A 65,772-nucleotide genomic window follows, 5' to 3' on the forward strand; every position below is an offset into this window, starting at 1 on the left:
CTTCCAAATGAAGCCTTTCAGAGACGACTTTGGGGTACGTTTGACAGACAGACAAGTTCAGGAATTCGTGGTGCGCTGTGACACCAGCGCATCAGCTTCTTCCCTGTCTTTGAACCGGGCCGCCTGCGCAAGGAATGCAAATGCGGTACTGCTTTTCGTGGAAGGATCAGAACGCGGCAACGACACTCTCAAACAGAATGGCATATGATCAGAACCAGCTTGGAGAAAAACTTTATAATGCTTTGCACAATAATTAAATGGAGTTGCCTTACATTTCACTACGAGAGCCGATTCGTTCAAGCAAATTCGAAGGCAGGTTTGCAGAGAGGAAAGCAAGCAAGGAAGCTCCGTTCTTGCGCATGTGAATGGCTGCAGTTGAAGGACAAAGCAGTTTCTGCGCTGTTTCTGCCCAGTTTCGAACTGGGGACTTATCGCGTGTTAGGCGAACGTGATAACCACTACACTACAGAAACCAGCCGAGGCGATCGCCCTGCAGCTCAGTGGCATCCAGCACTGAAAGTTGAATAATTCTACGTTTCACCTTTCTGTTTCCAATAGCTTGTTATTGTCCAGCGTAACATGATCTTACGGAAGGGTTGTAAACTGAGTATTTATGTGTTTTACCCAAGTTGGGGTGAGTTGAAAAATCGAGAGCATAGGTTTAAGGTGAGTGGGCTGAAATTGACAAAGGACCTGAGGCACATTTCCCACACAGAAGGTTGTGCGTGTTTGGAATGAGCTCCCAGAGGAAGTGGAGGAGGCTATTACACTCAGAAAATTGCAAAGGTAATCGGATGAGTTTCTGGATAGGATGGGTTTAGCGGGATTGGGGCCAAATGCTGGGGAACGGGACTTGTTTAATTTTGGCTATACGGTGAGCATGGACGAGATACACCGAAGTATCTGTTTCCACGCGGTGTACCCCAATACCGTCGTGTTGCTTACACCGGCTTTAAAGGATTCCTTTTTAGCGGAGCTTGCCGTCGCAGTCTGTGGCACAATCGTTTAGACTGTTCGACTGCTCACGGGAAAGGTAGTATTGTGAAACACTGCAGAAACGAACGACTTCCTTCCTTTTGCTCCGACTGACCATACTCCACGAATTTTTCCCAGACCCTCAGTTGAGGATTTTTGCTGCTGGAAGTTACCTCAGAAACCCTGTTAGCCCGTAATGTACTGAGCGAATCGCAAAACAGTAAGCATTTAACACGGAACACAAACAAAACTGGCATGCCGAATGCATTTTCAGACACAGAGATGCATGAATGCTAAATGTGAGACAGTCCGAGGGCATGAGTCATAAAGTAATCTCACAACTAACAACAGGGCAATTCCAAACTACTCTTTCAAACATACTGCAGCCTTAGTGCACCAACACTTACCAGACAATGCTGAAAAGAGAGAAAGAAAAAACATAATAAGAACGGGCCATAAAAAGTGAATTTCACCAATCACAGTCTCGATTAGATTGCCTTTCCCTTCCGATGTCTCCAGGACGGAAATAAAGGAAATGGGAGAAATTCAATAAAATGTGACATCGAAATTCATTGGATCGATTTTCCCATTGGCCAGAAAACCAAATAACGACGAGTCGAGTCACCACATTACGAGTTAACAGGGTTTCTGAGGTAACTTCCAGCAGCAAAAATCCTCAGCTGAGGGTCTGGGAAAATTTCACGGAGTATGGTCAGTCGGAGCAAAGGTAAGGAAGTCGTTCGTTTCTACCGTGTTTCATCACAACAGCGATGAAATAACAGTCTGCATTCGGTTCCAGTAAACGCACAAATTGCCTGGAACAGCAGAGCTGTTTGCGATTATCCGCGTGGCATGATCCCACACCACAGTTAATTCCCCGGGAAGCAAACCCATTTTACTTTTGTTTTCAACATCAAGACAGTGGGGACCGAAACAGCATTTTAACAAACTGCAGCATCGGAGTGAAACAGCAGAAATATACGAACCCGCGCCCCTGTCAAGACTGGAATTTGGATCCAGCGCCTTAGACCGCTCGGCCACACTACCAGCCGCCGCAAGGCCCGTTTTCTTGCATTTCTAATTGTGCCCCTGCATAACAACAGACGCAAAGTCACATGAAAAGGGTTCCATGATCCCTCTCCGACTTGCACAGCTGCTGGGATGTGCCCGGCTACAATGTCAATGTCGCAGCAGATAATGATAGCCCATCAATCCAGACAAAAATCAATCGTAAGCTGAGTCTATCTTCTCGGACTCTTTTCAGCTACAAATGTATCTGTGAGTGCGTGACAATATATGTTCGCTTATGTTTTGGTCAAATAACCATGAGCTGCTTGACATTACTGCAATTTCGATTCTTGCTTTGCTAAATGATTTCACCCATTGCTCGAAACAGGACGACTTTCACGTTTACACGGAACACGAAACACACCGGACTACAGGGAAAATGCACAAAGCTGAGCAGGCCGTGTTCCACATCATACCGTGCAGCATTTATTCAGTCACTGTTTCTGTTTTGCAGAATAAGGGTCCCAAAGAAAGTTCTCTACCCTAAAACCGGAAGTCGCATTACATTCCGAGAACGACAGATCACATTGTGAGGATGCTCTGACCTCGGATCCACTTCGAGATGACACTTTCCGTGCCTTTTACCTTAACCGTGCAATTCGCTGCAGAGATGTTCACTGCTGGACATGAGCCACATGGATACCAACTGAGTCGGAAACCTGTGCGGGAATCGACGAGAAGCGACTCAATACATTTTGCTAACTTCCATGGTGCTTATTAGAAATGGAGTTTTTGTTCATCTCAATCTAAAAGGCAGTTTCTGAACATAGTAACAGAACTCAAAAGGTAATTACCTCACCCCACCCCCACTCCGGAAGAGGTGCTAATTGCCCTTGATTGCTTTTTGTTCTCGATGTGATGAGCTCTCACGCCTGAGTCACATTCACCTCTCTGTTTGCTGAGTGAATCACAAAGAAGGAGCTTCACCAGAGCTGCAATTGCCACACTTCTCCACTCGCCCTCCCCGTGAACATTTTCCTGCTCGTCAGTGATTTAAAGAAAATTAAATGGATGCGATGTCATTCTGTAGCCTCTCTGTCGATTCCTCCGTTTCAGTTCCAACATGGCTTAGATCTCGGGGCGCACCTTAATACGAGCGACGCTATGACAGCACAGGTCCGGAGGTTCCTCTGAGAGTGTATGTTTTTTTCGTTGCTGTTGCTGATTGAATGAGCCACTAACGTGCGAACTGCTCCAAAACATGTTTCAGGACCTCCGGTGCCAACTCTCGCGCGTTGAATAACGACAGACAGCTTCCAAATGAAGCCTTTCAGAGACGACTTTGGGGTACGTTTGACAGACAGACAAGTTCAGGAATTCGTGGTGCGCTGTGACACCAGCGCATCAGCTTCTTCCCTGTCTTTGAACCGGGCCGCCTGCGCAAGGAATGCAAATGCGGTACTGCTTTTCGTGGAAGGATCAGAACGCGGCAACGACACTCTCAAACAGAATGGCATATGATCAGAACCAGCTTGGAGAAAAACTTTATAATGCTTTGCACAATAATTAAATGGAGTTGCCTTACATTACACTACGAGAGCAGATTCGTTCAAGCAAATTCGAAGGCAGGTTTGCAGAGAGGAAAGCAAGCAAGGAAACTCCGTTCTTGCGCATGTGAATAGCTGCAGTTGAAGGACAAAGCAGTTTCTGCGCTGTTTCTGCCCAGTTTCGAACTGGGGACTTTTCGCGTGTTAGGCGAACGTGATAACCACTACACTACAGAAACCAGCCGAGGCGATCGCACTGCAGCTCAGTGGCATCCAGCACTGAAAGTTGAATAATTCTACGTTTCACCTTTCTGTTTCCAATAGCTTGTTATTGTCCAGCGTAACATGATCTTACGGAAGGGTTCTAAACTGAGTATTTATGTGTTTTACCCAAGTTGGGGTGAGTTGAAAAATCGAGAGCATAGGTTTAAGGTGAGTGGGCTGAAAGTGACAAAGGACCTGAGGCACATTTCCCACACAGAAGGTTGTGCGTGTTTGGAATGAGCTCCCAGAGGAAGTGGAGGAGGCTATTACACTCAGAAAATTGCAAAGGTAATCGGATGAGTTTCTGGATAGGATGGGTTTAGCGGGATTGGGGCCAAATGCTGGGGAACGGGACTTGTTTAATTTTGGCTATACGGTGAGCATGGACGAGATACACCGAAGTATCTGTTTCCACGCGGTGTACCCCAATACCGTCGTGTTGCTTACACCGGCTTTAAAGGATTCCTTTTTAGCGGAGCTTGCCGTCGCAGTCTGTGGCACAATCGTTTAGACTGTTCGACTGCTCACGGGAAAGGTAGTATTGTGAAACACTGCAGAAACGAACGACTTCCTTCCTTTTGCTCCGACTGACCATACTCCACGAATTTTTCCCAGACCCTCAGTTGAGGATTTTTGCTGCTGGAAGTTACCTCAGAAACCCTGTTAGCCCGTAATGTACTGAGCGAATCGCAAAACAGTAAGCATTTAACACGGAACACAAACAAAACTGGCATGCCGAATGCATTTTCAGACACAGAGATGCATGAATGCTAAATGTGAGACAGTCCGAGGGCATGAGTCATAAAGTAATCTCACAACTAACAACAGGGCAATTCCAAACTACTCTTTCAAACATACTGCAGCCTTAGTGCACCAACACTTACCAGACAATGCTGAAAAGAGAGAAAGAAAAAACATAATAAGAACGGGCCATAAAAAGTGAATTTCACCAATCACAGTCTCGATTAGATTGCCTTTCCCTTCCGATGTCTCCAGGACGGAAATAAAGGAAATGGGAGAAATTCAATAAAATGTGACATCGAAATTCATTGGATCGATTTTCCCATTGGCCAGAAAACCAAACAACGACGAGTCGAGTCACCACATTACGAGTTAACAGGGTTTCTGAGGTAACTTCCAGCAGCAAAAATCCTCAGCTGAGGGTCTGGGAAAATTTCACGGAGTATGGTCAGTCGGAGCAAAGGTAAGGAAGTCGTTCGTTTCTACCGTGTTTCATCACAACAGCGATGAAATAACAGTCTGCATTCGGTTCCAGTAAACGCACAAATTGCCTGGAACAGCAGAGCTGTTTGCGATTATCCGCGTGGCATGATCCCACACCACAGTTAATTCCCCGGGAAGCAAACCCATTTTACTTTTGTTTTCAACATCAAGACAGTGGGGACCGAAACAGCATTTTAACAAACTGCAGCATCGGAGTGAAACAGCAGAAATATACGAACCCGCGCCCCTCTCAAGACTGGAACTTGAATCCAGCGCCTTAGACCGCTCGGCCACACTACCAGCCGCCGCAAGGCCCGTTTTCTTGCATTTCTAATTGTGCCCCTGCATAACAACAGACGCAAAGTCACATGAAAAGGGTTCCATGATCCCTCTCCGACTCGCACAGCTGCTGGGATGTGCCCGGCTACAATGTCAATGTCGCAGCAGATAATGATAGCCCATCAATCCAGACAAAAATCAATCGTAAGCTGAGTCTATCTTCTCGGACTCTTTTCAGCTACAAATGTATCTGTGAGTGCGTGACAATATATGTTCGCTTATGTTTTGGTCAAATAACCATGAGCTGCTTGACATTACTGCAATTTCGATTCTTGCTTTGCTAAATGATTTCACCCATTGCTCGAAACAGGACGACTTTCACGTTTACACGGAACACGAAACACACCGGACTACAGGGAAAATGCACAAAGCTGAGCAGGCCGTGTTCCACATCATACCGTGCAGCATTTATTCAGTCACTGTTTCTGTTTTGCAGAATAAGGGTCCCAAAGAAAGTTCTCTACCCTAAAACCGGAAGTCGCATTACATTCCGAGAACGACAGATCACATTGTGAGGATGCTCTGACCTCGGATCCACTTCGAGATGACACTTTCCGTGCCTTTTACCTTAACCGTGCAATTCGCTGCAGAGATGTTCACTGCTGGACATGAGCCACATGGATACCAACTGAGTCGGAAACCTGTGCGGGAATCGACGAGAAGCGACTCAATACATTTTGCTAACTTCCATGGTGCTTATTAGAAATGGAGTTTTTGTTCATCTCAATCTAAAAGGCAGTTTCTAAACATAGTAACAGAACTCAAAAGGTAATTACCTCACCCCACCCCCACTCCGGAAGAGGTGCTAATTGCCCTTGATTGCTTTTTGTTCTCGATGTGATGAGCTCTCACGCCTGAGTCACATTCACCTCTCTGTTTGCTGAGTGAATCACAAAGAAGGAGCTTCACCAGAGCTGCAATTGCCACACTTCTCCACTCGCCCTCCCCGTGAACATTTTCCTGCTCGTCAGTGATTTAAAGAAAATTAAATGGATGCGATGTCATTCTGTAGCCTCTCTGTCGATTCCTCCGTTTCAGTTCCAACATGGCTTAGATCTCGGGGCGCACCTTAATACGAGCGACGCTATGACAGCACAGGTCCGGAGGTTCCTCTGAGAGTGTATGTTTTTTTCGTTGCTGTTGCTGATTGAATGAGCCACTAACGTGCGAACTGCTCCAAAACATGTTTCAGGACCTCCGGTGCCAACTCTCGCGCGTTGAATAACGACAGACAGCTTCCAAATGAAGCCTTTCAGAGACGACTTTGGGGTACGTTTGACAGACAGACAAGTTCAGGAATTCGTGGTGCGCTGTGACACCAGCGCATCAGCTTCTTCCCTGTCTTTGAACCGGGCCGCCTGCGCAAGGAATGCAAATGCGGTACTGCTTTTCGTGGAAGGATCAGAACGCGGCAACGACACTCTCAAACAGAATGGCATATGATCAGAACCAGCTTGGAGAAAAACTTTATAATGCTTTGCACAATAATTAAATGGAGTTGCCTTACATTTCACTACGAGAGCAGATTCGTTCAAGCAAATTCGAAGGCAGGTTTGCAGAGAGGAAAGCAAGCAAGGAAACTCCGTTCTTGCGCATGTGAATAGCTGCAGTTGAAGGACAAAGCAGTTTCTGCGCTGTTTCTGCCCAGTTTCGAACTGGGGACTTTTCGCGTGTTAGGCGAACGTGATAACCACTACACTACAGAAACCAGCCGAGGCGATCGCACTGCAGCTCAGTGGCATCCAGCACTGAAAGTTGAATAATTCTACGTTTCACCTTTCTGTTTCCAATAGCTTGTTATTGTCCAGCGTAACATGATCTTACGGAAGGGTTCTAAACTGAGTATTTATGTGTTTTACCCAAGTTGGGGTGAGTTGAAAAATCGAGAGCATAGGTTTAAGGTGAGTGGGCTGAAAGTGACAAAGGACCTGAGGCACATTTCCCACACAGAAGGTTGTGCGTGTTTGGAATGAGCTCCCAGAGGAAGTGGAGGAGGCTATTACACTCAGAAAATTGCAAAGGTAATCGGATGAGTTTCTGGATAGGATGGGTTTAGCGGGATTGGGGCCAAATGCTGGGGAACGGGACTTGTTTAATTTTGGCTATACGGTGAGCATGGACGAGATACACCGAAGTATCTGTTTCCACGCGGTGTACCCCAATACCGTCGTGTTGCTTACACCGGCTTTAAAGGATTCCTTTTTAGCGGAGCTTGCCGTCGCAGTCTGTGGCACAATCGTTTAGACTGTTCGACTGCTCACGGGAAAGGTAGTATTGTGAAACACTGCAGAAACGAACGACTTCCTTCCTTTTGCTCCGACTGACCATACTCCACGAATTTTTCCCAGACCCTCAGTTGAGGATTTTTGCTGCTGGAAGTTACCTCAGAAACCCTGTTAGCCCGTAATGTACTGAGCGAATCGCAAAACAGTAAGCATTTAACACGGAACACAAACAAAACTGGCATGCCGAATGCATTTTCAGACACAGAGATGCATGAATGCTAAATGTGAGACAGTCCGAGGGCATGAGTCATAAAGTAATCTCACAACTAACAACAGGGCAATTCCAAACTACTCTTTCAAACATACTGCAGCCTTAGTGCACCAACACTTACCAGACAATGCTGAAAAGAGAGAAAGAAAAAACATAATAAGAACGGGCCATAAAAAGTGAATTTCACCAATCACAGTCTCGATTAGATTGCCTTTCCCTTCCGATGTCTCCAGGACGGAAATAAAGGAAATGGGAGAAATTCAATAAAATGTGACATCGAAATTCATTGGATCGATTTTCCCATTGGCCAGAAAACCAAACAACGACGAGTCGAGTCACCACATTACGAGTTAACAGGGTTTCTGAGGTAACTTCCAGCAGCAAAAATCCTCAGCTGAGGGTCTGGGAAAATTTCACGGAGTATGGTCAGTCGGAGCAAAGGTAAGGAAGTCGTTCGTTTCTACCGTGTTTCATCACAACAGCGATGAAATAACAGTCTGCATTCGGTTCCAGTAAACGCACAAATTGCCTGGAACAGCAGAGCTGTTTGCGATTATCCGCGTGGCATGATCCCACACCACAGTTAATTCCCCGGGAAGCAAACCCATTTTACTTTTGTTTTCAACATCAAGACAGTGGGGACCGAAACAGCATTTTAACAAACTGCAGCATCGGAGTGAAACAGCAGAAATATACGAACCCGCGCCCCTCTCAAGACTGGAACTTGAATCCAGCGCCTTAGACCGCTCGGCCACACTACCAGCCGCCGCAAGGCCCGTTTTCTTGCATTTCTAATTGTGCCCCTGCATAACAACAGACGCAAAGTCACATGAAAAGGGTTCCATGATCCCTCTCCGACTCGCACAGCTGCTGGGATGTGCCCGGCTACAATGTCAATGTCGCAGCAGATAATGATAGCCCATCAATCCAGACAAAAATCAATCGTAAGCTGAGTCTATCTTCTCGGACTCTTTTCAGCTACAAATGTATCTGTGAGTGCGTGACAATATATGTTCGCTTATGTTTTGGTCAAATAACCATGAGCTGCTTGACATTACTGCAATTTCGATTCTTGCTTTGCTAAATGATTTCACCCATTGCTCGAAACAGGACGACTTTCACGTTTACACGGAACACGAAACACACCGGACTACAGGGAAAATGCACAAAGCTGAGCAGGCCGTGTTCCACATCATACCGTGCAGCATTTATTCAGTCACTGTTTCTGTTTTGCAGAATAAGGGTCCCAAAGAAAGTTCTCTACCCTAAAACCGGAAGTCGCATTACATTCCGAGAACGACAGATCACATTGTGAGGATGCTCTGACCTCGGATCCACTTCGAGATGACACTTTCCGTGCCTTTTACCTTAACCGTGCAATTCGCTGCAGAGATGTTCACTGCTGGACATGAGCCACATGGATACCAACTGAGTCGGAAACCTGTGCGGGAATCGACGAGAAGCGACTCAATACATTTTGCTAACTTCCATGGTGCTTATTAGAAATGGAGTTTTTGTTCATCTCAATCTAAAAGGCAGTTTCTAAACATAGTAACAGAACTCAAAAGGTAATTACCTCACCCCACCCCCACTCCGGAAGAGGTGCTAATTGCCCTTGATTGCTTTTTGTTCTCGATGTGATGAGCTCTCACGCCTGAGTCACATTCACCTCTCTGTTTGCTGAGTGAATCACAAAGAAGGAGCTTCACCAGAGCTGCAATTGCCACACTTCTCCACTCGCCCTCCCCGTGAACATTTTCCTGCTCGTCAGTGATTTAAAGAAAATTAAATGGATGCGATGTCATTCTGTAGCCTCTCTGTCGATTCCTCCGTTTCAGTTCCAACATGGCTTAGATCTCGGGGCGCACCTTAATACGAGCGACGCTATGACAGCACAGGTCCGGAGGTTCCTCTGAGAGTGTATGTTTTTTTCGTTGCTGTTGCTGATTGAATGAGCCACTAACGTGCGAACTGCTCCAAAACATGATTCAGGACCTCCGGTGCCAACTCTCGCGCGTTGAATAACGACAGACAGCTTCCAAATGAAGCCTTTCAGAGACGACTTTGGGGTACGTTTGACAGACAGACAAGTTCAGGAATTCGTGGTGCGCTGTGACACCAGCGCATCAGCTTCTTCCCTGTCTTTGAACCGGGCCGCCTGCGCAAGGAATGCAAATGCGGTACTGCTTTTCGTGGAAGGATCAGAACGCGGCAACGACACTCTCAAACAGAATGGCATATGATCAGAACCAGGTTGGAGAAAAACTTTATAATGCTTTGCACAATAATTAAATGGAGTTGCCTTACATTTCACTACGAGAGCCGATTCGTTCAAGCAAATTCGAAGGCAGGTTTGCAGAGAGGAAAGCAAGCAAGGAAGCTCCGTTCTTGCGCATGTGAATGGCTGCAGTTGAAGGACAAAGCAGTTTCTGCGCTGTTTCTGCCCAGTTTCGAACTGGGGACTTATCGCGTGTTAGGCGAACGTGATAACCACTACACTACAGAAACCAGCCGAGGCGATCGCACTGCAGCTCAGTGGCATCCAGCACTGAAAGTTGAATAATTCTACGTTTCACCTTTCTGTTTCCAATAGCTTGTTATTGTCCAGCGTAACATGATCTTACGGAAGGGTTGTAAACTGAGTATTTATGTGTTTTACCCAAGTTGGGGTGAGTTGAAAAATCGAGAGCATAGGTTTAAGGTGAGTGGGCTGAAATTGACAAAGGACCTGAGGCACATTTCCCACACAGAAGGTTGTGCGTGTTTGGAATGAGCTCCCAGAGGAAGTGGAGGAGGCTATTACACTCAGAAAATTGCAAAGGTAATCGGATGAGTTTCTGGATAGGATGGGTTTAGCGGGATTGGGGCCAAATGCTGGGGAACGGGACTTGTTTAATTTTGGCTATACGGTGAGCATGGACGAGATACACCGAAGTATCTGTTTCCACGCGGTGTACCCCAATACCGTCGTGTTGCTTACACCGGCTTTAAAGGATTCCTTTTTAGCGGAGCTTGCCGTCGCAGTCTGTGGCACAATCGTTTAGACTGTTCGACTGCTCACGGGAAAGGTAGTATTGTGAAACACTGCAGAAACGAACGACTTCCTTCCTTTTGCTCCGACTGACCATACTCCACGAATTTTTCCCAGACCCTCAGTTGAGGATTTTTGCTGCTGGAAGTTACCTCAGAAACCCTGTTAGCCCGTAATGTACTGAGCGAATCGCAAAACAGTAAGCATTTAACACGGAACACAAACAAAACTGGCATGCCGAATGCATTTTCAGACACAGAGATGCATGAATGCTAAATGTGAGACAGTCCGAGGGCATGAGTCATAAAGTAATCTCACAACTAACAACAGGGCAATTCCAAACTACTCTTTCAAACATACTGCAGCCTTAGTGCACCAACACTTACCAGACAATGCTGAAAAGAGAGAAAGAAAAAACATAATAAGAACGGGCCATAAAAAGTGAATTTCACCAATCACAGTCTCGATTAGATTGCCTTTCCCTTCCGATGTCTCCAGGACGGAAATAAAGGAAATGGGAGAAATTCAATAAAATGTGACATCGAAATTCATTGGATCGATTTTCCCATTGGCCAGAAAACCAAATAACGACGAGTCGAGTCACCACATTACGAGTTAACAGGGTTTCTGAGGTAACTTCCAGCAGCAAAAATCCTCAGCTGAGGGTCTGGGAAAATTTCACGGAGTATGGTCAGTCGGAGCAAAGGTAAGGAAGTCGTTCGTTTCTACCGTGTTTCATCACAACAGCGATGAAATAACAGTCTGCATTCGGTTCCAGTAAACGCACAAATTGCCTGGAACAGCAGAGCTGTTTGCGATTATCCGCGTGGCATGATCCCACACCACAGTTAATTCCCCGGGAAGCAAACCCATTTTACTTTTGTTTTCAACATCAAGACAGTGGGGACCGAAACAGCATTTTAACAAACTGCAGCATCGGAGTGAAACAGCAGAAATATACGAACCCGCGCCCCTCTCAAGACTGGAACTTGAATCCAGCGCCTTAGACCGCTCGGCCACACTACCAGCCGCCGCAAGGCCCGTTTTCTTGCATTTCTAATTGTGCCCCTGCATAACAACAGACGCAAAGTCACATGAAAAGGGTTCCATGATCCCTCTCCGACTCGCACAGCTGCTGGGATGTGCCCGGCTACAATGTCAATGTCGCAGCAGATAATGATAGCCCATCAATCCAGACAAAAATCAATCGTAAGCTGAGTCTATCTTCTCGGACTCTTTTCAGCTACAAATGTATCTGTGAGTGCGTGACAATATATGTTCGCTTATGTTTTGGTCAAATAACCATGAGCTGCTTGACATTACTGCAATTTCGATTCTTGCTTTGCTAAATGATTTCACCCATTGCTCGAAACAGGACGACTTTCACGTTTACACGGAACACGAAACACACCGGACTACAGGGAAAATGCACAAAGCTGAGCAGGCCGTGTTCCACATCATACCGTGCAGCATTTATTCAGTCACTGTTTCTGTTTTGCAGAATAAGGGTCCCAAAGAAAGTTCTCTACCCTAAAACCGGAAGTCGCATTACATTCCGAGAACGACAGATCACATTGTGAGGATGCTCTGACCTCGGATCCACTTCGAGATGACACTTTCCGTGCCTTTTACCTTAACCGTGCAATTCGCTGCAGAGATGTTCACTGCTGGACATGAGCCACATGGATACCAACTGAGTCGGAAACCTGTGCGGGAATCGACGAGAAGCGACTCAATACATTTTGCTAACTTCCATGGTGCTTATTAGAAATGGAGTTTTTGTTCATCTCAATCTAAAAGGCAGTTTCTAAACATAGTAACAGAACTCAAAAGGTAATTACCTCACCCCACCCCCACTCCGGAAGAGGTGCTAATTGCCCTTGATTGCTTTTTGTTCTCGATGTGATGAGCTCTCACGCCTGAGTCACATTCACCTCTCTGTTTGCTGAGTGAATCACAAAGAAGGAGCTTCACCAGAGCTGCAATTGCCACACTTCTCCACTCGCCCTCCCCGTGAACATTTTCCTGCTCGTCAGTGATTTAAAGAAAATTAAATGGATGCGATGTCATTCTGTAGCCTCTCTGTCGATTCCTCCGTTTCAGTTCCAACATGGCTTAGATCTCGGGGCGCACCTTAATACGAGCGACGCTATGACAGCACAGGTCCGGAGGTTCCTCTGAGAGTGTATGTTTTTTTCGTTGCTGTTGCTGATTGAATGAGCCACTAACGTGCGAACTGCTCCAAAACATGTTTCAGGACCTCCGGTGCCAACTCTCGCGCGTTGAATAACGACAGACAGCTTCCAAATGAAGCCTTTCAGAGACGACTTTGGGGTACGTTTGACAGACAGACAAGTTCAGGAATTCGTGGTGCGCTGTGACACCAGCGCATCAGCTTCTTCCCTGTCTTTGAACCGGGCCGCCTGCGCAAGGAATGCAAATGCGGTACTGCTTTTCGTGGAAGGATCAGAACGCGGCAACGACACTCTCAAACAGAATGGCATATGATCAGAACCAGCTTGGAGAAAAACTTTATAATGCTTTGCACAATAATTAAATGGAGTTGCCTTACATTACACTACGAGAGCAGATTCGTTCAAGCAAATTCGAAGGCAGGTTTGCAGAGAGGAAAGCAAGCAAGGAAACTCCGTTCTTGCGCATGTGAATAGCTGCAGTTGAAGGACAAAGCAGTTTCTGCGCTGTTTCTGCCCAGTTTCGAACTGGGGACTTTTCGCGTGTTAGGCGAACGTGATAACCACTACACTACAGAAACCAGCCGAGGCGATCGCACTGCAGCTCAGTGGCATCCAGCACTGAAAGTTGAATAATTCTACGTTTCACCTTTCTGTTTCCAATAGCTTGTTATTGTCCAGCGTAACATGATCTTACGGAAGGGTTCTAAACTGAGTATTTATGTGTTTTACCCAAGTTGGGGTGAGTTGAAAAATCGAGAGCATAGGTTTAAGGTGAGTGGGCTGAAAGTGACAAAGGACCTGAGGCACATTTCCCACACAGAAGGTTGTGCGTGTTTGGAATGAGCTCCCAGAGGAAGTGGAGGAGGCTATTACACTCAGAAAATTGCAAAGGTAATCGGATGAGTTTCTGGATAGGATGGGTTTAGCGGGATTGGGGCCAAATGCTGGGGAACGGGACTTGTTTAATTTTGGCTATACGGTGAGCATGGACGAGATACACCGAAGTATCTGTTTCCACGCGGTGTACCCCAATACCGTCGTGTTGCTTACACCGGCTTTAAAGGATTCCTTTTTAGCGGAGCTTGCCGTCGCAGTCTGTGGCACAATCGTTTAGACTGTTCGACTGCTCACGGGAAAGGTAGTATTGTGAAACACTGCAGAAACGAACGACTTCCTTCCTTTTGCTCCGACTGACCATACTCCACGAATTTTTCCCAGACCCTCAGTTGAGGATTTTTGCTGCTGGAAGTTACCTCAGAAACCCTGTTAGCCCGTAATGTACTGAGCGAATCGCAAAACAGTAAGCATTTAACACGGAACACAAACAAAACTGGCATGCCGAATGCATTTTCAGACACAGAGATGCATGAATGCTAAATGTGAGACAGTCCGAGGGCATGAGTCATAAAGTAATCTCACAACTAACAACAGGGCAATTCCAAACTACTCTTTCAAACATACTGCAGCCTTAGTGCACCAACACTTACCAGACAATGCTGAAAAGAGAGAAAGAAAAAACATAATAAGAACGGGCCATAAAAAGTGAATTTCACCAATCACAGTCTCGATTAGATTGCCTTTCCCTTCCGATGTCTCCAGGACGGAAATAAAGGAAATGGGAGAAATTCAATAAAATGTGACATCGAAATTCATTGGATCGATTTTCCCATTGGCCAGAAAACCAAACAACGACGAGTCGAGTCACCACATTACGAGTTAACAGGGTTTCTGAGGTAACTTCCAGCAGCAAAAATCCTCAGCTGAGGGTCTGGGAAAATTTCACGGAGTATGGTCAGTCGGAGCAAAGGTAAGGAAGTCGTTCGTTTCTACCGTGTTTCATCACAACAGCGATGAAATAACAGTCTGCATTCGGTTCCAGTAAACGCACAAATTGCCTGGAACAGCAGAGCTGTTTGCGATTATCCGCGTGGCATGATCCCACACCACAGTTAATTCCCCGGGAAGCAAACCCATTTTACTTTTGTTTTCAACATCAAGACAGTGGGGACCGAAACAGCATTTTAACAAACTGCAGCATCGGAGTGAAACAGCAGAAATATACGAACCCGCGCCCCTCTCAAGACTGGAACTTGAATCCAGCGCCTTAGACCGCTCGGCCACACTACCAGCCGCCGCAAGGCCCGTTTTCTTGCATTTCTAATTGTGCCCCTGCATAACAACAGACGCAAAGTCACATGAAAAGGGTTCCATGATCCCTCTCCGACTCGCACAGCTGCTGGGATGTGCCCGGCTACAATGTCAATGTCGCAGCAGATAATGATAGCCCATCAATCCAGACAAAAATCAATCGTAAGCTGAGTCTATCTTCTCGGACTCTTTTCAGCTACAAATGTATCTGTGAGTGCGTGACAATATATGTTCGCTTATGTTTTGGTCAAATAACCATGAGCTGCTTGACATTACTGCAATTTCGATTCTTGCTTTGCTAAATGATTTCACCCATTGCTCGAAACAGGACGACTTTCACGTTTACACGGAACACGAAACACACCGGACTACAGGGAAAATGCACAAAGCTGAGCAGGCCGTGTTCCACATCATACCGTGCAGCATTTATTCAGTCACTGTTTCTGTTTTGCAGAATAAGGGTCCCAAAGAAAGTTCTCTACCCTAAAACCGGAAGTCGCATTACATTCCGAGAACGACAGATCACATTGTGAGGATGCTCTGACCTCGGATCCACTTCGAGATGACACTTTCCGTGCCTTTTACCTTAACCGTGCAATTCGCTGCAGAGATGTTCACTGCTGGACATGAGCCACATGGATACCAACTGAGTCGGAAACCTGTGCGGGAATCGACGAGAAGCGACTCAATACATTTTGCTAACTTCCATGGTGCTTATTAGAAATGGAGTTTTTGTTCATCTCAATCTAAAAGGCAGTTTCTAAACATAGTAACAGAACTCAAAAGGTAATTACCTCACCCCACCCCCACTCCGGAAGAGGTGCTAATTGCCCTTGATTGCTTTTTGTTCTCGATGTGATGAGCTCTCACGCCTGAGTCACATTCACCTCTCTGTTTGCTGAGTGAATCACAAAGAAGGAGCTTCACCAGAGCTGCAATTGCCACACTTCTCCACTCGCCCTCCCCGTGAACATTTTCCTGCTCGTCAGTGATTTAAAGAAAATTAAATGGATGCGATGTCATTCTGTAGCCTCTCTGTCGATTCCTCCGTTTCAGTTCCAACATGGCTTAGATCTCGGGGCGCACCTTAATACGAGCGACGCTATGACAGCACAGGTCCGGAGGTTCCTCTGAGAGTGTATGTTTTTTTCGTTGCTGTTGCTGATTGAATGAGCCACTAACGTGCGAACTGCTCCAAAACATGATTCAGGACCTCCGGTGCCAACTCTCGCGCGTTGAATAACGACAGACAGCTTCCAAATGAAGCCTTTCAGAGACGACTTTGGGGTACGTTTGACAGACAGACAAGTTCAGGAATTCGTGGTGCGCTGTGACACCAGCGCATCAGCTTCTTCCCTGTCTTTGAACCGGGCCGCCTGCGCAAGGAATGCAAATGCGGTACTGCTTTTCGTGGAAGGATCAGAACGCGGCAACGACACTCTCAAACAGAATGGCATATGATCAGAACCAGGTTGGAGAAAAACTTTATAATGCTTTGCACAATAATTAAATGGAGTTGCCTTACATTTCACTACGAGAGCCGATTCGTTCAAGCAAATTCGAAGGCAGGTTTGCAGAGAGGAAAGCAAGCAAGGAAGCTCCGTTCTTGCGCATGTGAATGGCTGCAGTTGAAGGACAAAGCAGTTTCTGCGCTGTTTCTGCCCAGTTTCGAACTGGGGACTTATCGCGTGTTAGGCGAACGTGATAACCACTACACTACAGAAACCAGCCGAGGCGATCGCACTGCAGCTCAGTGGCATCCAGCACTGAAAGTTGAATAATTCTACGTTTCACCTTTCTGTTTCCAATAGCTTGTTATTGTCCAGCGTAACATGATCTTACGGAAGGGTTGTAAACTGAGTATTTATGTGTTTTACCCAAGTTGGGGTGAGTTGAAAAATCGAGAGCATAGGTTTAAGGTGAGTGGGCTGAAATTGACAAAGGACCTGAGGCACATTTCCCACACAGAAGGTTGTGCGTGTTTGGAATGAGCTCCCAGAGGAAGTGGAGGAGGCTATTACACTCAGAAAATTGCAAAGGTAATCGGATGAGTTTCTGGATAGGATGGGTTTAGCGGGATTGGGGCCAAATGCTGGGGAACGGGACTTGTTTAATTTTGGCTATACGGTGAGCATGGACGAGATACACCGAAGTATCTGTTTCCACGCGGTGTACCCCAATACCGTCGTGTTGCTTACACCGGCTTTAAAGGATTCCTTTTTAGCGGAGCTTGCCGTCGCAGTCTGTGGCACAATCGTTTAGACTGTTCGACTGCTCACGGGAAAGGTAGTATTGTGAAACACTGCAGAAACGAACGACTTCCTTCCTTTTGCTCCGACTGACCATACTCCACGAATTTTTCCCAGACCCTCAGTTGAGGATTTTTGCTGCTGGAAGTTACCTCAGAAACCCTGTTAGCCCGTAATGTACTGAGCGAATCGCAAAACAGTAAGCATTTAACACGGAACACAAACAAAACTGGCATGCCGAATGCATTTTCAGACACAGAGATGCATGAATGCTAAATGTGAGACAGTCCGAGGGCATGAGTCATAAAGTAATCTCACAACTAACAACAGGGCAATTCCAAACTACTCTTTCAAACATACTGCAGCCTTAGTGCACCAACACTTACCAGACAATGCTGAAAAGAGAGAAAGAAAAAACATAATAAGAACGGGCCATAAAAAGTGAATTTCACCAATCACAGTCTCGATTAGATTGCCTTTCCCTTCCGATGTCTCCAGGACGGAAATAAAGGAAATGGGAGAAATTCAATAAAATGTGACATCGAAATTCATTGGATCGATTTTCCCATTGGCCAGAAAACCAAATAACGACGAGTCGAGTCACCACATTACGAGTTAACAGGGTTTCTGAGGTAACTTCCAGCAGCAAAAATCCTCAGCTGAGGGTCTGGGAAAATTTCACGGAGTATGGTCAGTCGGAGCAAAGGTAAGGAAGTCGTTCGTTTCTACCGTGTTTCATCACAACAGCGATGAAATAACAGTCTGCATTCGGTTCCAGTAAACGCACAAATTGCCTGGAACAGCAGAGCTGTTTGCGATTATCCGCGTGGCATGATCCCACACCACAGTTAATTCCCCGGGAAGCAAACCCATTTTACTTTTGTTTTCAACATCAAGACAGTGGGGACCGAAACAGCATTTTAACAAACTGCAGCGTCGGAGTGAACCAGCTGAAATGGCAGAGGCGGGATTCGAACCCGCGCCCCTCTCAAGGCTGGAATCTGGATCCAGCGCCTTAGACCGCTCGGCCACACTACCAGCCGGCCGCATGGCCCGTTTGCTTGCATTTCTAATTGTGCCCCTGCATAACAACAGACGCAAAGTCACATGAAAAGGGTTCCATGATCCCTCTCCGACTCGCACAGCTGCTGGGATGTGCCCGGCTACAATGTCAATGTCGCAGCAGATAATGATAGCCCATCAATCCAGACAAAAATCAATCGTAAGCTGAGTCTATCTTCTCGGACTCTTTTCAGCTACAAATGTATCTGTGAGTGCGTGACAATATATGTTCGCTTATGTTTTGGTCAAATAACCATGAGCTGCTTGACATTACTGCAATTTCGATTCTTGCTTTGCTAAATGATTTCACCCATTGCTCGAAACAGGACGACTTTCACGTTTACACGGAACACGAAACACACCGGACTACAGGGAAAATGCACAAAGCTGAGCAGGCCGTGTTCCACATCATACCGTGCAGCATTTATTCAGTCACTGTTTCTGTTTTGCAGAATAAGGGTCCCAAAGAAAGTTCTCTACCCTAAAACCGGAAGTCGCATTACATTCCGAGAACGACAGATCACATTGTGAGGATGCTCTGACCTCGGATCCACTTCGAGATGACACTTTCCGTGCCTTTTACCTTAACCGTGCAATTCGCTGCAGAGATGTTCACTGCTGGACATGAGCCACATGGATACCAACTGAGTCGGAAACCTGTGCGGGAAGCGACTCAATACATTTTGCTAACTTCCATGGTGCTTATTAGAAATGGAGTTTTTGTTCATCTCAATCTAAAAGGCAGTTTCTGAACATAGTAACAGAACTCAAAAGGTAATTACCTCACCCCACCCCCACTCCGGAAGAGGTGCTAATTGCCCTTGATTGCTTTTTGTTCTCGATGTGATGACCTCTCACGCCTGAGTCACATTCACGTCTCTGTTTGCTGAGTGAATCACAAAGAAGGAGCTTCACCAGAGCTGCAATTGCCACACTTCTCCACTCGCCCTCCCCGTGAACATTTTCCTGCTCGTCAGTGATTTAAAGAAAATTAAATGGATGCGATGTCATTCTGTAGCCTCTCTGTCGATTCCTCCGTTTCAGTTCCAACATGGCTTAGATCTCGGGGCGCACCTTAATACGAGCGACGCTATGACAGCACAGGTCCGGAGGTTCCTCTGAGAGTGTATGTTTTTTTCGTTGCTGTTGCTGATTGAATGAGCCACTAACGTGCGAACTGCTCCAAAACATGATTCAGGACCTCCGGTGCCAACTCTCGCGCGTTGAATAACGACAGACAGCTTCCAAATGAAGCCTTTCAGAGACGACTTTGGGGTACGTTTGACAGACAGACAAGTTCAGGAATTCGTGGTGCGCTGTGACACCAGCGCATCAGCTTCTTCCCTGTCTTTGAACCGGGCCGCCTGCGCAAGGAATGCAAATGCGGTACTGCTTTTCGTGGAAGGATCAGAACGCGGCAACGACACTCTCAAACAGAATGGCATATGATCAGAACCAGGTTGGAGAAAAACTTTATAATGCTTTGCACAATATTTAAATGGAGTTGCCTTACATTTCACTACGAGAGCCGATTCGTTCAAGCAAATTCGAAGGCAGGTTTGCAGAGAGGAAAGCAAGCAAGGAAGCTCCGTTCTTGCGCATGTGAATGGCTGCAGTTGAAGGACAAAGCAGTTTCTGCGCTGTTTCTGCCCAGTTTCGAACTGGGGACTTATCGCGTGTTAGGCGAACGTGATAACCACTACACTACAGAAACCAGCCGAGGCGATCGCACTGCAGCTCAGTGGCATCCAGCACTGAAAGTTGAATAATTCTACGTTTCACCTTTCTGTTTCCAATAGCTTGTTATTGTCCAGCGTAACATGATCTTACGGAAGGGTTGTAAACTGAGTATTTATGTGTTTTACCCAAGTTGGGGTGAGTTGAAAAATCGAGAGCATAGGTTTAAGGTGAGTGGGCTGAAATTGACAAAGGACCTGAGGCACATTTCCCACACAGAAGGTTGTGCGTGTTTGGAATGAGCTCCCAGAGGAAGTGGAGGAGGCTATTACACTCAGAAAATTGCAAAGGTAATCGGATGAGTTTCTGGATAGGATGGGTTTAGCGGGATTGGGGCCAAATGCTGGGGAACGGGACTTGTTTAATTTTGGCTATACGGTGAGCATGGACGAGATACACCGAAGTATCTGTTTCCACGCGGTGTACCCCAATACCGTCGTGTTGCTTACACCGGCTTTAAAGGATTCCTTTTTAGCGGAGCTTGCCGTCGCAGTCTGTGGCACAATCGTTTAGACTGTTCGACTGCTCACGGGAAAGGTAGTATTGTGAAACACTGCAGAAACGAACGACTTCCTTCCTTTTGCTCCGACTGACCATACTCCACGAATTTTTCCCAGACCCTCAGTTGAGGATTTTTGCTGCTGGAAGTTACCTCAGAAACCCTGTTAGCCCGTAATGTACTGAGCGAATCGCAAAACAGTAAGCATTTAACACGGAACACAAACAAAACTGGCATGCCGAATGCATTTTCAGACACAGAGATGCATGAATGCTAAATGTGAGACAGTCCGAGGGCATGAGTCATAAAGTAATCTCACAACTAACAACAGGGCAATTCCAAACTACTCTTTCAAACATACTGCAGCCTTAGTGCACCAACACTTACCAGACAATGCTGAAAAGAGAGAAAGAAAAAACATAATAAGAACGGGCCATAAAAAGTGAATTTCACCAATCACAGTCTCGATTAGATTGCCTTTCCCTTCCGATGTCTCCAGGACGGAAATAAAGGAAATGGGAGAAATTCAATAAAATGTGACATCGAAATTCATTGGATCGATTTTCCCATTGGCCAGAAAACCAAATAACGACGAGTCGAGTCACCACATTACGAGTTAACAGGGTTTCTGAGGTAACTTCCAGCAGCAAAAATCCTCAGCTGAGGGTCTGGGAAAATTTCACGGAGTATGGTCAGTCGGAGCAAAGGTAAGGAAGTCGTTCGTTTCTACCGTGTTTCATCACAACAGCGATGAAATAACAGTCTGCATTCGGTTCCAGTAAACGCACAAATTGCCTGGAACAGCAGAGCTGTTTGCGATTATCCGCGTGGCATGATCCCACACCACAGTTAATTCCCCGGGAAGCAAACCCATTTTACTTTTGTTTTCAACATCAAGACAGTGGGGACCGAAACAGCATTTTAACAAACTGCAGCATCGGAGTGAAACAGCAGAAATATACGAACCCGCGCCCCTCTCAAGACTGGAACTTGGATCCAGCGCCTTAGACCGCTCGGCCACACTACCAGCCGCCGCAAGGCCCGTTTTCTTGCATTTCTAATTGTGCCCCTGCATAACAACAGACGCAAAGTCACATGAAAAGGGTTCCATGATCCCTCTCCGACTTGCACAGCTGCTGGGATGTGCCCGGCTACAATGTCAATGTCGCAGCAGATAATGATAGCCCATCAATCCAGACAAAAATCAATCGTAAGCTGAGTCTATCTTCTCGGACTCTTTTCAGCTACAAATGTATCTGTGAGTGCGTGACAATATATGTTCGCTTATGTTTTGGTCAAATAACCATGAGCTGCTTGACATTACTGCAATTTCGATTCTTGCTTTGCTAAATGATTTCACCCATTGCTCGAAACAGGACGACTTTCACGTTTACACGGAACACGAAACACACCGGACTACAGGGAAAATGCACAAAGCTGAGCAGGCCGTGTTCCACATCATACCGTGCAGCATTTATTCAGTCACTGTTTCTGTTTTGCAGAATAAGGGTCCCAAAGAAAGTTCTCTACCCTAAAACCGGAAGTCGCATTACATTCCGAGAACGACAGATCACATTGTGAGGATGCTCTGACCTCGGATCCACTTCGAGATGACACTTTCCGTGCCTTTTACCTTAACCGTGCAATTCGCTGCAGAGATGTTCACTGCTGGACATGAGCCACATGGATACCAACTGAGTCGGAAACCTGTGCGGGAATCGACGAGAAGCGACTCAATACATTTTGCTAACTTCCATGGTGCTTATTAGAAATGGAGTTTTTGTTCATCTCAATCTAAAAGGCAGTTTCTGAACATAGTAACAGAACTCAAAAGGTAATTACCTCACCCCACCCCCACTCCGGAAGAGGTGCTAATTGCCCTTGATTGCTTTTTGTTCTCGATGTGATGAGCTCTCACGCCTGAGTCACATTCACCTCTCTGTTTGCTGAGTGAATCACAAAGAAGGAGCTTCACCAGAGCTGCAATTGCCACACTTCTCCACTCGCCCTCCCCGTGAACATTTTCCTGCTCGTCAGTGATTTAAAGAAAATTAAATGGATGCGATGTCATTCTGTAGCCTCTATGTCGATTCCTCCGTTTCAGTTCCAACATGGCTTAGATCTCGGGGCGCACCTTAATACGAGCGACGCTATGACAGCACAGGTCCGGAGGTTCCTCTGAGAGTGTATGTTTTTTTCGTTGCTGTTGCTGATTGAATGAGCCACTAACGTGCGAACTGCTCCAAAACATGATTCAGGACATCCGGTGCCAACTCTCGCGCGTTGAATAACGACAGACAGCTTCCAAATGAAGCCTTTCAGAGACGACTTTGGGGTACGTTTGACAGACAGACAAGTTCAGGAATTCGTGGTGCGCTGTGACACCAGCGCATCAGCTTCTTCCCTGTCTTTGAACCGGGCCGCCTGCGCAAGGAATGCAAATGCGGTACTGCTTTTCGTGGAAGGATCAGAACGCGGCAACGACACTCTCAAACAGAATGGCATATGATCAGAACCAGCTTGGAGAAAAACTTTATAATGCTTTGCACAATAATTAAATGGAGTTGCCTTACATTTCACTACGAGAGCAGATTCGTTCAAGCAAATTCGAAGGCAGGTTTGCAGAGAGAAAAGCAAGCAAGGGAGCTCCGTTCTTGCGCATGTGAATGGCTGCAGTTGAAGGACAAAGCAGTTTCTGCGCTGTTTCTGCCCAGTTTCGAATTGGGGACTTATCGCGTGTTAAGCGAACGTGATAACCACTACACTACAGAAACCAGCCGAGGCGATCGCACTGCAGCTCAGTGGCATCCAGCACTGAAAGTTGAATAATTCTACGTTTCACCTTTCTGTTTCCAATAGCTTGTTATTGTCCAGCGTAACATCATCTTACGGAAGGGTTGTAAACTGAGTATTTATGTGTTTTACCCAAGTTGGGGTGAGTTGAAAAATCGAGAGCATAGGTTTAAGGTGAGTGGGCTGAAATTGACAAAGGACCAGAGGCACATTTCCCACACAGAAGGTTGTGCGTGTTTGGAATGAGCTCCCAGAGGAAGTGGAGGAGGCTATTACACTCAGAAAATTGCAAAGGTAATCGGATGAGTTTCTGGATAGGATGGGTTTAGCGGGATTGGGGCCAAATGCTGGGGAACGGGACTTGTTTAATTTTGGCTATACGGTGAGCATGGACGAGATACACCGAAGTATCTGTTTCCACGCGGTGTACCCCAATACCGTCGTGTTGCTTACACCGGCTTTAAAGGATTCCTTTTTCGCGGAGCTTGCCGTCGCAGTCTGTGGCACAATCGTTTAGACTGTTCGACTGCTCACGGGAAAGGTAGTATTGTGAAACACTGCAGAAACGAACGACTTCCTTCCTTTTGCTCCGACTGACCATACTCCACGAATTTTTCCCAGACCCTCAGTTGAGGATTTTTGCTGCTGGAAGTTACCTCAGAAACCCTGTTAGCCCGTAATGTACTGAGCGAATCGCAAAACAGTAAGCATTTAACACGGAACACAAACAAAACTGGCATGCCGAATGCATTTTCAGACACAGAGATGCATGAATGCTAAATGTGAGACAGTCCGAGGGCATGAGTCATAAAGTAATCTCACAACTAACAACAGGGCAATTCCAAACTACTCTTTCAAACATACTGCAGCCTTAGTGCACCAACACTTACCAGACAATGCTGAAAAGAGAGAAAGAAAAAACATAATAAGAACGGGCCATAAAAAGTGAATTTCACCAATCACAGTCTCGATTAGATTGCGATGTCTCCAGGACGGAAATAAAGGAAATGGGAGAAATTCAATAAAATGTGACATCGAAATTCATTGGATCGATTTTCCCATTGGCCAGAAAACCAAATAACGACGAGTCGAGTCACCACATTACGAGTTAACAGGGTTTCTGAGGTAACTTCCAGCAGCAAAAATCCTCAGCTGAGGGTCTGGGAAAATTTCACGGAGTATGGTCAGTCGGAGCAAAGGTAAGGAAGTCGTTCATTTCTACCGTGTTTCATCACAACAGCGATGAAATAACAGTCTGCATTCGGTTCCAGTAAACGCACAAATTGCCTGGAACAGCAGAGCTGTTTGCGATTATCCGCGTGGCATGATCCCACACCACAGTTAATTCCCCGGGAAGCAAACCCATTTTACTTTTGTTTTCAACATCAAGACAGTGGGGACCGAAACAACGTTTTAACAAACTGCAGCGTCGGAGTGAAACACCAGAAATGGCAGTGGCGGGATTCGAACCCGCGCCCCTCTCAAGACGGGGGTCGGGATCCAGCGCCTTAGACCGCTCGGCCACACTACCAGCCGTCCGCAAGGCCCGTTTTCTTGCATTTCTAATTGTGCCCCTGCATAACAACAGACGCAAAGTCACATGAAAAGGGTTCCATGATCCCTCTCCGACTCGCACAGCTGCTGGGATGTGCCCGGCTACAATGTCAATGTCGCAGCAGATAATGATAGCCCATCAATCCAGACAAAAATCAATCGTAAGCTGAGTCTATCTTCTCGGACTCTTTTCAGCCACAAATGTATCTGTGAGTGCGTGACAATATATGTTCGCTTATGTTTTGGTCAAATAACCATGAGCTGCTTGACATTACTGCAATTTCGATTCTTGCTTTGCTAAATGATTTCACCCATTGCTCGAAACAGGACGACTTTCACGTTTACACGGAACACGAAACACACCGGACTACAGGGAAAATGCACAAAGCTGAGCAGGCCGTGTTCCACATCATACCGTGCAGCATTTATTCAGTCACTGTTTCTGTTTTGCAGAATAAGGGTCCCAAAGAAAGTTCTCTACCCTAAAACCGGAAGTCGCATTACATTCCGAGAACGACAGATCACATTGTGAGGATGCTCTGACCTCGGATCCACTTCGAGATGACACTTTCCGTGCCTTTTACCTTAACCGTGCAATTCGGTGCAGAGATGTTCACTGCTGGACATGAGCCACATGGATACCAACTGAGTCGAAAACCTGTGCGGGAAGCGACTCAATACATTTTGCTAACTTCCATGGTGCTTATTAGAAATGGAGTTTTTGTTCACCTCAATCTAAAAGGCAGTTTCTAAACATAGTAACAGAACTCAAAAGGTAATTACCTCACCCCACCCCCACTCCGGAAGAGGTGCTAATTGCCCTTGATTGCTTTTTGTTCTCGATGTGATGAGCTCTCACGCCTGAGTCACATTCACCTCTCTGTTTGCTGAGTGAATCACAAAGAAGGAGCTTCACCAGAGCTGCAATTGCCACACTTCTCCACTCGCCCTCCCCGTGAACATTTTCCTGCTCGTCAGTGATTTAAAGAAAATTAAATGGATGCGATGTCATTCTGTAGCCTCTCTGTCGATTCCTCCGTTTCAGTTCCAACATGGCTTAGATCTCGGGGCGCACCTTAATACGAGCGACGCTATGACAGCACAGGTCCGGAGGTTCCTCTGAGAGTGTATGTTTTTTTCGTTGCTGTTGCTGATTGAATGAGCCACTAACGTGCGAACTGCTCCAAAACATGATTCAGGACCTCCGGTGCCAACTCTCGCGCGTTGAATAACGACAGACAGCTTCCAAATGAAGCCTTTCAGAGACGACTTTGGGGTACGTTTGACAGACAGACAAGTTCAGGAATTCGTGGTGCGCTGTGACACCAGCGCATCAGCTTCTTCCCTGTCTTTGAACCGGGCCGCCTGCGCAAGGAATGCAAATGCGGTACTGCTTTTCGTGGAAGGATCAGAACGCGGCAACGACACTCTCAAACAGAATGGCATATGATCAGAACCAGCTTGGAGAAAAACTTTATAATGCTTTGCACAATAATTAAATGGAGTTGCCTTACATTTCACTACGAGAGCAGATTCGTTCAAGCAAATTCGAAGGCAGGTTTGCCGAGAGGAAAGCAAGCAAGGAAACTCCGTTCTTGCGCATGTGAATGGCTGCAGTTGAAGGACAAAGCAGTTTCTGTGCTGTTTCTGCCCAGTTTCGAACTGGGGATCTTTCGCGTGGTAAGCGAACGCGATAACCACTACACTACAGAAACCAGCCGAGGCGATCGCACTGCAGCTCAGTGGCATCCAGCACTGAAAGTTGAATAATTCTACGTTTCACCTTTCTGTTTCCAATAGCTTGTTATTGTCCAGCGTAACATGATCTTACGGAAGGGTTGTAAACTGAGTATTTATGTGTTTTACCCAAGTTGGGGTGAGTTGAAAAATCGAGAGCATAGGTTTAAGGTGAGTGGGCTGAAATTGACAAAGGACCTGAGGCACATTTCCCACACAGAAGGTTGTGCGTGTTTGGAATGAGCTCCCAGAGGAAGTGGAGGAGGCTATTACACTCAGAAAATTGCAAAGGTAATCGGATGAGTTTCTGGATAGGATGGGTTTAGCGGGATTGGGGCCAAATGCTGGGGAACGGGACTTGTTTAATTTTGGCTATACGGTGAGCATGGACGAGATACACCGAAGTATCTGTTTCCACGCGGTGTACCCCAATACCGTCGTGTTGCTTACACCGGCTTTAAAGGATTCCTTTTTAGCGGAGCTTGCCGTCGCAGTCTGTGGCACAATCGTTTAGTCTGTTCGACTGCTCACGGGAAAGGTAGTATTGTGAAACACTGCAGAAACGAACGACTTCCTTCCTTTTGCTCCGACTGACCATACTCCACGAATTTTTCCCAGACCCTCAGTTGAGGATTTTTGCTGCTGGAAGTTACCTCAGAAACCCTGTTAGCCCGTAATGTACTGAGCGAATCGCAAAACAGTAAGCATTTAACACGGAACACAAACAAAACTGGCATGCCGAATGCATTTTCAGACACAGAGATGCATGAATGCTAAATGTGAGACAGTCCGAGGGCATGAGTCATAAAGTAATCTCACAACTAACAACAGGGCAATTCCAAACTACTCTTTCAAACATACTGCAGCCTTAGTGCACCAACACTTCCCAGACAATGCTGAAAAGAGAGAAAGAAAAAACATAATAAGAACGGGCCATAAAAAGTGAATTTCACCAATCACAGTCTCGATTAGATTGCCTTTCCCTTCCGATGTCTCCAGGACGGAAATAAAGGAAATGGGAGAAATTCAATAAAATGTGACATCGAAATTCATTGGATCGATTTTCCCATTGGCCAGAAAACCAAATAACGACGAGTCGAGTCACCACATTACGAGTTAACAGGGTTTCTGAGGTAACTTCCAGCAGCAAAAATCCTCAACTGAGGGTCTGGGAAAATTTCACGGAGTATGGTCAGTCGGAGCAAAGGTAAGGAAGTCGTTCGTTTCTACCGTGTTTCATCACAACAGCGATGAAATAACAGTCTGCATTCGGTTCCAGTAAACGCACAAATTGCCTGGAACAGCAGAGCTGTTTGCGATTTTCCGCGTGGCACGATCCCACACCACAGTTAATTCCCCGGGAAGCAAAACCATTTTACTTTTGTTTTCAACATCAAGACAGTGGGGACCGAAACAGCATTTTAACAAACTGCAGCGTCGGAGTGAACCAGCTGAAATGGCAGTGGCGGGATTCGAACCCGCGCCCCTCTCAAGGCTGGAATCTGGATCCAGCGCCTTAGACCGCTCGGCCACACTACCAGCCGGCCGCAAGGCCCGTTTGCTTGCATTTCTAATTGTGCCCCTGCATAACAACAGACGCAAAGTCACATGAAAAGGGTTCCATGATCCCTCTCCGACTCGCACAGCTGCTGGGATGTGCCCGGCTACAATGTCAATGTCGCAGCAGATAATGATAGCCCATCAATCCAGACAAAAATCAATCGTAAGCTGAGTCTATCTTCTCGGACTCTTTTCAGCTACAAATGTATCTGTGAGTGCGTGACAATATATGTTCGCTTATGTTTTGGTCAAATAACCATGAGCTGCTTGACATTACTGCAATTTCGATTCTTGCTTTGCTAAATGATTTCACCCATTGCTCGAAACAGGACGACTTTCACGTTTACACGGAACACGAAACACACCGGACTACAGGGAAAATGCACAAAGCTGAGCAGGCCGTGTTCCACATCATACCGTGCAGCATTTATTCAGTCACTGTTTCTGTTTTGCAGAATAAGGGTCCCAAAGAAAGTTCTCTACCCTAAAACCGGAAGTCGCATTACATTCCGAGAACGACAGATCACATTGTGAGGATGCTCTGACCTCGGATCCACTTCGAGATGACACTTTCCGTGCCTTTTACCTTAACCGTGCAATTCGCTGCAGAGATGTTCACTGCTGGACATGAGCCACATGGATACCAACTGAGTCGGAAACCTGTGCGGGAAGCGACTCAATACATTTTGCTAACTTCCATGGTGCTTATTAGAAATGGAGTTTTTGTTCATCTCAATCTAAAAGGCAGTTTCTGAACATAGTAACAGAACTCAAAAGGTAATTACCTCACCCCACCCCCACTCCGGAAGAGGTGCTAATTGCCCTTGATTGCTTTTTGTTCTCGATGTGATGAGCTCTCACGCCTGAGTCACATTCACGTCTCTGTTTGCTGAGTGAATCACAAAGAAGGAGCTTCACCAGAGCTGCAATTGCCACACTTCTCCACTCGCCCTCCCCGTGAACATTTTCCTGCTCGTCAGTGATTTAAAGAAAATTAAATGGATGCGATGTCATTCTGTAGCCTCTCTGTCGATTCCTCCGTTTCAGTTCCAACATGGCTTAGATCTCGGGGCGCACCTTAATACGAGCGACGCTATGACAGCACAGGTCCGGAGGTTCCTCTGAGAGTGTATGTTTTTTTCGTTGCTGTTGCTGATTGAATGAGCCACTAACGTGCGAACTGCTCCAAAACATGATTCAGGACCTCCGGTGCCAACTCTCGCGCGTTGAATAACGACAGACAGCTTCCAAATGAAGCCTTTCAGAGACGACTTTGGGGTACGTTTGACAGACAGACAAGTTCAGGAATTCGTGGTGCGCTGTGACACCAGCGCATCAGCTTCTTCCCTGTCTTTGAACCGGGCCGCCTGCGCAAGGAATGCAAATGCGGTACTGCTTTTCGTGGAAGGATCAGAACGCGGCAACGACACTCTCAAACAGAATGGCATATGATCAGAACCAGCTTGGAGAAAAACTTTATAATGCTTTGCACAATAATTAAATGGAGTTGCCTTACATTTCACTACGAGAGCCGATTCGTTCAAGCAAATTCGAAGGCAGGTTTGCAGAGAGGAAAGCAAGCAAGGAAGCTCCGTTCTTGCGCATGTGAATGGCTGCAGTTGAAGGACAAAGCAGTTTCTGCGCTGTTTCTGCCCAGTTTCGAACTGGGGACTTATCGCGTGTTAGGCGAACGTGATAACCACTACACTACAGAAACCAGCCGAGGCGATCGCCCTGCAGCTCAGTGGCATCCAGCACTGAAAGTTGAATAATTCTACGTTTCACCTTTCTGTTTCCAATAGCTTGTTATTGTCCAGCGTAACATGATCTTACGGAAGGGTTGTAAACTGAGTATTTATGTGTTTTACCCAAGTTGGGGTGAGTTGAAAAATCGAGAGCATAGGTTTAAGGTGAGTGGGCTGAAATTGACAAAGGACCTGAGGCACATTTCCCACACAGAAGGTTGTGCGTGTTTGGAATGAGCTCCCAGAGGAAGTGGAGGAGGCTATTACACTCAGAAAATTGCAAAGGTAATCGGATGAGTTTCTGGATAGGATGGGTTTAGCGGGATTGGGGCCAAATGCTGGGGAACGGGACTTGTTTAATTTTGGCTATACGGTGAGCATGGACGAGATACACCGAAGTATCTGTTTCCACGCGGTGTACCCCAATACCGTCGTGTTGCTTACACCGGCTTTAAAGGATTCCTTTTTAGCGGAGCTTGCCGTCGCAGTCTGTGGCACAATCGTTTAGACTGTTCGACTGCTCACGGGAAAGGTAGTATTGTGAAACACTGCAGAAACGAACGACTTCCTTCCTTTTGCTCCGACTGACCATACTCCACGAATTTTTCCCAGACCCTCAGTTGAGGATTTTTGCTGCTGGAAGTTACCTCAGAAACCCTGTTAGCCCGTAATGTACTGAGCGAATCGCAAAACAGTAAGCATTTAACACGGAACACAAACAAAACTGGCATGCCGAATGCATTTTCAGACACAGAGATGCATGAATGCTAAATGTGAGACAGTCCGAGGGCATGAGTCATAAAGTAATCTCACAACTAACAACAGGGCAATTCCAAACTACTCTTTCAAACATACTGCAGCCTTAGTGCACCAACACTTACCAGACAATGCTGAAAAGAGAGAAAGAAAAAACATAATAAGAACGGGCCATAAAAAGTGAATTTCACCAATCACAGTCTCGATTAGATTGCCTTTCCCTTCCGATGTCTCCAGGACGGAAATAAAGGAAATGGGAGAAATTCAATAAAATGTGACATCGAAATTCATTGGATCGATTTTCCCATTGGCCAGAAAACCAAATAACGACGAGTCGAGTCACCACATTACGAGTTAACAGGGTTTCTGAGGTAACTTCCAGCAGCAAAAATCCTCAGCTGAGGGTCTGGGAAAATTTCACGGAGTATGGTCAGTCGGAGCAAAGGTAAGGAAGTCGTTCGTTTCTACCGTGTTTCATCACAACAGCGATGAAATAACAGTCTGCATTCGGTTCCAGTAAACGCACAAATTGCCTGGAACAGCAGAGCTGTTTGCGATTATCCGCGTGGCATGATCCCACACCACAGTTAATTCCCCGGGAAGCAAACCCATTTTACTTTTGTTTTCAACATCAAGACAGTGGGGACCGAAACAGCATTTTAACAAACTGCAGCATCGGAGTGAAACAGCAGAAATATACGAACCCGCGCCCCTGTCAAGACTGGAATTTGGATCCAGCGCCTTAGACCGCTCGGCCACACTACCAGCCGCCGCAAGGCCCGTTTTCTTGCATTTCTAATTGTGCCCCTGCATAACAACAGACGCAAAGTCACATGAAAAGGGTTCCATGATCCCTCTCCGACTTGCACAGCTGCTGGGATGTGCCCGGCTACAATGTCAATGTCGCAGCAGATAATGATAGCCCATCAATCCAGACAAAAATCAATCGTAAGCTGAGTCTATCTTCTCGGACTCTTTTCAGCTACAAATGTATCTGTGAGTGCGTGACAATATATGTTCGCTTATGTTTTGGTCAAATAACCATGAGCTGCTTGACATTACTGCAATTTCGATTCTTGCTTTGCTAAATGATTTCACCCATTGCTCGAAACAGGACGACTTTCACGTTTACACGGAACACGAAACACACCGGACTACAGGGAAAATGCACAAAGCTGAGCAGGCCGTGTTCCACATCATACCGTGCAGCATTTATTCAGTCACTGTTTCTGTTTTGCAGAATAAGGGTCCCAAAGAAAGTTCTCTACCCTAAAACCGGAAGTCGCATTACATTCCGAGAACGACAGATCACATTGTGAGGATGCTCTGACCTCGGATCCACTTCGAGATGACACTTTCCGTGCCTTTTACCTTAACCGTGCAATTCGCTGCAGAGATGTTCACTGCTGGACATGAGCCACATGGATACCAACTGAGTCGGAAACCTGTGCGGGAATCGACGAGAAGCGACTCAATACATTTTGCTAACTTCCATGGTGCTTATTAGAAATGGAGTTTTTGTTCATCTCAATCTAAAAGGCAGTTTCTGAACATAGTAACAGAACTCAAAAGGTAATTACCTCACCCCACCCCCACTCCGGAAGAGGTGCTAATTGCCCTTGATTGCTTTTTGTTCTCGATGTGATGAGCTCTCACGCCTGAGTCACGTTCACCTCTCTGTTTGCTGAGTGAATCACAAAGAAGGAGCTTCACCAGAGCTGCAATTGCCACACTTCTCCACTCGCCCTCCCCGTGAACATTTTCCTGCTCGTCAGTGATTTAAAGAAAATTAAATGGATGCGATGTCATTCTGTAGCCTCTCTGTCGATTCCTCCGTTTCAGTTCCAACATGGCTTAGATCTCGGGGCGCACCTTAATACGAGCGACGCTATGACAGCACAGGTCCGGAGGTTCCTCTGAGAGTGTATGTTTTTTTCGTTGCTGTTGCTGATTGAATGAGCCACTAACGTGCGAACTGCTCCAAAACATGTTTCAGGACCTCCGGTGCCAACTCTCGCGCGTTGAATAACGACAGACAGCTTCCAAATGAAGCCTTTCAGAGACGACTTTGGGGTACGTTTGACAGACAGACAAGTTCAGGAATTCGTGGTGCGCTGTGACACCAGCGCATCAGCTTCTTCCCTGTCTTTGAACCGGGCCGCCTGCGCAAGGAATGCAAATGCGGTACTGCTTTTCGTGGAAGGATCAGAACGCGGCAACGACACTCTCAAACAGAATGGCATATGATCAGAACCAGCTTGGAGAAAAACTTTATAATGCTTTGCACAATAATTAAATGGAGTTGCCTTACATTACACTACGAGAGCAGATTCGTTCAAGCAAATTCGAAGGCAGGTTTGCAGAGAGGAAAGCAAGCAAGGAAACTCCGTTCTTGCGCATGTGAATAGCTGCAGTTGAAGGACAAAGCAGTTTCTGCGCTGTTTCTGCCCAGTTTCGAACTGGGGACTTTTCGCGTGTTAGGCGAACGTGATAACCACTACACTACAGAAACCAGCCGAGGCGATCGCACTGCAGCTCAGTGGCATCCAGCACTGAAAGTTGAATAATTCTACGTTTCACCTTTCTGTTTCCAATAGCTTGTTATTGTCCAGCGTAACATGATCTTACGGAAGGGTTCTAAACTGAGTATTTATGTGTTTTACCCAAGTTGGGGTGAGTTGAAAAATCGAGAGCATAGGTTTAAGGTGAGTGGGCTGAAAGTGACAAAGGACCTGAGGCACATTTCCCACACAGAAGGTTGTGCGTGTTTGGAATGAGCTCCCAGAGGAAGTGGAGGAGGCTATTACACTCAGAAAATTGCAAAGGTAATCGGATGAGTTTCTGGATAGGATGGGTTTAGCGGGATTGGGGCCAAATGCTGGGGAACGGGACTTGTTTAATTTTGGCTATACGGTGAGCATGGACGAGATACACCGAAGTATCTGTTTCCACGCGGTGTACCCCAATACCGTCGTGTTGCTTACACCGGCTTTAAAGGATTCCTTTTTAGCGGAGCTTGCCGTCGCAGTCTGTGGCACAATCGTTTAGACTGTTCGACTGCTCACGGGAAAGGTAGTATTGTGAAACACTGCAGAAACGAACGACTTCCTTCCTTTTGCTCCGACTGACCATACTCCACGAATTTTTCCCAGACCCTCAGTTGAGGATTTTTGCTGCTGGAAGTTACCTCAGAAACCCTGTTAGCCCGTAATGTACTGAGCGAATCGCAAAACAGTAAGCATTTAACACGGAACACAAACAAAACTGGCATGCCGAATGCATTTTCAGACACAGAGATGCATGAATGCTAAATGTGAGACAGTCCGAGGGCATGAGTCATAAAGTAATCTCACAACTAACAACAGGGCAATTCCAAACTACTCTTTCAAACATACTGCAGCCTTAGTGCACCAACACTTACCAGACAATGCTGAAAAGAGAGAAAGAAAAAACATAATAAGAACGGGCCATAAAAAGTGAATTTCACCAATCACAGTCTCGATTAGATTGCCTTTCCCTTCCGATGTCTCCAGGACGGAAATAAAGGAAATGGGAGAAATTCAATAAAATGTGACATCGAAATTCATTGGATCGATTTTCCCATTGGCCAGAAAACCAAACAACGACGAGTCGAGTCACCACATTACGAGTTAACAGGGTTTCTGAGGTAACTTCCAGCAGCAAAAATCCTCAGCTGAGGGTCTGGGAAAATTTCACGGAGTATGGTCAGTCGGAGCAAAGGTAAGGAAGTCGTTCGTTTCTACCGTGTTTCATCACAACAGCGATGAAATAACAGTCTGCATTCGGTTCCAGTAAACGCACAAATTGCCTGGAACAGCAGAGCTGTTTGCGATTATCCGCGTGGCATGATCCCACACCACAGTTAATTCCCCGGGAAGCAAACCCATTTTACTTTTGTTTTCAACATCAAGACAGTGGGGACCGAAACAGCATTTTAACAAACTGCAGCATCGGAGTGAAACAGCAGAAATATACGAACCCGCGCCCCTCTCAAGACTGGAACTTGAATCCAGCGCCTTAGACCGCTCGGCCACACTACCAGCCGCCGCAAGGCCCGTTTTCTTGCATTTCTAATTGTGCCCCTGCATAACAACAGACGCAAAGTCACATGAAAAGGGTTCCATGATCCCTCTCCGACTCGCACAGCTGCTGGGATGTGCCCGGCTACAATGTCAATGTCGCAGCAGATAATGATAGCCCATCAATCCAGACAAAAATCAATCGTAAGCTGAGTCTATCTTCTCGGACTCTTTTCAGCTACAAATGTATCTGTGAGTGCGTGACAATATATGTTCGCTTATGTTTTGGTCAAATAACCATGAGCTGCTTGACATTACTGCAATTTCGATTCTTGCTTTGCTAAATGATTTCACCCATTGCTCGAAACAGGACGACTTTCACGTTTACACGGAACACGAAACACACCGGACTACAGGGAAAATGCACAAAGCTGAGCAGGCCGTGTTCCACATCATACCGTGCAGCATTTATTCAGTCACTGTTTCTGTTTTGCAGAATAAGGGTCCCAAAGAAAGTTCTCTACCCTAAAACCGGAAGTCGCATTACATTCCGAGAACGACAGATCACATTGTGAGGATGCTCTGACCTCGGATCCACTTCGAGATGACACTTTCCGTGCCTTTTACCTTAACCGTGCAATTCGCTGCAGAGATGTTCACTGCTGGACATGAGCCACATGGATACCAACTGAGTCGGAAACCTGTGCGGGAATCGACGAGAAGCGACTCAATACATTTTGCTAACTTCCATGGTGCTTATTAGAAATGGAGTTTTTGTTCATCTCAATCTAAAAGGCAGTTTCTAAACATAGTAACAGAACTCAAAAGGTAATTACCTCACCCCACCCCCACTCCGGAAGAGGTGCTAATTGCCCTTGATTGCTTTTTGTTCTCGATGTGATGAGCTCTCACGCCTGAGTCACATTCACCTCTCTGTTTGCTGAGTGAATCACAAAGAAGGAGCTTCACCAGAGCTGCAATTGCCACACTTCTCCACTCGCCCTCCCCGTGAACATTTTCCTGCTCGTCAGTGATTTAAAGAAAATTAAATGGATGCGATGTCATTCTGTAGCCTCTCTGTCGATTCCTCCGTTTCAGTTCCAACATGGCTTAGATCTCGGGGCGCACCTTAATACGAGCGACGCTATGACAGCACAGGTCCGGAGGTTCCTCTGAGAGTGTATGTTTTTTTCGTTGCTGTTGCTGATTGAATGAGCCACTAACGTGCGAACTGCTCCAAAACATGATTCAGGACCTCCGGTGCCAACTCTCGCGCGTTGAATAACGACAGACAGCTTCCAAATGAAGCCTTTCAGAGACGACTTTGGGGTACGTTTGACAGACAGACAAGTTCAGGAATTCGTGGTGCGCTGTGACACCAGCGCATCAGCTTCTTCCCTGTCTTTGAACCGGGCCGCCTGCGCAAGGAATGCAAATGCGGTACTGCTTTTCGTGGAAGGATCAGAACGCGGCAACGACACTCTCAAACAGAATGGCATATGATCAGAACCAGGTTGGAGAAAAACTTTATAATGCTTTGCACAATAATTAAATGGAGTTGCCTTACATTTCACTACGAGAGCCGATTCGTTCAAGCAAATTCGAAGGCAGGTTTGCAGAGAGGAAAGCAAGCAAGGAAGCTCCGTTCTTGCGCATGTGAATGGCTGCAGTTGAAGGACAAAGCAGTTTCTGCGCTGTTTCTGCCCAGTTTCGAACTGGGGACTTATCGCGTGTTAGGCGAACGTGATAACCACTACACTACAGAAACCAGCCGAGGCGATCGCACTGCAGCTCAGTGGCATCCAGCACTGAAAGTTGAATAATTCTACGTTTCACCTTTCTGTTTCCAATAGCTTGTTATTGTCCAGCGTAACATGATCTTACGGAAGGGTTGTAAACTGAGTATTTATGTGTTTTACCCAAGTTGGGGTGAGTTGAAAAATCGAGAGCATAGGTTTAAGGTGAGTGGGCTGAAATTGACAAAGGACCTGAGGCACATTTCCCACACAGAAGGTTGTGCGTGTTTGGAATGAGCTCCCAGAGGAAGTGGAGGAGGCTATTACACTCAGAAAATTGCAAAGGTAATCGGATGAGTTTCTGGATAGGATGGGTTTAGCGGGATTGGGGCCAAATGCTGGGGAACGGGACTTGTTTAATTTTGGCTATACGGTGAGCATGGACGAGATACACCGAAGTATCTGTTTCCACGCGGTGTACCCCAATACCGTCGTGTTGCTTACACCGGCTTTAAAGGATTCCTTTTTAGCGGAGCTTGCCGTCGCAGTCTGTGGCACAATCGTTTAGACTGTTCGACTGCTCACGGGAAAGGTAGTATTGTGAAACACTGCAGAAACGAACGACTTCCTTCCTTTTGCTCCGACTGACCATACTCCACGAATTTTTCCCAGACCCTCAGTTGAGGATTTTTGCTGCTGGAAGTTACCTCAGAAACCCTGTTAGCCCGTAATGTACTGAGCGAATCGCAAAACAGTAAGCATTTAACACGGAACACAAACAAAACTGGCATGCCGAATGCATTTTCAGACACAGAGATGCATGAATGCTAAATGTGAGACAGTCCGAGGGCATGAGTCATAAAGTAATCTCACAACTAACAACAGGGCAATTCCAAACTACTCTTTCAAACATACTGCAGCCTTAGTGCACCAACACTTACCAGACAATGCTGAAAAGAGAGAAAGAAAAAACATAATAAGAACGGGCCATAAAAAGTGAATTTCACCAATCACAGTCTCGATTAGATTGCCTTTCCCTTCCGATGTCTCCAGGACGGAAATAAAGGAAATGGGAGAAATTCAATAAAATGTGACATCGAAATTCATTGGATCGATTTTCCCATTGGCCAGAAAACCAAATAACGACGAGTCGAGTCACCACATTACGAGTTAACAGGGTTTCTGAGGTAACTTCCAGCAGCAAAAATCCTCAGCTGAGGGTCTGGGAAAATTTCACGGAGTATGGTCAGTCGGAGCAAAGGTAAGGAAGTCGTTCGTTTCTACCGTGTTTCATCACAACAGCGATGAAATAACAGTCTGCATTCGGTTCCAGTAAACGCACAAATTGCCTGGAACAGCAGAGCTGTTTGCGATTATCCGCGTGGCATGATCCCACACCACAGTTAATTCCCCGGGAAGCAAACCCATTTTACTTTTGTTTTCAACATCAAGACAGTGGGGACCGAAACAGCATTTTAACAAACTGCAGCGTCGGAGTGAACCAGCTGAAATGGCAGTGGCGGGATTCGAACCCGCGCCCCTCTCAAGGCTGGAATCTGGATCCAGCGCCTTAGACCGCTCGGCCACACTACCAGCCGGCCGCATGGCCCGTTTGCTTGCATTTCTAATTGTGCCCCTGCATAACAACAGACGCAAAGTCACATGAAAAGGGTTCCATGATCCCTCTCCGACTCGCACAGCTGCTGGGATGTGCCCGGCTACAATGTCAATGTCGCAGCAGATAATGATAGCCCATCAATCCAGACAAAAATCAATCGTAAGCTGAGTCTATCTTCTCGGACTCTTTTCAGCTACAAATGTATCTGTGAGTGCGTGACAATATATGTTCGCTTATGTTTTGGTCAAATAACCATGAGCTGCTTGACATTACTGCAATTTCGATTCTTGCTTTGCTAAATGATTTCACCCATTGCTCGAAACAGGACGACTTTCACGTTTACACGGAACACGAAACACACCGGACTACAGGGAAAATGCACAAAGCTGAGCAGGCCGTGTTCCACATCATACCGTGCAGCATTTATTCAGTCACTGTTTCTGTTTTGCAGAATAAGGGTCCCAAAGAAAGTTCTCTACCCTAAAACCGGAAGTCGCATTACATTCCGAGAACGACAGATCACATTGTGAGGATGCTCTGACCTCGGATCCACTTCGAGATGACACTTTCCGTGCCTTTTACCTTAACCGTGCAATTCGCTGCAGAGATGTTCACTGCTGGACATGAGCCACATGGATACCAACTGAGTCGGAAACCTGTGCGGGAAGCGACTCAATACATTTTGCTAACTTCCATGGTGCTTATTAGAAATGGAGTTTTTGTTCATCTCAATCTAAAAGGCAGTTTCTGAACATAGTAACAGAACTCAAAAGGTAATTACCTCACCCCACCCCCACTCCGGAAGAGGTGCTAATTGCCCTTGATTGCTTTTTGTTCTCGATGTGATGACCTCTCACGCCTGAGTCACATTCACGTCTCTGTTTGCTGAGTGAATCACAAAGAAGGAGCTTCACCAGAGCTGCAATTGCCACACTTCTCCACTCGCCCTCCCCGTGAACATTTTCCTGCTCGTCAGTGATTTAAAGAAAATTAAATGGATGCGATGTCATTCTGTAGCCTCTCTGTCGATTCCTCCGTTTCAGTTCCAACATGGCTTAGATCTCGGGGCGCACCTTAATACGAGCGACGCTATGACAGCACAGGTCCGGAGGTTCCTCTGAGAGTGTATGTTTTTTTCGTTGCTGTTGCTGATTGAATGAGCCACTAACGTGCGAACTGCTCCAAAACATGATTCAGGACCTCCGGTGCCAACTCTCGCGCGTTGAATAACGACAGACAGCTTCCAAATGAAGCCTTTCAGAGACGACTTTGGGGTACGTTTGACAGACAGACAAGTTCAGGAATTCGTGGTGCGCTGTGACACCAGCGCATCAGCTTCTTCCCTGTCTTTGAACCGGGCCGCCTGCGCAAGGAATGCAAATGCGGTACTGCTTTTCGTGGAAGGATCAGAACGCGGCAACGACACTCTCAAACAGAATGGCATATGATCAGAACCAGGTTGGAGAAAAACTTTATAATGCTTTGCACAATAATTAAATGGAGTTGCCTTACATTTCACTACGAGAGCCGATTCGTTCAAGCAAATTCGAAGGCAGGTTTGCAGAGAGGAAAGCAAGCAAGGAAGCTCCGTTCTTGCGCATGTGAATGGCTGCAGTTGAAGGACAAAGCAGTTTCTGCGCTGTTTCTGCCTAGTTTCGAACTGGGGACTTATCGCGTGTTAGGCGAACGTGATAACCACTACACTACAGAAACCAGCCGAGGCGATCGCACTGCAGCTCAGTGGCATCCAGCACTGAAAGTTGAATAATTCTACGTTTCACCTTTCTGTTTCCAATAGCTTGTTATTGTCCAGCGTAACATGATCTTACGGAAGGGTTGTAAACTGAGTATTTATGTGTTTTACCCAAGTTGGGGTGAGTTGAAAAATCGAGAGCATAGGTTTAAGGTGAGTGGGCTGAAATTGACAAAGGACCTGAGGCACATTTCCCACACAGAAGGTTGTGCGTGTTTGGAATGAGCTCCCAGAGGAAGTGGAGGAGGCTATTACACTCAGAAAATTGCAAAGGTAATCGGATGAGTTTCTGGATAGGATGGGTTTAGCGGGATTGGGGCCAAATGCTGGGGAACGGGACTTGTTTAATTTTGGCTATACGGTGAGCATGGACGAGATACACCGAAGTATCTGTTTCCACGCGGTGTACCCCAATACCGTCGTGTTGCTTACACCGGCTTTAAAGGATTCCTTTTTAGCGGAGCTTGCCGTCGCAGTCTGTGGCACAATCGTTTAGACTGTTCGACTGCTCACGGGAAAGGTAGTATTGTGAAACACTGCAGAAACGAACGACTTCCTTCCTTTTGCTCCGACTGACCATACTCCACGAATTTTTCCCAGACCCTCAGTTGAGGATTTTTGCTGCTGGAAGTTACCTCAGAAACCCTGTTAGCCCGTAATGTACTGAGCGAATCGCAAAACAGTAAGCATTTAACACGGAACACAAACAAAACTGGCATGCCGAATGCATTTTCAGACACAGAGATGCATGAATGCTAAATGTGAGACAGTCCGAGGGCATGAGTCATAAAGTAATCTCACAACTAACAACAGGGCAATTCCAAACTACTCTTTCAAACATACTGCAGCCTTAGTGCACCAACACTTACCAGACAATGCTGAAAAGAGAGAAAGAAAAAACATAATAAGAACGGGCCATAAAAAGTGAATTTCACCAATCACAGTCTCGATTAGATTGCCTTTCCCTTCCGATGTCTCCAGGACGGAAATAAAGGAAATGGGAGAAATTCAATAAAATGTGACATCGAAATTCATTGGATCGATTTTCCCATTGGCCAGAAAACCAAATAACGACGAGTCGAGTCACCACATTACGAGTTAACAGGGTTTCTGAGGTAACTTCCAGCAGCAAAAATCCTCAGCTGAGGGTCTGGGAAAATTTCACGGAGTATGGTCAGTCGGAGCAAAGGTAAGGAAGTCGTTCGTTTCTACCGTGTTTCATCACAACAGCGATGAAATAACAGTCTGCATTCGGTTCCAGTAAACGCACAAATTGCCTGGAACAGCAGAGCTGTTTGCGATTATCCGCGTGGCATGATCCCACACCACAGTTAATTCCCCGGGAAGCAAACCCATTTTACTTTTGTTTTCAACATCAAGACAGTGGGGACCGAAACAGCATTTTAACAAACTGCAGCATCGGAGTGAAACAGCAGAAATATACGAACCCGCGCCCCTCTCAAGACTGGAACTTGGATCCAGCGCCTTAGACCGCTCGGCCACACTACCAGCCGCCGCAAGGCCCGTTTTCTTGCATTTCTAATTGTGCCCCTGCATAACAACAGACGCAAAGTCACATGAAAAGGGTTCCATGATCCCTCTCCGACTTGCACAGCTGCTGGGATGTGCCCGGCTACAATGTCAATGTCGCAGCAGATAATGATAGCCCATCAATCCAGACAAAAATCAATCGTAAGCTGAGTCTATCTTCTCGGACTCTTTTCAGCTACAAATGTATCTGTGAGTGCGTGACAATATATGTTCGCTTATGTTTTGGTCAAATAACCATGAGCTGCTTGACATTACTGCAATTTCGATTCTTGCTTTGCTAAATGATTTCACCCATTGCTCGAAACAGGACGACTTTCACGTTTACACGGAACACGAAACACACCGGACTACAGGGAAAATGCACAAAGCTGAGCAGGCCGTGTTCCACATCATACCGTGCAGCATTTATTCAGTCACTGTTTCTGTTTTGCAGAATAAGGGTCCCAAAGAAAGTTCTCTACCCTAAAACCGGAAGTCGCATTACATTCCGAGAACGACAGATCACATTGTGAGGATGCTCTGACCTCGGATCCACTTCGAGATGACACTTTCCGTGCCTTTTACCTTAACCGTGCAATTCGCTGCAGAGATGTTCACTGCTGGACATGAGCCACATGGATACCAACTGAGTCGGAAACCTGTGCGGGAATCGACGAGAAGCGACTCAATACATTTTGCTAACTTCCATGGTGCTTATTAGAAATGGAGTTTTTGTTCATCTCAATCTAAAAGGCAGTTTCTGAACATAGTAACAGAACTCAAAAGGTAATTACCTCACCCCACCCCCACTCCGGAAGAGGTGCTAATTGCCCTTGATTGCTTTTTGTTCTCGATGTGATGAGCTCTCACGCCTGAGTCACATTCACCTCTCTGTTTGCTGAGTGAATCACAAAGAAGGAGCTTCACCAGAGCTGCAATTGCCACACTTCTCCACTCGCCCTCCCCGTGAACATTTTCCTGCTCGTCAGTGATTTAAAGAAAATTAAATGGATGCGATGTCATTCTGTAGCCTCTATGTCGATTCCTCCGTTTCAGTTCCAACATGGCTTAGATCTCGGGGCGCACCTTAATACGAGCGACGCTATGACAGCACAGGTCCGGAGGTTCCTCTGAGAGTGTATGTTTTTTTCGTTGCTGTTGCTGATTGAATGAGCCACTAACGTGCGAACTGCTCCAAAACATGATTCAGGACATCCGGTGCCAACTCTCGCGCGTTGAATAACGACAGACAGCTTCCAAATGAAGCCTTTCAGAGACGACTTTGGGGTACGTTTGACAGACAGACAAGTTCAGGAATTCGTGGTGCGCTGTGACACCAGCGCATCAGCTTCTTCCCTGTCTTTGAACCGGGCCGCCTGCGCAAGGAATGCAAATGCGGTACTGCTTTTCGTGGAAGGATCAGAACGCGGCAACGACACTCTCAAACAGAATGGCATATGATCAGAACCAGCTTGGAGAAAAACTTTATAATGCTTTGCACAATAATTAAATGGAGTTGCCTTACATTTCACTACGAGAGCAGATTCGTTCAAGCAAATTCGAAGGCAGGTTTGCAGAGAGAAAAGCAAGCAAGGGAGCTCCGTTCTTGCGCATGTGAATGGCTGCAGTTGAAGGACAAAGCAGTTTCTGCGCTGTTTCTGCCCAGTTTCGAATTGGGGACTTATCGCGTGTTAAGCGAACGTGATAACCACTACACTACAGAAACCAGCCGAGGCGATCGCACTGCAGCTCAGTGGCATCCAGCACTGAAAGTTGAATAATTCTACGTTTCACCTTTCTGTTTCCAATAGCTTGTTATTGTCCAGCGTAACATCATCTTACGGAAGGGTTGTAAACTGAGTATTTATGTGTTTTACCCAAGTTGGGGTGAGTTGAAAAATCGAGAGCATAGGTTTAAGGTGAGTGGGCTGAAATTGACAAAGGACCAGAGGCACATTTCCCACACAGAAGGTTGTGCGTGTTTGGAATGAGCTCCCAGAGGAAGTGGAGGAGGCTATTACACTCAGAAAATTGCAAAGGTAATCGGATGAGTTTCTGGATAGGATGGGTTTAGCGGGATTGGGGCCAAATGCTGGGGAACGGGACTTGTTTAATTTTGGCTATACGGTGAGCATGGACGAGATACACCGAAGTATCTGTTTCCACGCGGTGTACCCCAATACCGTCGTGTTGCTTACACCGGCTTTAAAGGATTCCTTTTTCGCGGAGCTTGCCGTCGCAGTCTGTGGCACAATCGTTTAGACTGTTCGACTGCTCACGGGAAAGGTAGTATTGTGAAACACTGCAGAAACGAACGACTTCCTTCCTTTTGCTCCGACTGACCATACTCCACGAATTTTTCCCAGACCCTCAGTTGAGGATTTTTGCTGCTGGAAGTTACCTCAGAAACCCTGTTAGCCCGTAATGTACTGAGCGAATCGCAAAACAGTAAGCATTTAACACGGAACACAAACAAAACTGGCATGCCGAATGCATTTTCAGACACAGAGATGCATGAATGCTAAATGTGAGACAGTCCGAGGGCATGAGTCATAAAGTAATCTCACAACTAACAACAGGGCAATTCCAAACTACTCTTTCAAACATACTGCAGCCTTAGTGCACCAACACTTACCAGACAATGCTGAAAAGAGAGAAAGAAAAAACATAATAAGAACGGGCCATAAAAAGTGAATTTCACCAATCACAGTCTCGATTAGATTGCGATGTCTCCAGGACGGAAATAAAGGAAATGGGAGAAATTCAATAAAATGTGACATCGAAATTCATTGGATCGATTTTCCCATTGGCCAGAAAACCAAATAACGACGAGTCGAGTCACCACATTACGAGTTAACAGGGTTTCTGAGGTAACTTCCAGCAGCAAAAATCCTCAGCTGAGGGTCTGGGAAAATTTCACGGAGTATGGTCAGTCGGAGCAAAGGTAAGGAAGTCGTTCATTTCTACCGTGTTTCATCACAACAGCGATGAAATAACAGTCTGCATTCGGTTCCAGTAAACGCACAAATTGCCTGGAACAGCAGAGCTGTTTGCGATTATCCGCGTGGCATGATCCCACACCACAGTTAATTCCCCGGGAAGCAAACCCATTTTACTTTTGTTTTCAACATCAAGACAGTGGGGACCGAAACAACGTTTTAACAAACTGCAGCATCGGAGTGAAACAGCAGAAATATACGAACCCGCGCCCCTCTCAAGACTGGAACTTGAATCCAGCGCCTTAGACCGCTCAGCCACACTACCATCCGCCGCAAGGCCCGTTTTCTTGCATTTCTAATTGTGCCCCTGCATAACAACAGACGCAAAGTCACATGAAAAGGGTTCCATGATCCCTCTCCGACTCGCACAGTTGCTGGGATGTGCCCGGCTACAATGTCAATGTCGCAGCAGATAATGATAGCCCATCAATCCAGACAAAAATCAATCGTAAGCTGAGTCTATCTTCTCGGACTCTTTTCAGCTACAAATGTATCTGTGAGTGCGTGACAATATATGTTCGCTTATGTTTTGGTCAAATAACCATGAGCTGCTTGACATTACTGCAATTTCGATTCTTGCTTTGCTAAATGATTTCACCCATTGCTCGAAACAGGACGACTTTCACGTTTACACGGAACACGAAACACACCGGACTACAGGGAAAATGCACAAAGCTGAGCAGGCCGTGTTCCACATCATACCGTGCAGCATTTATTCAGTCACTGTTTCTGTTTTGCAGAATAAGGGTCCCAAAGAAAGTTCTCTACCCTAAAACCGGAAGTCGCATTACATTCCGAGAACGACAGATCACATTGTGAGGATGCTCTGACCTCGGATCCACTTCGAGATGACACTTTCCGTGCCTTTTACCTTAACCGTGCAATTCGCTGCAGAGATGTTCACTGCTGGACATGAGCCACATGGATACCAACTGAGTCGGAAACCTGTGCGGGAAGCGACTCAATACATTTTGCTAACTTCCATGGTGCTTATTAGAAATGGAGTTTTTGTTCACCTCAATCTAAAAGGCTATTTCTGAACATAGTAACAGAACTCAAAAGGTAATTACCTCACCCCACCCCCACTCCGGAAGAGGTGCTAATTGCCCTTGATTGCTTTTTGTTCTCGATGTGAAGAGCTCTCATACCTGAGTCACCTTCACGTCTCTGTTTGCTGAGTGAATCACAAAGAAGGAGCTTCACCAGGGCTGCAATTGCCACACTTCTCCACTCGCCCTCCCCGTGAACATTTTCCTGCTCGTCAGTGATTTAAAGAAAATTAAATGGATGCGATATCATTCTGTAGCCTCTATGTCGATTCCTCCGTTTCAGTTCCAACATGGCTTAGATCTCGGGGCGCACCTTAGTACGAGCGACGCTATGACAGCACAGGTCCGGAGGTTCCTCTGAGAGTATGTTTTTTTCGTTGCTGTTGCTGATTGAATGAGCCACTAACGTGCGAACTGCTCCAAAACATGATTCAGGACCTCTGGTGCCAACTCTCGCGCGTTGAATAACGACAGACAGCTTCCAAATGAAGCCTTTCAGAGACGACTTTGGGGTACGTTTGACAGACAGACAAGTTCAGGAATTCGTGGTGCGCTGTGACACCAGCGCATCAGCTTCTTCCCTGCCTTTGAACCGGGCCGCCTGCGCAAGGAATGCAAATGCGGTACTGCTTTTCGTGGAAGGATCAAAACGCGGCAACTACACTCTCAAACAGAATGGCATATGATCAGAACCAGGTTGGAGAAAAACTTTATAATGCTTTGCACAATAATTAAATGGAGTTGCCTTACATTTCACTACGAGAGCAGATTCGTTCAAGCAAATTCGAAGGCAGGTTTGCAGAGAGGAAAGCAAGCAAGGAAGCTCCGTTCTTGCGCATGTGAATGGCTGCAGTTGAAGGACAAAGCAGTTTCTGCGCTGTTTCTGCCTAGTTTCGAACTGGGGACCTTTCGCGTGTTAGGGGAACGTGATAACCACTACACTACAGAAAACAGCCGAGGCGATCGCACTGCAGCTCAGTGGCATCCAGCACTGAAAGTTGAATAATTCTACGTTTCACCTTTCTGTTTCCAATAGCTTGTTATTGTCCAGCGTAACATGATCTTACGGAAGGGTTGTAAACTGAGTATTTATGTGTTTTACCCAAGTTGGGGTGAGTTGAAAAATCGAGAGCATAGGTTTAAGGTGAGTGGGCTGAAATTGACAAAGGACCTGAGGCACATTTCCCACACAGAAGGTTGTGCGTGTTTGGAATGAGCTCCCAGAGGAAGTGGAGGAGGCTATTACACTCAGAAAATTGCAAAGGTAATCGGATGAGTTTCTGGATAGGATGGGTTTAGCGGGATTGGGGCCAAATGCTGGGTAACGGGACTTGTTTAATTTTGGCTATACGGTGAGCATGGACGAGATACACCGAAGTATCTGTTTCCACGCGGTGTACCCCAATACCGTCGTGTTGCTTACACCGGCTTTAAAGGATTCCTTTTTAGCGGAGCTTGCCGTCGCAGTCTGTGGCACAATCGTTTAGACTGTTCGACTGCTCACGGGAAAGGTAGTATTGTGAAACACTGCAGAAACGAACGACTTCCTTCCTTTTGCTCCGACTGACCATACTCCACGAATTTTTCCCAGACCCTCAGTTGAGGATTTTTGCTGCTGGAAGTTACCTCAGAAACCCTGTTAGCCCGTAATGTACTGAGCGAATCGCAAAACAGTAAGCATTTAACACGGAACACAAACAAAACTGGCATGCCGAATGCATTTTCAGACACAGAGATGCATGAATGCTAAATGTGAGACAGTCCGAGGGCATGAGTCATAAAGTAATCTCACAACTAACAACAGGGCAATTCCAAACTACTCTTTCAAACATACTGCAGCCTTAGTGCACCAACACTTACCAGACAATGCTGAAAAGAGAGAAAGAAAAAACATAATAAGAACGGGCCATAAAAAGTGAATTTCACCAATCACAGTCTCGATTAGATTGCCTTTCCCTTCCGATGTCTCCAGGACGGAAATAAAGGAAATGGGAGAAATTCAATAAAATGTGACATCGAAATTCATTGGATCGATTTTCCCATTGGCCAGAAAACCAAATAACGACGAGTCGAGTCACCACATTACGAGTTAACAGGGTTTCTGAGGTAACTTCCAGCAGCAAAAATCCTCAGCTGAGGGTCTGGGAAAATTTCACGGAGTATGGTCAGTCGGAGCAAAGGTAAGGAAGTCGTTCGTTTCTACCGTGTTTCATCACAACAGCGATGAAATAACAGTCTGCATTCGGTTCCAGTAAACGCACAAATTGCCTGGAACAGCAGAGCTGTTTGCGATTATCCGCGTGGCATGATCCCACACCACAGTTAATTCCCCGGGAAGCAAACCCATTTTACTTTTGTTTTCAACATCAAGACAGTGGGGACCGAAACAGCATTTTAACAAACTGCAGCATCGGAGTGAAACAGCAGAAATATACGAACCCGCGCCCCTGTCAAGACTGGAACTTGGATCCAGCGCCTTAGACCGCTCGGCCACACTACCAGCCGCCGCAAGGCCCGTTTTCTTGCATTTCTAATTGTGCCCCTGCATAACAACAGACGCAAAGTCACATGAAAAGGGTTCCATGATCCCTCTCCGACTTGCACAGCTGCTGGGATGTGCCCGGCTACAATGTCAATGTCGCAGCAGATAATGATAGCCCATCAATCCAGACAAAAATCAATCGTAAGCTGAGTCTATCTTCTCGGACTCTTTTCAGCTACAAATGTATCTGTGAGTGCGTGACAATATATGTTCGCTTATGTTTTGGTCAAATAACCATGAGCTGCTTGACATTACTGCAATTTCGATTCTTGCTTTGCTAAATGATTTCACCCATTGCTCGAAACAGGACGACTTTCACGTTTACACGGAACACGAAACACACCGGACTACAGGGAAAATGCACAAAGCTGAGCAGGCCGTGTTCCACATCATACCGTGCAGCATTTATTCAGTCACTGTTTCTGTTTTGCAGAATAAGGGTCCCAAAGAAAGTTCTCTACCCTAAAACCGGAAGTCGCATTACATTCCGAGAACGACAGATCACATTGTGAGGATGCTCTGACCTCGGATCCACTTCGAGATGACACTTTCCGTGCCTTTTACCTTAACCGTGCAATTCGCTGCAGAGATGTTCACTGCTGGACATGAGCCACATGGATACCAACTGAGTCGGAAACCTGTGCGGGAATCGACGAGAAGCGACTCAATACATTTTGCTAACTTCCATGGTGCTTATTAGAAATGGAGTTTTTGTTCATCTCAATCTAAAAGGCAGTTTCTGAACATAGTAACAGAACTCAAAAGGTAATTACCTCACCCCACCCCCACTCCGGAAGAGGTGCTAATTGCCCTTGATTGCTTTTTGTTCTCGATGTGATGAGCTCTCACGCCTGAGTCACATTCACCTCTCTGTTTGCTGAGTGAATCACAAAGAAGGAGCTTCACCAGAGCTGCAATTGCCACACTTCTCCACTCGCCTTCCCCGTGAACATTTTCCTGCTCGTCAGTGATTTAAAGAAAATTAAATGGATGCGATGTCATTCTGTAGCCTCTCTGTCGATTCCTCCGTTTCAGTTCCAACATGGCTTAGATCTCGGGGCGCACCTTAATACGAGCGACGCTATGACAGCACAGGTCCGGAGGTTCCTCTGAGAGTGTATGTTTTTTTCGTTGCTGTTGCTGATTGAATGAGCCACTAACGTGCGAACTGCTCCAAAACATGTTTCAGGACCTCCGGTGCCAACTCTCGCGCGTTGAATAACGACAGACAGCTTCCAAATGAAGCCTTTCAGAGACGACTTTGGGGTACGTTTGACAGACAGACAAGTTCAGGAATTCGTGGTGCGCTGTGACACCAGCGCATCAGCTTCTTCCCTGTCTTTGAACCGGGCCGCCTGCGCAAGGAATGCAAATGCGGTACTGCTTTTCGTGGAAGGATCAGAACGCGGCAACGACACTCTCAAACAGAATGGCATATGATCAGAACCAGCTTGGAGAAAAACTTTATAATGCTTTGCACAATAATTAAATGGAGTTGCCTTACATTACACTACGAGAGCAGATTCGTTCAAGCAAATTCGAAGGCAGGTTTGCAGAGAGGAAAGCAAGCAAGGAAACTCCGTTCTTGCGCATGTGAATAGCTGCAGTTGAAGGACAAAGCAGTTTCTGCGCTGTTTCTGCCCAGTTTCGAACTGGGGACTTTTCGCGTGTTAGGCGAACGTGATAACCACTACACTACAGAAACCAGCCGAGGCGATCGCACTGCAGCTCAGTGGCATCCAGCACTGAAAGTTGAATAATTCTACGTTTCACCTTTCTGTTTCCAATAGCTTGTTATTGTCCAGCGTAACATGATCTTACGGAAGGGTTGTAAACTGAGTATTTATGTGTTTTACCCAAGTTGGGGTGAGTTGAAAAATCGAGAGCATAGGTTTAAGGTGAGTGGGCTGAAAGTGACAAAGGACCTGAGGCACATTTCCCACACAGAAGGTTGTGCGTGTTTGGAATGAGCTCCCAGAGGAAGTGGAGGAGGCTATTACACTCAGAAAATTGCAAAGGTAATCGGATGAGTTTCTGGATAGGATGGGTTTAGCGGGATTGGGGCCAAATGCTGGGGAACGGGACTTGTTTAATTTTGGCTATACGGTGAGCATGGACGAGATACACCGAAGTATCTGTTTCCACGCGGTGTACCCCAATACCGTCGTGTTGCTTACACCGGCTTTAAAGGATTCCTTTTTAGCGGAGCTTGCCGTCGCAGTCTGTGGCACAATCGTTTAGACTGTTCGACTGCTCACGGGAAAGGTAGTATTGTGAAACACTGCAGAAACGAACGACTTCCTTCCTTTTGCTCCGACTGACCATACTCCACGAATTTTTCCCAGACCCTCAGTTGAGGATTTTTGCTGCTGGAAGTTACCTCAGAAACCCTGTTAGCCCGTAATGTACTGAGCGAATCGCAAAACAGTAAGCATTTAACACGGAACACAAACAAAACTGGCATGCCGAATGCATTTTCAGACACAGAGATGCATGAATGCTAAATGTGAGACAGTCCGAGGGCATGAGTCATAAAGTAATCTCACAACTAACAACAGGGCAATTCCAAACTACTCTTTCAAACATACTGCAGCCTTAGTGCACCAACACTTACCAGACAATGCTGAAAAGAGAGAAAGAAAAAACATAATAAGAACGGGCCATAAAAAGTGAATTTCACCAATCACAGTCTCGATTAGATTGCCTTTCCCTTCCGATGTCTCCAGGACGGAAATAAAGGAAATGGGAGAAATTCAATAAAATGTGACATCGAAATTCATTGGATCGATTTTCCCATTGGCCAGAAAACCAAATAACGACGAGTCGAGTCACCACATTACGAGTTAACAGGGTTTCTGAGGTAACTTCCAGCAGCAAAAATCCTCAGCTGAGGGTCTGGGAAAATTTCACGGAGTATGGTCAGTCGGAGCAAAGGTAAGGAAGTCGTTCGTTTCTACCGTGTTTCATCACAACAGCGATGAAATAACAGTCTGCATTCGGTTCCAGTAAACGCACAAATTGCCTGGAACAGCAGAGCTGTTTGCGATTATCCGCGTGGCATGATCCCACACCACAGTTAATTCCCCGGGAAGCAAACCCATTTTACTTTTGTTTTCAACATCAAGACAGTGGGGACCGAAACAGCATTTTAACAAACTGCAGCATCGGAGTGAAACAGCAGAAATATACGAACCCGCGCCCCTCTCAAGACTGGAACTTGAATCCAGCGCCTTAGACCGCTCGGCCACACTACCAGCCGCCGCAAGGCCCGTTTTCTTGCATTTCTAATTGTGCCCCTGCATAACAACAGACGCAAAGTCACATGAAAAGGGTTCCATGATCCCTCTCCGACTCGCACAGCTGCTGGGATGTGCCCGGCTACAATGTCAATGTCGCAGCAGATAATGATAGCCCATCAATCCAGACAAAAATCAATCGTAAGCTGAGTCTATCTTCTCGGACTCTTTTCAGCTACAAATGTATCTGTGAGTGCGTGACAATATATGTTCGCTTATGTTTTGGTCAAATAACCATGAGCTGCTTGACATTACTGCAATTTCGATTCTTGCTTTGCTAAATGATTTCACCCATTGCTCGAAACAGGACGACTTTCACGTTTACACGGAACACGAAACACACCGGACTACAGGGAAAATGCACAAAGCTGAGCAGGCCGTGTTCCACATCATACCGTGCAGCATTTATTCAGTCACTGTTTCTGTTTTGCAGAATAAGGGTCCCAAAGAAAGTTCTCTACCCTAAAACCGGAAGTCGCATTACATTCCGAGAACGACAGATCACATTGTGAGGATGCTCTGACCTCGGATCCACTTCGAGATGACACTTTCCGTGCCTTTTACCTTAACCGTGCAATTCGCTGCAGAGATGTTCACTGCTGGACATGAGCCACATGGATACCAACTGAGTCGGAAACCTGTGCGGGAAGCGACTCAATACATTTTGCTAACTTCCATGGTGCTTATTAGAAATGGAGTTTTTGTTCATCTCAATCTAAAAGGCAGTTTCTGAACATAGTAACAGAACTCAAAAGGTAATTACCTCACCCCACCCCCACTCCGGAAGAGGTGCTAATTGCCCTTGATTGCTTTTTGTTCTCGATGTGATGAGCTCTCACGCCTGAGTCACATTCACGTCTCTGTTTGCTGAGTGAATCACAAAGAAGGAGCTTCACCAGAGCTGCAATTGCCACACTTCTCCACTCGCCCTCCCCGTGAACATTTTCCTGCTCGTCAGTGATTTAAAGAAAATTAAATGGATGCGATGTCATTCTGTAGCCTCTCTGTCGATTCCTCCGTTTCAGTTCCAACATGGCTTAGATCTCGGGGCGCACCTTAATACGAGCGACGCTATGACAGCACAGGTCCGGAGGTTCCTCTGAGAGTGTATGTTTTTTTCGTTGCTGTTGCTGATTGAATGAGCCACTAACGTGCGAACTGCTCCAAAACATGATTCAGGACCTCCGGTGCCAACTCTCGCGCGTTGAATAACGACAGACAGCTTCCAAATGAAGCCTTTCAGAGACGACTTTGGGGTACGTTTGACAGACAGACAAGTTCAGGAATTCGTGGTGCGCTGTGACACCAGCGCATCAGCTTCTTCCCTGTCTTTGAACCGGGCCGCCTGCGCAAGGAATGCAAATGCGGTACTGCTTTTCGTGGAAGGATCAGAACGCGGCAACGACACTCTCAAACAGAATGGCATATGATCAGAACCAGGTTGGAGAAAAACTTTATAATGCTTTGCACAATAATTAAATGGAGTTGCCTTACATTTCACTACGAGAGCCGATTCGTTCAAGCAAATTCGAAGGCAGGTTTGCAGAGAGGAAAGCAAGCAAGGAAGCTCCGTTCTTGCGCATGTGAATGGCTGCAGTTGAAGGACAAAGCAGTTTCTGCGCTGTTTCTGCCCAGTTTCGAACTGGGGACTTATCGCGTGTTAGGCGAACGTGATAACCACTACACTACAGAAACCAGCCGAGGCGATCGCACTGCAGCTCAGTGGCATCCAGCACTGAAAGTTGAATAATTCTACGTTTCACCTTTCTGTTTCCAATAGCTTGTTATTGTCCAGCGTAACATGATCTTACGGAAGGGTTGTAAACTGAGTATTTATGTGTTTTACCCAAGTTGGGGTGAGTTGAAAAATCGAGAGCATAGGTTTAAGGTGAGTGGGCTGAAATTGACAAAGGACCTGAGGCACATTTCCCACACAGAAGGTTGTGCGTGTTTGGAATGAGCTCCCAGAGGAAGTGGAGGAGGCTATTACACTCAGAAAATTGCAAAGGTAATCGGATGAGTTTCTGGATAGGATGGGTTTAGCGGGATTGGGGCCAAATGCTGGGGAACGGGACTTGTTTAATTTTGGCTATACGGTGAGCATGGACGAGATACACCGAAGTATCTGTTTCCACGCGGTGTACCCCAATACCGTCGTGTTGCTTACACCGGCTTTAAAGGATTCCTTTTTAGCGGAGCTTGCCGTCGCAGTCTGTGGCACAATCGTTTAGACTGTTCGACTGCTCACGGGAAAGGTAGTATTGTGAAACACTGCAGAAACGAACGACTTCCTTCCTTTTGCTCCGACTGACCATACTCCACGAATTTTTCCCAGACCCTCAGTTGAGGATTTTTGCTGCTGGAAGTTACCTCAGAAACCCTGTTAGCCCGTAATGTACTGAGCGAATCGCAAAACAGTAAGCATTTAACACGGAACACAAACAAAACTGGCATGCCGAATGCATTTTCAGACACAGAGATGCATGAATGCTAAATGTGAGACAGTCCGAGGGCATGAGTCATAAAGTAATCTCACAACTAACAACAGGGCAATTCCAAACTACTCTTTCAAACATACTGCAGCCTTAGTGCACCAACACTTCCCAGACAATGCTGAAAAGAGAGAAAGAAAAAACATAATAAGAACGGGCCATAAAAAGTGAATTTCACCAATCACAGTCTCGATTAGATTGCCTTTCCCTTCCGATGTCTCCAGGACGGAAATAAAGGAAATGGGAGAAATTCAATAAAATGTGACATCGAAATTCATTGGATCGATTTTCCCATTGGCCAGAAAACCAAATAACGACGAGTCGAGTCACCACATTACGAGTTAACAGGGTTTCTGAGGTAACTTCCAGCAGCAAAAATCCTCAGCTGAGGGTCTGGGAAAATTTCACGGAGTATGGTCAGTCGGAGCAAAGGTAAGGAAGTCGTTCGTTTCTACCGTGTTTCATCACAACAGCGATGAAATAACAGTCTGCATTCGGTTCCAGTAAACGCACAAATTGCCTGGAACAGCAGAGCTGTTTGCGATTATCCGCGTGGCATGATCCCACACCACAGTTAATTCCCCGGGAAGCAAACCCATTTTACTTTTGTTTTCAACATCAAGACAGTGGGGACCGAAACAGCATTTTAACAAACTGCAGCGTCGGAGTGAACCAGCTGAAATGGCAGTGGCGGGATTCGAACCCGCGCCCTTCTCAAGGCTGGAATCTGGATCCAGCGCCTTAGACCGCTCGGCCACACTACCAGCCGGCCGCAAGGCCCGTTTTCTTGCATTTCTAATTGTGCCCCTGCATAACAACAGACGCAAAGTCACATGAAAAGGGTTCCATGATCCCTCTCCGACTCGCACAGCTGCTGGGATGTGCCCGGCTACAATGTCAATGTCGCAGCAGATAATGATAGCCCATCAATCCAGACAAAAATCAATCGTAAGCTGAGTCTATCTTCTCGGACTCTTTTCAGCTACAAATGTATCTGTGAGTGCGTGACAATATATGTTCGCTTATGTTTTGGTCAAATAACCATGAGCTGCTTGACATTACTGCAATTTCGATTCTTGCTTTGCTAAATGATTTCACCCATTGCTCGAAACAGGACGACTTTCACGTTTACACGGAACACGAAACACACCGGACTACAGGGAAAATGCACAAAGCTGAGCAGGCCGTGTTCCACATCATACCGTGCAGCATTTATTCAGTCACTGTTTCTGTTTTGCAGAATAAGGGTCCCAAAGAAAGTTCTCTACCCTAAAACCGGAAGTCGCATTACATTCCGAGAACGACAGATCACATTGTGAGGATGCTCTGACCTCGGATCCACTTCGAGATGACACTTTCCGTGCCTTTTACCTTAACCGTGCAATTCGCTGCAGAGATGTTCACTGCTGGACATGAGCCACATGGATACCAACTGAGTCGGAAACCTGTGCGGGAAGCGACTCAATACATTTTGCTAACTTCCATGGTGCTTATTAGAAATGGAGTTTTTGTTCATCTCAATCTAAAAGGCAGTTTCTGAACATAGTAACAGAACTCAAAAGGTAATTACCTCACCCCACCCCCACTCCGGAAGAGGTGCTAATTGCCCTTGATTGCTTTTTGTTCTCGATGTGATGAGCTCTCACGCCTGAGTCACATTCACGTCTCTGTTTGCTGAGTGAATCACAAAGAAGGAGCTTCACCAGAGCTGCAATTGCCACACTTCTCCACTCGCCCTCCCCGTGAACATTTTCCTGCTCGTCAGTGATTTAAAGAAAATTAAATGGATGCGATGTCATTCTGTAGCCTCTCTGTCGATTCCTCCGTTTCAGTTCCAACATGGCTTAGATCTCGGGGCGCACCTTAATACGAGCGACGCTATGACAGCACAGGTCCGGAGGTTCCTCTGAGAGTGTATGTTTTTTTCGTTGCTGTTGCTGATTGAATGAGCCACTAACGTGCGAACTGCTCCAAAACATGATTCAGGACCTCCGGTGCCAACTCTCGCGCGTTGAATAACGACAGACAGCTTCCAAATGAAGCCTTTCAGAGACGACTTTGGGGTACGTTTGACAGACAGACAAGTTCAGGAATTCGTGGTGCGCTGTGACACCAGCGCATCAGCTTCTTCCCTGTCTTTGAACCGGGCCGCCTGCGCAAGGAATGCAAATGCGGTACTGCTTTTCGTGGAAGGATCAGAACGCGGCAACGACACTCTCAAACAGAATGGCATATGATCAGAACCAGGTTGGAGAAAAACTTTATAATGCTTTGCACAATAATTAAATGGAGTTGCCTTACATTTCACTACGAGAGCCGATTCGTTCAAGCAAATTCGAAGGCAGGTTTGCAGAGAGGAAAGCAAGCAAGGAAGCTCCGTTCTTGCGCATGTGAATGGCTGCAGTTGAAGGACAAAGCAGTTTCTGCGCTGTTTCTGCCCAGTTTCGAACTGGGGACTTATCGCGTGTTAGGCGAACGTGATAACCACTACACTACAGAAACCAGCCGAGGCGATCGCACTGCAGCTCAGTGGCATCCAGCACTGAAAGTTGAATAATTCTACGTTTCACCTTTCTGTTTCCAATAGCTTGTTATTGTCCAGCGTAACATGATCTTACGGAAGGGTTGTAAACTGAGTATTTATGTGTTTTACCCAAGTTGGGGTGAGTTGAAAAATCGAGAGCATAGGTTTAAGGTGAGTGGGCTGAAATTGACAAAGGACCTGAGGCACATTTCCCACACAGAAGGTTGTGCGTGTTTGGAATGAGCTCCCAGAGGAAGTGGAGGAGGCTATTACACTCAGAAAATTGCAAAGGTAATCGGATGAGTTTCTGGATAGGATGGGTTTAGCGGGATTGGGGCCAAATGCTGGGGAACGGGACTTGTTTAATTTTGGCTATACGGTGAGCATGGACGAGATACACCGAAGTATCTGTTTCCACGCGGTGTACCCCAATACCGTCGTGTTGCTTACACCGGCTTTAAAGGATTCCTTTTTAGCGGAGCTTGCCGTCGCAGTCTGTGGCACAATCGTTTAGACTGTTCGACTGCTCACGGGAAAGGTAGTATTGTGAAACACTGCAGAAACGAACGACTTCCTTCCTTTTGCTCCGACTGACCATACTCCACGAATTTTTCCCAGACCCTCAGTTGAGGATTTTTGCTGCTGGAAGTTACCTCAGAAACCCTGTTAGCCCGTAATGTACTGAGCGAATCGCAAAACAGTAAGCATTTAACACGGAACACAAACAAAACTGGCATGCCGAATGCATTTTCAGACACAGAGATGCATGAATGCTAAATGTGAGACAGTCCGAGGGCATGAGTCATAAAGTAATCTCACAACTAACAACAGGGCAATTCCAAACTACTCTTTCAAACATACTGCAGCCTTAGTGCACCAACACTTCCCAGACAATGCTGAAAAGAGAGAAAGAAAAAACATAATAAGAACGGGCCATAAAAAGTGAATTTCACCAATCACAGTCTCGATTAGATTGCCTTTCCCTTCCGATGTCTCCAGGACGGAAATAAAGGAAATGGGAGAAATTCAATAAAATGTGACATCGAAATTCATTGGATCGATTTTCCCATTGGCCAGAAAACCAAATAACGACGAGTCGAGTCACCACATTACGAGTTAACAGGGTTTCTGAGGTAACTTCCAGCAGCAAAAATCCTCAGCTGAGGGTCTGGGAAAATTTCACGGAGTATGGTCAGTCGGAGCAAAGGTAAGGAAGTCGTTCGTTTCTACCGTGTTTCATCACAACAGCGATGAAATAACAGTCTGCATTCGGTTCCAGTAAACGCACAAATTGCCTGGAACAGCAGAGCTGTTTGCGATTATCCGCGTGGCATGATCCCACACCACAGTTAATTCCCCGGGAAGCAAACCCATTTTACTTTTGTTTTCAACATCAAGACAGTGGGGACCGAAACAGCATTTTAACAAACTGCAGCATCGGAGTGAAACAGCAGAAATATACGAACCCGCGCCCCTGTCAAGACTGGAACTTGGATCCAGCGCCTTAGACCGCTCGGCCACACTACCAGCCGCCGCAAGGCCCGTTTTCTTGCATTTCTAATTGTGCCCCTGCATAACAACAGACGCAAAGTCACATGAAAAGGGTTCCATGATCCCTCTCCGACTTGCACAGCTGCTGGGATGTGCCCGGCTACAATGTCAATGTCGCAGCAGATAATGATAGCCCATCAATCCAGACAAAAATCAATCGTAAGCTGAGTCTATCTTCTCGGACTCTTTTCAGCTACAAATGTATCTGTGAGTGCGTGACAATATATGTTCGCTTATGTTTTGGTCAAATAACCATGAGCTGCTTGACATTACTGCAATTTCGATTCTTGCTTTGCTAAATGATTTCACCCATTGCTCGAAACAGGACGACTTTCACGTTTACACGGAACACGAAACACACCGGACTACAGGGAAAATGCACAAAGCTGAGCAGGCCGTGTTCCACATCATACCGTGCAGCATTTATTCAGTCACTGTTTCTGTTTTGCAGAATAAGGGTCCCAAAGAAAGTTCTCTACCCTAAAACCGGAAGTCGCATTACATTCCGAGAACGACAGATCACATTGTGAGGATGCTCTGACCTCGGATCCACTTCGAGATGACACTTTCCGTGCCTTTTACCTTAACCGTGCAATTCGCTGCAGAGATGTTCACTGCTGGACATGAGCCACATGGATACCAACTGAGTCGGAAACCTGTGCGGGAATCGACGAGAAGCGACTCAATACATTTTGCTAACTTCCATGGTGCTTATTAGAAATGGAGTTTTTGTTCATCTCAATCTAAAAGGCAGTTTCTGAACATAGTAACAGAACTCAAAAGGTAATTACCTCACCCCACCCCCACTCCGGAAGAGGTGCTAATTGCCCTTGATTGCTTTTTGTTCTCGATGTGATGAGCTCTCACGCCTGAGTCACATTCACCTCTCTGTTTGCTGAGTGAATCACAAAGAAGGAGCTTCACCAGAGCTGCAATTGCCACACTTCTCCACTCGCCTTCCCCGTGAACATTTTCCTGCTCGTCAGTGATTTAAAGAAAATTAAATGGATGCGATGTCATTCTGTAGCCTCTCTGTCGATTCCTCCGTTTCAGTTCCAACATGGCTTAGATCTCGGGGCGCACCTTAATACGAGCGACGCTATGACAGCACAGGTCCGGAGGTTCCTCTGAGAGTGTATGTTTTTTTCGTTGCTGTTGCTGATTGAATGAGCCACTAACGTGCGAACTGCTCCAAAACATGTTTCAGGACCTCCGGTGCCAACTCTCGCGCGTTGAATAACGACAGACAGCTTCCAAATGAAGCCTTTCAGAGACGACTTTGGGGTACGTTTGACAGACAGACAAGTTCAGGAATTCGTGGTGCGCTGTGACACCAGCGCATCAGCTTCTTCCCTGTCTTTGAACCGGGCCGCCTGCGCAAGGAATGCAAATGCGGTACTGCTTTTCGTGGAAGGATCAGAACGCGGCAACGACACTCTCAAACAGAATGGCATATGATCAGAACCAGCTTGGAGAAAAACTTTATAATGCTTTGCACAATAATTAAATGGAGTTGCCTTACATTACACTACGAGAGCAGATTCGTTCAAGCAAATTCGAAGGCAGGTTTGCAGAGAGGAAAGCAAGCAAGGAAACTCCGTTCTTGCGCATGTGAATAGCTGCAGTTGAAGGACAAAGCAGTTTCTGCGCTGTTTCTGCCCAGTTTCGAACTGGGGACTTTTCGCGTGTTAGGCGAACGTGATAACCACTACACTACAGAAACCAGCCGAGGCGATCGCACTGCAGCTCAGTGGCATCCAGCACTGAAAGTTGAATAATTCTACGTTTCACCTTTCTGTTTCCAATAGCTTGTTATTGTCCAGCGTAACATGATCTTACGGAAGGGTTGTAAACTGAGTATTTATGTGTTTTACCCAAGTTGGGGTGAGTTGAAAAATCGAGAGCATAGGTTTAAGGTGAGTGGGCTGAAAGTGACAAAGGACCTGAGGCACATTTCCCACACAGAAGGTTGTGCGTGTTTGGAATGAGCTCCCAGAGGAAGTGGAGGAGGCTATTACACTCAGAAAATTGCAAAGGTAATCGGATGAGTTTCTGGATAGGATGGGTTTAGCGGGATTGGGGCCAAATGCTGGGGAACGGGACTTGTTTAATTTTGGCTATACGGTGAGCATGGACGAGATACACCGAAGTATCTGTTTCCACGCGGTGTACCCCAATACCGTCGTGTTGCTTACACCGGCTTTAAAGGATTCCTTTTTAGCGGAGCTTGCCGTCGCAGTCTGTGGCACAATCGTTTAGACTGTTCGACTGCTCACGGGAAAGGTAGTATTGTGAAACACTGCAGAAACGAACGACTTCCTTCCTTTTGCTCCGACTGACCATACTCCACGAATTTTTCCCAGACCCTCAGTTGAGGATTTTTGCTGCTGGAAGTTACCTCAGAAACCCTGTTAGCCCGTAATGTACTGAGCGAATCGCAAAACAGTAAGCATTTAACACGGAACACAAACAAAACTGGCATGCCGAATGCATTTTCAGACACAGAGATGCATGAATGCTAAATGTGAGACAGTCCGAGGGCATGAGTCATAAAGTAATCTCACAACTAACAACAGGGCAATTCCAAACTACTCTTTCAAACATACTGCAGCCTTAGTGCACCAACACTTACCAGACAATGCTGAAAAGAGAGAAAGAAAAAACATAATAAGAACGGGCCATAAAAAGTGAATTTCACCAATCACAGTCTCGATTAGATTGCCTTTCCCTTCCGATGTCTCCAGGACGGAAATAAAGGAAATGGGAGAAATTCAATAAAATGTGACATCGAAATTCATTGGATCGATTTTCCCATTGGCCAGAAAACCAAATAACGACGAGTCGAGTCACCACATTACGAGTTAACAGGGTTTCTGAGGTAACTTCCAGCAGCAAAAATCCTCAGCTGAGGGTCTGGGAAAATTTCACGGAGTATGGTCAGTCGGAGCAAAGGTAAGGAAGTCGTTCGTTTCTACCGTGTTTCATCACAACAGCGATGAAATAACAGTCTGCATTCGGTTCCAGTAAACGCACAAATTGCCTGGAACAGCAGAGCTGTTTGCGATTATCCGCGTGGCATGATCCCACACCACAGTTAATTCCCCGGGAAGCAAACCCATTTTACTTTTGTTTTCAACATCAAGACAGTGGGGACCGAAACAGCATTTTAACAAACTGCAGCATCGGAGTGAAACAGCAGAAATATACGAACCCGCGCCCCTCTCAAGACTGGAACTTGAATCCAGCGCCTTAGACCGCTCGGCCACACTACCAGCCGCCGCAAGGCCCGTTTTCTTGCATTTCTAATTGTGCCCCTGCATAACAACAGACGCAAAGTCACATGAAAAGGGTTCCATGATCCCTCTCCGACTCGCACAGCTGCTGGGATGTGCCCGGCTACAATGTCAATGTCGCAGCAGATAATGATAGCCCATCAATCCAGACAAAAATCAATCGTAAGCTGAGTCTATCTTCTCGGACTCTTTTCAGCTACAAATGTATCTGTGAGTGCGTGACAATATATGTTCGCTTATGTTTTGGTCAAATAACCATGAGCTGCTTGACATTACTGCAATTTCGATTCTTGCTTTGCTAAATGATTTCACCCATTGCTCGAAACAGGACGACTTTCACGTTTACACGGAACACGAAACACACCGGACTACAGGGAAAATGCACAAAGCTGAGCAGGCCGTGTTCCACATCATACCGTGCAGCATTTATTCAGTCACTGTTTCTGTTTTGCAGAATAAGGGTCCCAAAGAAAGTTCTCTACCCTAAAACCGGAAGTCGCATTACATTCCGAGAACGACAGATCACATTGTGAGGATGCTCTGACCTCGGATCCACTTCGAGATGACACTTTCCGTGCCTTTTACCTTAACCGTGCAATTCGCTGCAGAGATGTTCACTGCTGGACATGAGCCACATGGATACCAACTGAGTCGGAAACCTGTGCGGGAATCGACGAGAAGCGACTCAATACATTTTGCTAACTTCCATGGTGCTTATTAGAAATGGAGTTTTTGTTCATCTCAATCTAAAAGGCAGTTTCTAAACATAGTAACAGAACTCAAAAGGTAATTACCTCACCCCACCCCCACTCCGGAAGAGGTGCTAATTGCCCTTGATTGCTTTTTGTTCTCGATGTGATGAGCTCTCACGCCTGAGTCACATTCACGTCTCTGTTTGCTGAGTGAATCACAAAGAAGGAGCTTCACCAGAGCTGCAATTGCCACACTTCTCCACTCGCCCTCCCCGTGAACATTTTCCTGCTCGTCAGTGATTTAAAGAAAATTAAATGGATGCGATGTCATTCTGTAGCCTCTCTGTCGATTCCTCCGTTTCAGTTCCAACATGGCTTAGATCTCGGGGCGCACCTTAATACGAGCGACGCTATGACAGCACAGGTCCGGAGGTTCCTCTGAGAGTGTATGTTTTTTTCGTTGCTGTTGCTGATTGAATGAGCCACTAACGTGCGAACTGCTCCAAAACATGATTCAGGACCTCCGGTGCCAACTCTCGCGCGTTGAATAACGACAGACAGCTTCCAAATGAAGCCTTTCAGAGACGACTTTGGGGTACGTTTGACAGACAGACAAGTTCAGGAATTCGTGGTGCGCTGTGACACCAGCGCATCAGCTTCTTCCCTGTCTTTGAACCGGGCCGCCTGCGCAAGGAATGCAAATGCGGTACTGCTTTTCGTGGAAGGATCAGAACGCGGCAACGACACTCTCAAACAGAATGGCATATGATCAGAACCAGCTTGGAGAAAAACTTTATAATGCTTTGCACAATAATTAAATGGAGTTGCCTTACATTACACTACGAGAGCAGATTCGTTCAAGCAAATTCGAAGGCAGGTTTGCAGAGAGGAAAGCAAGCAAGGAAACTCCGTTCTTGCGCATGTGAATAGCTGCAGTTGAAGGACAAAGCAGTTTCTGCGCTGTTTCTGCCCAGTTTCGAACTGGGGACTTTTCGCGTGTTAGGCGAACGTGATAACCACTACACTACAGAAACCAGCCGAGGCGATCGCACTGCAGCTCAGTGGCATCCAGCACTGAAAGTTGAATAATTCTACGTTTCACCTTTCTGTTTCCAATAGCTTGTTATTGTCCAGCGTAACATGATCTTACGGAAGGGTTGTAAACTGAGTATTTATGTGTTTTACCCAAGTTGGGGTGAGTTGAAAAATCGAGAGCATAGGTTTAAGGTGAGTGGGCTGAAAGTGACAAAGGACCTGAGGCACATTTCCCACACAGAAGGTTGTGCGTGTTTGGAATGAGCTCCCAGAGGAAGTGGAGGAGGCTATTACACTCAGAAAATTGCAAAGGTAATCGGATGAGTTTCTGGATAGGATGGGTTTAGCGGGATTGGGGCCAAATGCTGGGGAACGGGACTTGTTTAATTTTGGCTATACGGTGAGCATGGACGAGATACACCGAAGTATCTGTTTCCACGCGGTGTACCCCAATACCGTCGTGTTGCTTACACCGGCTTTAAAGGATTCCTTTTTAGCGGAGCTTGCCGTCGCAGTCTGTGGCACAATCGTTTAGACTGTTCGACTGCTCACGGGAAAGGTAGTATTGTGAAACACTGCAGAAACGAACGACTTCCTTCCTTTTGCTCCGACTGACCATACTCCACGAATTTTTCCCAGACCCTCAGTTGAGGATTTTTGCTGCTGGAAGTTACCTCAGAAACCCTGTTAGCCCGTAATGTACTGAGCGAATCGCAAAACAGTAAGCATTTAACACGGAACACAAACAAAACTGGCATGCCGAATGCATTTTCAGACACAGAGATGCATGAATGCTAAATGTGAGACAGTCCGAGGGCATGAGTCATAAAGTAATCTCACAACTAACAACAGGGCAATTCCAAACTACTCTTTCAAACATACTGCAGCCTTAGTGCACCAACACTTACCAGACAATGCTGAAAAGAGAGAAAGAAAAAACATAATAAGAACGGGCCATAAAAAGTGAATTTCACCAATCACAGTCTCGATTAGATTGCCTTTCCCTTCCGATGTCTCCAGGACGGAAATAAAGGAAATGGGAGAAATTCAATAAAATGTGACATCGAAATTCATTGGATCGATTTTCCCATTGGCCAGAAAACCAAATAACGACGAGTCGAGTCACCACATTACGAGTTAACAGGGTTTCTGAGGTAACTTCCAGCAGCAAAAATCCTCAGCTGAGGGTCTGGGAAAATTTCACGGAGTATGGTCAGTCGGAGCAAAGGTAAGGAAGTCGTTCGTTTCTACCGTGTTTCATCACAACAGCGATGAAATAACAGTCTGCATTCGGTTCCAGTAAACGCACAAATTGCCTGGAACAGCAGAGCTGTTTGCGATTATCCGCGTGGCATGATCCCACACCACAGTTAATTCCCCGGGAAGCAAACCCATTTTACTTTTGTTTTCAACATCAAGACAGTGGGGACCGAAACAGCATTTTAACAAACTGCAGCATCGGAGTGAAACAGCAGAAATATACGAACCCGCGCCCCTCTCAAGACTGGAACTTGAATCCAGCGCCTTAGACCGCTCGGCCACACTACCAGCCGCCGCAAGGCCCGTTTTCTTGCATTTCTAATTGTGCCCCTGCATAACAACAGACGCAAAGTCACATGAAAAGGGTTCCATGATCCCTCTCCGACTCGCACAGCTGCTGGGATGTGCCCGGCTACAATGTCAATGTCGCAGCAGATAATGATAGCCCATCAATCCAGACAAAAATCAATCGTAAGCTGAGTCTATCTTCTCGGACTCTTTTCAGCTACAAATGTATCTGTGAGTGCGTGACAATATATGTTCGCTTATGTTTTGGTCAAATAACCATGAGCTGCTTGACATTACTGCAATTTCGATTCTTGCTTTGCTAAATGATTTCACCCATTGCTCGAAACAGGACGACTTTCACGTTTACACGGAACACGAAACACACCGGACTACAGGGAAAATGCACAAAGCTGAGCAGGCCGTGTTCCACATCATACCGTGCAGCATTTATTCAGTCACTGTTTCTGTTTTGCAGAATAAGGGTCCCAAAGAAAGTTCTCTACCCTAAAACCGGAAGTCGCATTACATTCCGAGAACGACAGATCACATTGTGAGGATGCTCTGACCTCGGATCCACTTCGAGATGACACTTTCCGTGCCTTTTACCTTAACCGTGCAATTCGCTGCAGAGATGTTCACTGCTGGACATGAGCCACATGGATACCAACTGAGTCGGAAACCTGTGCGGGAAGCGACTCAATACATTTTGCTAACTTCCATGGTGCTTATTAGAAATGGAGTTTTTGTTCATCTCAATCTAAAAGGCAGTTTCTGAACATAGTAACAGAACTCAAAAGGTAATTACCTCACCCCACCCCCACTCCGGAAGAGGTGCTAATTGCCCTTGATTGCTTTTTGTTCTCGATGTGATGAGCTCTCACGCCTGAGTCACATTCACGTCTCTGTTTGCTGAGTGAATCACAAAGAAGGAGCTTCACCAGAGCTGCAATTGCCACACTTCTCCACTCGCCCTCCCCGTGAACATTTTCCTGCTCGTCAGTGATTTAAAGAAAATTAAATGGATGCGATGTCATTCTGTAGCCTCTCTGTCGATTCCTCCGTTTCAGTTCCAACATGGCTTAGATCTCGGGGCGCACCTTAATACGAGCGACGCTATGACAGCACAGGTCCGGAGGTTCCTCTGAGAGTGTATGT

The 65,772-nt window shown here is 46.2% G+C and overlaps 6 non-coding genes across 6 annotated transcripts; all 6 read right to left on the reverse strand.

Moving 5' to 3' along the window:
- Nucleotides 1-18,432: 18,432 nt before the first annotated feature.
- On the reverse strand, nucleotides 18,433-18,514 carry trnal-cag (transfer RNA leucine (anticodon CAG)). Its single transcript has one exon. It is a non-coding gene; the product is annotated as a tRNA-Leu (tRNA).
- Nucleotides 18,515-25,016: 6,502 nt separating this feature from the next.
- On the reverse strand, nucleotides 25,017-25,098 carry trnar-ccg (transfer RNA arginine (anticodon CCG)). The gene is given in 2 exon segments: nucleotides 25,017-25,053; nucleotides 25,061-25,098. It is a non-coding gene; the product is annotated as a tRNA-Arg (tRNA).
- A 1,665-nt stretch (nucleotides 25,099-26,763) lies between these two features.
- On the reverse strand, nucleotides 26,764-26,836 carry trnag-acc (transfer RNA glycine (anticodon ACC)). Its single transcript has one exon. It is a non-coding gene; the product is annotated as a tRNA-Gly (tRNA).
- Nucleotides 26,837-28,315: 1,479 nt separating this feature from the next.
- trnal-cag (transfer RNA leucine (anticodon CAG)) lies at nucleotides 28,316-28,397 on the reverse strand. Its single transcript has one exon. It is a non-coding gene; the product is annotated as a tRNA-Leu (tRNA).
- A 9,809-nt stretch (nucleotides 28,398-38,206) lies between these two features.
- On the reverse strand, nucleotides 38,207-38,288 carry trnal-cag (transfer RNA leucine (anticodon CAG)). The gene has a single exon. It is a non-coding gene; the product is annotated as a tRNA-Leu (tRNA).
- Nucleotides 38,289-54,656: 16,368 nt separating this feature from the next.
- Nucleotides 54,657-54,738, reverse strand: trnal-cag (transfer RNA leucine (anticodon CAG)). The gene has a single exon. It is a non-coding gene; the product is annotated as a tRNA-Leu (tRNA).
- Between the last annotated feature and the right edge of the window lie 11,034 nt (nucleotides 54,739-65,772).

The sequence above is a fragment of the Chiloscyllium punctatum genome, chromosome 16 (genome assembly GCF_047496795.1).
Source record: "Chiloscyllium punctatum isolate Juve2018m chromosome 16, sChiPun1.3, whole genome shotgun sequence".
Taxonomy (NCBI): Eukaryota; Metazoa; Chordata; class Chondrichthyes; order Orectolobiformes; family Hemiscylliidae; genus Chiloscyllium; species Chiloscyllium punctatum.